Source organism: Gossypium arboreum, chromosome 9, assembly GCF_025698485.1.
Source record: "Gossypium arboreum isolate Shixiya-1 chromosome 9, ASM2569848v2, whole genome shotgun sequence".
Lineage (NCBI taxonomy): Eukaryota > Viridiplantae > Streptophyta > Magnoliopsida > Malvales > Malvaceae > Gossypium > Gossypium arboreum.
In genome coordinates this window covers 63,662,559-63,734,647 of record NC_069078.1, presented here as the reverse complement: position 1 = coordinate 63,734,647, position 72,089 = coordinate 63,662,559, and the positions used below count along the sequence as shown (strand labels likewise).

General features: G+C 34.7%; 2 protein-coding genes across 2 annotated transcripts; both read right to left on the bottom strand.

Annotated features, from left to right (window-relative positions):
* Positions 1 to 28,703: 28,703 nt before the first annotated feature.
* On the bottom strand, positions 28,704 to 59,305 carry LOC108455090 (cysteine-rich receptor-like protein kinase 44). The gene is given in 8 exon segments (XM_053018599.1): positions 28,704 to 29,042; positions 29,130 to 29,280; positions 29,367 to 29,604; positions 29,759 to 29,969; positions 30,081 to 30,211; positions 57,597 to 57,625; positions 59,104 to 59,276; positions 59,279 to 59,305. Coding segments are annotated over 8 exon segments (1,293 nt in total). The 3' UTR covers positions 28,704 to 28,709.
* LOC128280454 (cysteine-rich repeat secretory protein 29-like) lies at positions 59,306 to 59,877 on the bottom strand. Its single transcript, XM_053018598.1, has 2 exons — positions 59,506 to 59,877; positions 59,306 to 59,434 (listed from the first exon to the last, which is right to left on the bottom strand). Exons 1-2 carry the CDS (start codon positions 59,875 to 59,877, stop codon positions 59,306 to 59,308), a joined length of 501 nt encoding a protein of 166 aa, XP_052874558.1.
* Between the last annotated feature and the right edge of the window lie 12,212 nt (positions 59,878 to 72,089).

Genomic DNA, 72,089 nt, shown 5'->3' with positions numbered 1-72,089 from the left:
TCAGGAAATAATCAATTGCAGTCTGGGGCCTGAGCCCATTACAGATTCAATTTGGGCCTTGGCCCATTCGAATACAGTCTCAGATATAATTTAGGGCCTCGACCCATCTCAAATACAATATGCAATAGCAGGAAATCAGAATCTTACTCACCAGCCTCTAGACACCATCTCCATCCATCCCTACACACCATGTGAGGATTAAATCAACCCACTCATCCCTACACACCATGTTGTACCAAAATGCGACAGATAATCAGAAATTTGTAGTAGAGCTGCCAGATAACAGACTTAATAGCCTTTCAGACACTTCCTCCAAAGAACAATAACCCACCCCGATGCAATGCAACATACAAAAGATGTCATGCTATTATGCAGTTGCAGTACATACATTCAGATATCATAATTCATGCTCGGTACAGAAATTAGACAGATAGATCACTCATATAGGGGTCTAAGTAGGGCTTACTGACCCTTCAGTAGGTCTACAGTCAACTTGGGAGACCCGTGCAACCTTAAATAACTTTTCAGAAAAATGGGCTCACACGCCCATGTGGCCTGCCCGTGTAGGCCCACACGTCCGTGTGGCCCACTCGGTCAAAATTGGCCTTGGCCGTGTGACTCATTTTTAATGTAACCCATGCTAGCTAAATATTCATATATGTTTTCACTATTTACTAATATGTTCCTTCAAAGCTGTCTACTTGGGTCATTGTTACTAAATTATTTATATCTTGAGCTACAGAATTTCAAATTATGATCTGCTTGATTTTTTTGAAAATAAACTCAAATACCTTTCTACCATAAAATTTTCAGAATTTATAGTTTATCAAATAAGTATAGTAATATCTTCAAATTTATCTCGATTCTACTGTTTGACAGCTTCAACCTTTCCTTACTAAAAATTATTTATCTCTTAGTACGAAATTTGGATAATGTTTCCGTTTGTTTATCTTGAAAATAGACTCATTAAGGATGTAAAAATATAAATTTAATCCCCTAATTATTATTTTTACATTTTGATGATTTTCCAAAGTCATAACAGGGAAACTCGAAACCATTTTGACCTTATCTCACAAAATTCATTATATCTCATAACTTACAATTCCATTGCTTCCACTGTTTATTCCATGAAAAACTAGACTCAATAAAATTTAATTTCATATTTTATTCAATCTCTAACTCAATTCCCACTATTTTTGATGATTTTTCAAAATTAGACTATGCTATTGTCCAAACTATTTTAGTGCAGAATGTTGATTTCCAAGTTTATAACACCCTTATTTCCTTTCTCTACAATTTTTCGCATCATTTTCTCTTAATTTCTCTTATTTCTTGACAGCAAGCAAATTTGGCTTTTCGTTGAATCCCATTTTCTGCATTTCGGGTACACACCTCTATCGTTTTTGTTGCTTCTGTAATCTCGAGATCACCAAAAACCTATAATCGATAATCCCAACTTTAGAATCGGTCTTAAACTAAGAGTAAACCGTATTCACGTACCAAAAGGTCTAAGCCTGTCTGCTCATCACTTACCTTTTAACTTCACACAATTCCACCACTACTCAACACGAGGGAGATAGCAACCGGAATGATTCACTGCTGTAAAAATAACCATTCCTCATTAACGAAGAGTTCAACAAAGTTAAGAACGAATTCAAAGCCAAAACCACTCGCCCAAACAACACAAGAAAACACATACCTTATACGCTTATCAAACGATCACCACTTCAAGTCAAATTGACGAATGTTAATTCCAGCCTCACGATCGACTCCTAAATAGTCAACTAAACACCCCTTAATCCCTTATCCATAGTAACATTTGAGTTTAATAAAACAAAAAATTACCGTACAACATAATTGCATGCTCGCAGAAAGGGGAAAAGATGATGAAAAACAATGAAAACGGAAGGGGAATTCAAAGGAAATTCGACAGCAAGGATTTATTATTTAGAAAAAAGATGAAAACCAAAAGTTAAGAGTGGGGAGAAGAGAGAAAACATCATAAAGGTGGAAAAGAGTCCAAAATTTAAAAAAAAAAGCTAAACAAAATGATAATGCCCAAAAATCTAATAACTCATCTCCTTAATTCTCTCCCTAACCTCCCACAACAACTTTACTACTCGAAATTTCAATTTGACTAGGACTCCACCACGCCACACGGCCAAGAAACAAAAATAATTCCCTTGCTCGCACCAAGAATTGAACTCCAAACCTTCCGCCCACCAACACACACCTTAGCCACCAAACCAACAGGCCCATTCTAATATATTTTTACCAACTTTTAACTATAAGCCTACTGACTAGAGATAGGGCTTTATTCATTAAAATACCAAAATTTGTCCAAGTCAAGGCTTGAACTTGGGACCCCATACACACATCCAAAACACTTAACCACTGAAGCAAATAAATATTTGTGCCATATTTTATAAAAACAAAAAAAATATACATTTTTGGGGCATTGCATAATACAATCCAACAAATAGCTTGCCAATTCAGTGTCCTTTTGACGGATTCCTACGATGTCCCTCCTTAGTTCGGCTGCTCGGGCTATAGGGAAGAACCTGTCAAGAAACAAACGAGACATGTCAGACCGCATGTTGATAGATCCCGGAGGCAAATAAAATAGCCACTCTCTAGCAGAGTCAGCCAATGAAAATAGAAAAACACGAAGTTTGATTTGGTCTTCTGTTACTCCCTGAGGCTTCATGCTTGTGCACACCATATGGAACTCCTTAAGATGGGTGTGTGGATTTTCGTTTTGTAGTCCACGAAAAGTGGGCAATAGGTGGATCAAACCCGACTTTACCTCGAACGACGTTTCTCCTACCGGATAGGTTATACATAAGGGTTGTTGTTCGTCTGGTGCCGCTGCGAGTTGGCGTATTGTCTGTTCGGCCATCTCGTTTGGTTCGTCAAAAATTTCTTGGGCGTAAGATATAGTTTCAAATCTAGGATTTGGCCTTTTACCACGTTGTATGGCTTCTTTCCGTAGTTGTCGGGCCAATTTCTCAATTTCTGGCTCAAACTCTAGATTTCTTGATTCTGATTTGGTCATAAGGTAGACAAACAAAAGTTAGAAAATATCTCCAATCCCCGGCAACAACGCCAAAATTTGATGGGCGTCAAAACCACCAAATAAAATTCCTACAAAATAACTCTAATTAGTAGTAAGAGTGGTAGCAGGGTCGAGTCCACAAGGATTGGATGCGATAATCGACTTCCGTGTATAGCTTATGATCAGACTGTCTGTCGTGTCGAAGGTCGTGGCAATAGTCGTGCCCACGACTCCAATTGTACCTACGAAAATTAGAAATAAAAGTAAATTGGGGATTTTTGAAATGTTTAGAAACTAGATAATTGAAACAGCATAAACAATTAATTAAATAAATTAGAAAATAAATTCAGAATTTGCAACAAATAAAATAAGCCTTAGCCTTAGACTCGGCCAATTTCGTATCAAGAATCGATCCTCAAAAATTAATCTTCTCCTCCAATCGATAAGTTGGTTATAACAGTTAAGAACGTCCTTACCACCAATTCCTCCTCTAGTAGCTAGTTTCAGTACGACCTGCAAATCAACCCTTACCGACTATCTAACCGAGATACACGCGTTCCTGATTCAAGATTCCAGCAGCCTTGCGTTCTGAAAAACCCAACTCGAATTAACGGCCTCAACCGCGTGGGTCGTTTAAACCCGACCACTTCTTCCTCAATTTGTTCTCAGAAATTTGAATACAGCACGGCCGACTCGAATCTCCAATTGTAAGCAAATTGAATTTAACTTTAAGGGATGATTGGTCTATCCCGATACTTAGGAAAAAAATGAATACCGATGGAACGAATTTTTAACACGAATTCATATCTCACGATTCCCAATTGGAAAGAATACCTGCTTAAAGCTAAGATGAAATTTAGTTAAGCATGAAATTTTTCATGTTTTGTGAGCTTAGAAAGAAAATTGATGATTATGGTGATGGAAATTGGAAAGGAAAAGCACTTGGAAGGCAATTAACCCAATTTTAGAAAAGAAACAAAACCAAATGAAAAATGGGAGAATGCTTAACGCCAATTTGAAAGGGAAAAGGAGAGTATTTCTATTCCAAATAGAAGTAGGAATACAAAATGAATTATGATTTTCTAAGAACTAAAAGCCCCTATTTATATACATGGGGTTTACTAAAAATAGCCTAACCTAAATTAATAAAATAAAATAAAAAATAAAATCTTTCTATTTTTAGCTTTTTACAAAGTCAAAATATATGATAAATCCTTGGCTTTCTCCATCCTTTTGATTCGGCCCCTATTCAATGATTTATTCAATGATTTGTCTTTCAATTTGGCCTATTTTTACTCATTTTTGACCGATTACACCCCTCACAAGATTAGATCATAAAAAGCACTTAATTAGCAGGGTTCAATTCAACAATAAACCAAATTAAACACAAAAAGTATGGAAATTAACATGTTTATCAAATCCCCCCTACTTAGCTCATGCTTGCCCTCAAGCATGTTGTTCTTTCAAACATTAGGATCCATTCTATAATTTATTAAAAATCGAGCCTCTTTTCCTCATCTAAAATCAATGCAAACAACATGACAAAAATAAAGTAATAAATGCTCATAATATAAAGTTCGATCAACAAGTGTCATAAAGCTGAAGTATGTCAACCAGATCATTTCATTAAATTGAGTTTGAATCTAATAATTTGCAATGCATTGTTAATTAACTACGCATAAGTAAAACAGAGAAAAAAAAATTTAGACATGGTCAAACCTTTTTACGCCATCTAGGATGACAACCCAAACACCCTATCCCGGTTACTCAGTTAAAACAATCTATATTTATTTATTTATTATTTTTTTTGAAGACTCGGTTAGTTAAATGTTTGTAAGTTATCGACTTGTCACTCGAACCTTTTGACGCGAGATAAGATGACAACCCAAGCACCTTACCCCGGTTACTAAATTCGGTCACATTTTCGAAACTTCACTCATAACTCGATCCTTAAAATTTTTTATTATTAATTTATTTATGCACAAGCAAATATTTTTCCAAACAATCAATTTATACGAAAAATCTAGCTAAATATATCAACCTTAAAACATATGTAGTCTAATCTATACACTTGAACATTTAAAATTAAAAATTTTCCCCATTGTCCAAATTGACTAAGTATGAGATTAAAGGCTCAATGTCAAATAAACTATCGAATGAATTCAATGTAAGATTTAACACATGCAAAAGAGAGACATGCAGCAAAAGTCATGCATATTTACTTACCAACTCAACCCCCTACTTAATCTATGCTTGTCCTCAAGCATGTGTTATATGCAATAAAGTTTAGTAACTCAAACAACAAGCAAAGAGAAAGGTTAAGAATACTTCCCATGTGTTTCAATCGATGTTGTCGGCATTGGGAAATAATTGTTAGCATTTAGCATGGCGTGCCTACGCCACCATCATTATCCTACTTCTGGAAAACCTCCATTACGTTCTTGAAAACAGAAAATTCACTAGGTTAAATAAAAATTTATTTATTTACAACCTAAATCTTACTAAAACTCAAAATTAAATAAATGAAAATAAATTTGGGTTGCCTCCCAAAAAGCGCTTTTGTTTAACGTCATTAGCTCGACGACCATAAATGTTATCCGTTTGGCTCATTGAGACTTAATTTTTCCATCTCGTGCACTTGAATGTTCTTGCAGAAAAGTTTAGAACTTTGCCCATTATCTTTGAAGCCCTTCCTGGATTCCCCTATCATTAGTGGATTGAGGTGCCTATGAGCTTCTCCATTCATATTTGCATTATTCTCTGTCGAAATTCTTGTACGTTCTAGAACCAATTTCAACTCTACTTTCGAGGCGTTCATTACAGCTTCATGTATTGATTTTTGAATCATCGATAATTCCTCTTACTTAACATCGAGATCTACATTCCTGCAAGGCACGATTTGTGACTTATCATTGGGATGTCCCATATCCTCATAAACATTAAACTTAACCATTTCATCATCAAATTCCATGGTGAGTGTTCCACTCCAAACATCAATTTCCGTTTGCACTGTACTCAAGAATGGTCTCCTGAGAAGTATCTCGGACGAATTGGCCGAGTTGTCATCCTCCATGTCGATAATGTAGAAGTCTGATCATTTACATTAATAAGAACATCCTCCAGCACTCCTTCCGGATGCACTATGGATCTATATGCAAGCTGAATAATCACACCTGTTTCCTTTAAAGGGCCCGCATTAAGTAGTTTATAATTGATAGAGGCATAACATTAATTGATGCGCCTAAGTCACACATTGCTTTTTTAATACCAACACTACCTATTTTACAGGATATGAATAACATACCTTGGTCCTTACATTTGGGCGGTATTTTCCGTTGCAGAACGACAGAAACATTTTCTCCAACACTTACCTTTTCATTTGCCAAAAGTTTCTTTTTACTCGTGCATAATTGTCTTAGGAATTTTGCGTATCGTGGGATCTGCTTAATTGCATCGAGAAGAGGTATGTTGATTTCCACCTTTCGGAAGGTGTCAAGAATCTTCTTCTCGTGTCACTCCTTCCTGCATTGGACAAGTCTTCCAGGAAATGGAGGCGGTACTACAAATGACTTTTGTGGTGCTGACTCTAATGGAGCCTCTGTGTCAAATTTTTTCTCATCTCGACCAGCGTCGTGGGCAAGACTCGTACCAGGTACGGGCTCCAAAACCTTCCCGCTCCTCAAAGTTATAGCGCTTACAATGTGTCGATGATTTAGCTCAGTTTGGAACGGCAACTTACCTTGAGCTCCAAACGGCTAACCGTGAGCGCGAGTTTACTCACTTGCTTGTCCAACTGCTGCAAATGCATGTCAGTTTTTTGTTGGAATTTCTCAGTACTGATGGCTAACCTTTCCACTATGGCTTCCAAAGATGACTTTGGGGGTGGTATCTGTTGATTCTGCGGCGGCCTCTATTGAAACAGCTGATTGAATCTCAGATTTGTTCCATAACTGAGATTCGGGTTATCTTTTCACCCCGCATTATACAAGTTTGAGTAGGGGTTATACCGTCTTTGGGGCGGTCCTGGAAAGTTCCCGACAACATTCGCTTGTTCTGTCGAATCTTCCTGTAAAATTGGGCATGAGTCCGTCAGGTGGTCTAGCTTGACGCAAATTTATATAACCGTGCTGGACCTGTTTCATCTGAAAGAAAAGTTTGAACAACATTAGTCAGCTTATCAATCTTATCTTCTAGAGACAAAGAACTTAACCCATGAACCCGTCTCGTGGGTTCTGTTGCCGATCGAAATTGTTGAGAGTTGGCAGCCATGGTTGAAATCAACTCCCTCGCTCTTTGAGGCGTCATGTTGACTAGTGCTCCTCCACTTGCACATCTATCATTTTCATTTCCATCGAGAGTAATCCCTCATAAAAATACTGCATAGTGATTGTTCAGTCAGTCCATGTTGTGGGCAGCTCGCACACAACTTTTTGTATCGCTCCCAGTAATTGTAAAGCGATTCAGTGTCCTTTTGACGGATTCCTACGATGTCCCTCCTTAGTTCGGCTGCTCGGGCTACAGGGAAGAACCTGTCAAGAAACAAACGAGACATGTCAGACCACGTGTTGATAGATCCTGGAGGCAAATAAAATAGCCACTCTCTAGCAGAGTCACCCAATGAAAACAGAAAAGCATGAATTTTGATTTGGTCTTCTGTTACTCCCTGAGGCTTCATGCTTGTGCACACCATATGGAACTCCTTAAGGTGGGTGTGTGGATTTTCGTTTTGTAGTCCACAAAAAGTAGGCAGTAGGTGGATCAAACCCGACTTTACCTCGAACGACATTCCTCCTACCGGATAGGTTATACATAAGGGTTGTTGTTCGTCTGGTGCCGCTGCGAGCTGGCGTATTGTCTGTTCGGCCATCTCGTCTGGTTCGTCAAAAATTTCTTCGGTGTAAGATATAGTTTCAAATCCGGGATTTGGCCTTTTACCACGTTATATGGCTTCTTTCCGTAGTTGTCGGGCCAATTTCTCAATTTCTGGCTCAAACTTTAGATTTCTTGATTCTGATTTGGTCATAAGGTAGACAAACAAAAGTTAGAAAATATCTCCAATCCCCGACAACAGCGCCAAAATTTGATGGGCGTCGAAACCACCAAATAAAATTCCTACAAAATAACTCTAATTAGTAGCAAGAGTGGTATTAGGGTCTAGTCCACAAGGATTGGATGCGATAATCGACTTCCGTGTATAGCTTATGATCAGACTGTCTGTCGTGTCAAAGGTCGTGGCAGTAGTCGTGCCCACGACTCCAATTGTACCTGCGAAAATTAGAAATAAAAGTAAATCGGGGATTTTTGAAATGTTTAGAAACTAGATAATTGAAACAGCATAAACAATTAATTAAATAAATTAGAAAATAAATTCAGAATTTGCAACAAATAAAATAAGCCTTAGCCTTAGACTCGGTCAATTTCGTATCAAGAATCGATCCTCAAAAATTAATCTTCTCTTCCAATCAATAAGTTGGTTATAGCAGTTAAGAACGTCCTAACCACCAATTCCTCCTCTAGTGGCTGGTTCCAATACAACCTACAAATCAACCCTTACCGACTATCTAACAGAGATACACGCATTCCCGATTCAAGATTCCGACAGCCTTGCGTTCTAAAAAACCCAACTGGAATTAACGACCTCAACCGCGTGGGTCGTTTAAACTCGATCACTTCTTCCTCGATTTGTTATCAGAAATCAGATACAGCACGGTCGACTCGAATCTCCAACTGTAAGCAAACACAACTCCAACCCAACGTGCACTTTGACTTGGAATTGAATTTAACTTTAAGGGATGATTGGTCTATCCTGATACTTAGGAAAAAAATGAATACCGATGGAATGAATTTTTAACACGAATTCGTATCTCACGATTCCCAACCGGAAATAATACCGGCCTAAAGCTAAGATGAAATTTAGTTAAGCATGAAATTGTTCATGCTTTGTGAGCTTGGAAAGAAAATTGATGATTATGGTGATGGAAATTGAAAAGGAAAAGCACTTGGAAGGCAATTAGCCCAATTTTAGAAAGAAACAAAACCAAATGAAAAATGGAAGAATGCTTAACGCCAATTTGAAAGGGAAAAGGAGAGTATTTCTATTCCAAATAGAAGTAGGAATACAAAATGAATTATGATTTTCTAAGAACTAAAAGCCCCTATTTATATACATGTGGTTTACCAAAAATAGCCTAACCTAAATTAATAAAATAAAATAAAATAAAAATAAAATAAAATCTTTTTATTTTTAGTTTTTTACAAAATCAAAATATATGATAAATCCTTGGCTTTCTCCATCCTTTTGATTTGGCCCCTATTCAATGATTTGTCTTTCAATTTGGCCCCTTTTTGCACGTTTTTGACCGATTGCATCCCTCACAAGATTAGATCATAAAAAGCACTTAATTAGCATGGTTCAATTCAACAATAAACCAAATTAAACACAAAAAATATGCAAATTAATAATTTTATCAATCATCAACAACACATGTTAGTGCATCAATTCATAATTCACTTGAATTGACATAAGATAAGTCATTAAACATGAATAACCTCACTTGAAATCATCAATTTCATCAACATAGACATACATTCATTTAACATTTTCTTTCCATTCCTTTTTCATATTTTTCATGATATAAATCATTTGAATACTCAAATGAATAGCAAATTCATCAAATTCATTAAACAAATTATCTTACCGAAATTTCAATTCGAAGAACGGCTTACAGATAAAAGTACGTCGTCAGATCAACCAAAACACACCAGATTCTCATAAGAGCTAGTCCAACTGAAACACACCAGATAGAAGCTCATAAGAGCTAATCCAACCGAAACACACCAGACAGAAGCCTATAGGAGCTAATCCAACTGAAACACACTAGAGGAAGCTCATAGGAGCTAATCCAACTGAAACACACCAGACAAAGAGTATAACACTAGAGTTCGCAATAAATGCTGAACCTCGGTTTACTTGGGTAATATGCAAATGTCTCCCTCCAATATCATCTCCACTCCAAACCCCCGTAACACACCAAATCACAATTGTACTCTATCCCGCATTCAATCCAAATCGAGAATCAAATTCAATAACATATCTCAAATTACCATTCATTATCAACAATTAAAAAATATATATATGTTGTTCCATGTTAATCTACTCAACAATTCATATTGATATTCAATTCTAAACCATGCAAACTTAACTAGCTAAATTGCAGAAATGTCAAAGTACAGGGGCATTTTGGTAATTTTCTATTCTCCTCGATTTTACACTCGATCTTGATCTAAATTAATAATTTCATTCAATTTATTAATTTTTATTATTAATTTAGATAATAAAACAATTTATTTTATGAAATTTAGTCTTTTTTACTTTTTTACAAAATTGCCCCTAATATTTTACTTTTATTCAATTTAGTCCCTGAGCCTAAAACATACAAATTATCCATTTTTATTGCCAAATCATATTAGCCCAATATTAATGGCACCCCAAAAAGCCCAAATTTGTAATAATGTCACATCAAATACTTGTATTTTTATTATTTCAACAATTTAGTCCCTAATCGATAAATTCATCAAAAATCACTTAACAAAATATTTTTAAATAAAAATAATATTTCAAATTCATCATTTAATATAAAAAAATCACTAGATTCATCAATGTAAGCATTCAAAATATTTAACAATTTCAAAATTGAAGGTACGAGTTAATTGAACCTAATTGCAATAATCTCAAAAATATAAAAATTATTAGAAACTGAGCTAAAATGGACTTACCTGCATCATCCAAAACAAGGCTGAAGCTTGAACCCTTCCATGAAATTTTTCTTCTTTCAATTTCGGTGGGAATTGGTTTTTGGAAGATAGAACATTTTTTTATATTAAACTTTATTCACTTTATTATTATAATAACATATGATTTAATAAGAAAAATGTATATAATTTACCTATCAATCGAACCACCATATAAAAATGGTATAATTACCATTTAAAAACCCCTAATTCATGTTTTAATAATCATTTAGCAAAAATTTTTAATAGGCGTTAAATTTTACAACTTTTACGACTTAGTCCTTTTGCTTAATTAACTATCAAAACGTTAAAATTTCTTAACAAAACTTTAATAGCACCTTAATGATACTTCATAAATATTTATAAAAATATTTACGGCTCGGTTTACAGAAACAAGGTCCCGATACCTCCTTTTTTAAAACCACTTGAACTTAGAGTCTTACCACTTGAACTTAATTAATCATTCAAATAGCATAAATTATTATATCAAAAATATTTTAAAAACATAATTGACTCATGAATATTCATAAATAATATTTAAAAATTTACTCGTCGAATTGGTGATCCCGAAACTACTATTTCCGACACTCTTGAAAAACAAGTCATTACAAAATAATAATAAACTAATTTTTATTAATTTATTAAAATTTATGTATTTTATGCATTCAATTCATATTTTCGGTTCAAATATTTTTAATTAATAAATCCTTTATTTATATAATAAAAATTTTATATAATTTTATTATATATATATATTGTCAAAATTAATTTTTATTATATACATAAATAAAGGTGGTCCATTTATGGTGTACACTGTATCGTAGCATACACCGTTTGCAAGCTACCAGCTGTTGCATTGCCAACCGGATACTTGCGGAGAGGGCCACCAATTGCAGCTTCGGTGCTCAGCTCATTCAATAATTCATTTAAGTTTGATTGAACTGATCAGGGTTGGATGCTTTCATGGGGTTGAATGCACAAGTTCGAGGATCGTTCTCCAACTCCCTGTAACGGTCTTGGTTGGCGTATCGCACCAAACAAAATTGAGACCAAGCGCTGGCAACCTTGTTCCGAGGACAAAATTGCTTGAGCTCGATTGTGGTGTGGTTGAGGCAAGTGTTGCAATCGGCTTGGTTCATGTCACCCCTGCAAAGTGCAATTGAGTAAACTTTGCCGGGGCTTTCACCGACAGACAAATTGAAAAAGTCGTAACTGAAATCTGTGAGAGTGGCGCATCGAGAGATGATGGTATTGAGATTGGTTTCGTAAGGGCTGTTTGCGGTGTAATTGGCATTGGTTTCGTTATAGTTGTGTTCAAAATAAACATTGTAACACCCCAAACCCGACTTAGAAGTTATGAATGAATTTAGAGAAATTACATTAACTCATTTGGAAAATTGATTTCAGTAATAATTTAGCGAATACAACTTTCGCAAACAATCATTAGAAAGCTACTTGTTTGATTTCAGAAAACACTAAGAAATTACTTAATTTGTAATAGTAAACCTTGTCTGGAGTTTTAGTTTTAAAAATCGAAATCCGTTTTGTCAAGTTAAGTGATTTTGCAGTCTCATGTTAGAAAATATCAATTACTGACGAGTTAATCAAAAACCCAAAACGAATTTAGAAACAGATTACAAACTTAAAAGATCAAAACAAATAATTACAAAATTCACCATTTTTATATTAAATGCAAAAGCAATCCATGCTCCCACACGCAGTCCGGTCCTAAGTCAGAGGTTTACTTGATAAGACAAAGATAAAACAAAGGGATAAGCTATGGAGCTCAGTGTATAACTAAACTCAAACAGAGATCAAACAAAACACAATACACAAATCACAGAAACACAGAGAATTTCATAATGATCATCTAACCAAAGCAGAACAAATCAAAGTATCACAGAGATTTTCACAACGATCGTATAACATAGATTTTCATAACGATCGTATAACAGAACAGAAGATGTATGATTATGCCAATGCGATGTTTTTCGAAAAACTAGAATGTAGATTATCAGAAAACATCCTACCCAACTCTGCTACACACCAAAATAAAGTTTCCTCAAAACTCATCCAACCAAATCACACCAACATATAATTGTGAACAGTGTCACCAAAATTGCAGACAAGCTGCTAGGCAGAATTGTGGATAAACCACTAGATAATGCAGATCATTAAACTGTTAGAAACTTCCTTCGTTCACATCATCCCAAACCCGATGCAATGTGCCATGGCATGCATATTCAGAATTAGAATTTTAAGCATGTAGGACATGTTGTTGTACAATAATAGAAACAGAAAGCATTTGATTCCATGCTTTATAGGACAGATTGATCAAATCTTAATGAATCATATCATATTTGACATGAAGTCACAGGCATGGTTATTTATCAAAATCAATATCAGACACAATAACAAATTCAGATATCACATGTTCTCATCCAGCTTAGTAACATAGTAATGAATCATCAAAATTAATAAAGCACGGATCATACCTAAATAAATCACATACCTTAAACACGTCCCAACAAAAACATAGTATATGTAACACCCCGATCCCGAGACCATCACCGGTGTCGGACACGAGGGGTTAACAAGTCAAGTCCACATATTTTGCCCACCAATTTGACATTTCCAGTCGGGCTGGAAAACTGCGTCACTGTCGCCTTAAAAATCATATCTCGAGTTTCAAAACTCGGAAACTGGTTTCGTAAATTTTCCCTGAATTTAGACTCATATATCCATCCATGGATTTATTTCTAGAATTTTTGGTCAGGCCAATTGGTACAGTTTATTAGTTAAAGTCACCCCTGTTACAGGGATCGACTGCTCTGACCTTCGCGCGTTACAACTTGAATATCTCTCTGTACAGGGATTTAATACTGGTGCCGTTTGTTTCTAATGAAACTAGACTCAAAATGGAATCTGCACATATAAGGAATGACTCCTAATTCTTTCTGGATAATTTATAGTAAATTTTTAAAGTTACGACAGGGGACCCAGAAACCATTCTGGCCCTGTCTCACAATAGCTTTAATATCTCTTAACAAGTGACTCCTATGACCATTTCGTTTCTTCCATATGAAAATAGACTCATCAAGGTTCATTTACATAGCTGATTCACTATTTAATACCATTCCTACAAATTTTGGTGATTTTTACATTCACGTTACTGCAGCTGGCAGCATCTGTTTTAAGGTAGGTCTTACCTATTTTGTAGTCTCCATGAACCAACTAGTCTTGCCATACATAGGTCCACATATGATCATTTTAACCATGCCAATGGCTGATCATGTGACCAACATTCCCATTTCCAATTCATAGTCACATCATGACACCATATATATATATACAAACCGCAAATAGTCTAAGTTCATTCTTCACTTTTACGAGCCGTTTTAGCATGGCCGTACACATATACATCACCACATTTTTAAACCAACAAGGGTAGTCCTATACATGCCATTTCAAAGTTCAACCAAAATTTATACCAAAATAGAGGCGTTGATAGTGTGGATGACTTCGACTTTAATGATCCCGAATCCGATTGCTATCGAGCAAAATCTATAAGACGAGAGCCAAAGCAACGGGTAAGCATTTTTATGCTTAGTAAGTCTCAAGGAATAAAATCAGCTTTAATTAAAGCATTACATTCTCATAACCAAATACATCATTTCACTAATACACATTCACATAATCATACTTACTTCACCATCCCAACTCTTAGGTTCATACACAAATAACGGCTTCAAGTAAGGCCGATAACTCGTTCCATCATAGGAGCGGATATGCATACGCTCTTACTCCTAGCGCAAAAGCACACACCACACTTACCTTGTTATTGGGAAACTTCACAAGTGTATTAGCTGAAATTTTCCAGCAAGCTTATAATTTTCAAATCACATACCTTCGAGCTTAACCGGATATAGCTACTGTTCAAACGCCTTCGGGACATAGCCGGATATGGTAACCCGCACCAAGGCCTACGGGACTTAACCCGGATATCACGATTGCACAAATGCCTTCGGTCTTAGCCGGATAGAATGACTCACACGAATGCCTTCGGTCTTAGCCGGATATAGCCACTAGCACCATTTCCTTCGGTCTTAACCCGGTTATAATTTCCAGCATAATTGTCTTCGGGGCTTAGCCCGGATATCATTCAATTTCTCATGCACACATACATCAATAATCATTGGACATACATATTTCATTTTCGTTACTAAGGCTCAAACACAATTATAATCATTAGCATAATCGCCTTGGGACTTAGCCCGGTATCATTCAATACTCATACACACATAAATCAATAATCAATACATCCATATTTCATTCCACATAATTCAATTAAGGTCACTTCTTGAGGACTTACCTCGGATGTTGTCGAACGGCTTTTACGGCTATTCGATCACTTTTTTCCTTCCCCTTGTCCAATTGTGGCCCTCTAAGCTCTTGAGCTAATTCAAACAAATTCAATTTATTAAAACCTCATTGTGCTAGCTTATGGCCGAATATGACAAGGAGTTTAAATGGTCATATGGCCACCCTTTAGCTTGAATACACAATGGTCATGCACATTTTATACTACATCAAGCAATTCAATACAATTCATTCGAGCATCAAGGAAAAGCTAAGGTGTAACACCCCGTACCCGAGACCGTTGCCGGAGTCGAACACGAGGTGTTAACGGACTTAATTCATTAATTAAACAGCTCATACAATTCATTTTAAAATTTCCAGACAAGCTGGCTAACTGCATCACAGTCGTTTTAAAAATCATATCTCGAGTTACGAAACTCGAAATCCAATTCCGTAAATTTTTCCTGAAACTAGAGTCATATATATATCTACTAATTTTTTCCTAGAATTTTTGGTTGGGCCAATTAGTACAGTTTATTAGTTAAAGTCTCCCCTGTTTCAGGGTTCAACTACTCTGACCTCAGTGTATTACGAATCAGATATCTCCCTGTACAGAGCTTCAATGACTATGCCGTTTATCTCTAATAAAACTAGACTCAATAAGGAATCTGTACATATAAAGCATGACTTCTAATTATCTTTGTAAAATTTATGGTGAATTTCCAAAGTCAGAACAGGGGATCCAGAAATCGCTCTGGCCCTGTTTCACAAAAATTTAAACATCTCATAAAATATAGCTCATATACCTGTTTCGCTTATTCCATATGAAAATAGACTCATCAAGCTTCGATTCCATAATTTATTCATTATTTAATTCCATTTCTACTATTTTTAGTGATTTTTCAAACTCACATCACTGCTGCTGTCTGAATCTATTTTATGGTAAATTTTACCTATTTCATGGTTTCCATGGATTAGCTAGCAATTTGACATACATAATACCAAATATGATCATGATTAGCCATTCCAATGGCTAATCATTACCAAGCATTTCTATCTCCATACCACTCAATAACCATATCATAAGACCATATATACAAAATGATTATAATGCTATACATGCCATACTCAAAATATACAAGCCATTATGTCAAGATGGTATACGGATAGTGTGAGCGTGCCTCCGACCGCTTCCGATTTCCGAGCTGGCTTGTCAACACTACAAGGAATGAAAAGGAGGAGTAAGCATAAATGCTTAGTAAGCTCACATGCAAATAGCAAGTAACATAACCATATAAGCAAACATAAAACATCATTTGCATAATCATCACCAAGACATTCATATCACCTTTTCATTTATCATCTTACCATATTGTTGTTATATCGAGTTTTCAACCCGAGGGTTAAGTACATACCTGTTCAAATTATCCATTTCACAACACTTACCAATACGTCCCTTTCATCTTGAGTATTCCTCCATTTGAGTAGAACTTTACCCGTTGAACACATCGAATATAATTCGGATACATGGATAACTTGCACATAAGTGCCACATATTCAATCAAGCAATCATGTAACCCGCCCATAAGCAAACTCGGACTCAACTCAACGAGCTCAGGCGTCAGATCCATAAGTGAACTCGGACTCAACTCAACGAGTTCGGATGCCTAGTTACATCTCACGAACTCGGACTCAACTCAACGAGTTCGGACATTCGCATCCATAAGTGAACTCGGACTCAACTCAACGAGTTCGGATGCTCAACCATCCTAGTGACATGTCACTTGTATCCTAATCTATTCCTAAGGTTCAAACGGGCTTTTCCTCGAACACTTATCCTTGCCGTCTTCCGTAGAATGCCAAATCAATACTCAGTAACAATTATATTTAACAAGTAGTTCACATAATTTACATATTATTTGAAATTAACCACAAAGCATACATTTCATAATAAAATTCAGCATAACACATAATTAATATCAATAACTTAAAAATAACAATTATGCTACATTATTTACACATGAACTTACCTCGATGCTAAAATGGCTATTTTACCATTTCGTCCACAACTTGGTATTTTCCCCATTTTAGCCCAATTTCAGTTTTCCTTGCTCTATCATTTAAAATATAGTCTAATTAGGACTCACATTATTCAAATTGACCCAAAATCATATTTTTGAAAAATTACAATTTTGCCCTAAACTTTTGCATATTTACACTTTTGCCCCAAAGCTCGTAAATTAAAATTCGCCTATTTTCTTATGTTTTATGACATGCTGATCATTTTTCCTTCTATGGAAACATCAAATTCTCACTCTAACATGTACTTATGACTATTAGGTATTTTTACCGATTAAGCCCTTTTGCTCGTTTTCACTTAAAACCGAGTAGTACAAGTTGTCTAACATAATTTAAAACCTCATATTCTATCATAAAACACCAAAATACACAAATTTCACCTATGGGTATTTTTCCAAATATAAACCCTAGGTTAAATTATTGCTAGCATAAGCTAAATCGAGCTACGGGACTCCAAAAACGTAAAAATCATTAAAAACGAGGCTAGAACGAACTTACAATCGAGCTTGGAAGCTTGAAAACCCTAGCCATGGTTTCTCCTTGCTATATTCGGCCATGGGGTTGAAGATGAGCAAAATTGGCTTTTAATTTTGTATTTTAATTCATTTTACCCTAAATGACCAAAATGCCCTTACTACTAAACTTTCCAAAATTCCATCCATGTCCAATTTTGTCCATAGACTTAGAAATTGGTAAAATTACTCTTTAAGGACCTCTAATTAATAATCTAATTCAATTTTATGCAAAATACTTCTAGAACACAAGTTTTGCAATTTATTCAATTTAGTCCCAAATTTCAAATTAAGCACTTTATGCATAAAATTTCTTCACGAAATTTTCACACAATCATGCAATCATATCATAGACCTTAAAATAATCATAAAATAATTATTTATATCTCGGATTTTGTGGTCACGAAACCACTATTCCGACTAGGCCCAAAATCAGGATATTACAACTCTCCCCCCTTCAGGGATTTTCGTCCCCGAAAATCTTACCAGAAAAGTGGTCTTCACTTTTAATCTCATATTTGGTGCCAAGAACTTGCACTTAGACTGCCCTCCAATACATCTCTTCAATTTCTCATATGATCTAAAAGCTTATAGTCTCAACTCTCAATTGTTCTTAAATTTTCAACCCTTCTCAATTTCCCATGATATCATGACATAAAACCCGGATCTCAACTTGATTTAATGGAGACCGGAATTCCAAGAAATCCGACAATTAAAGAGACCTGAAATTCCATGAATCTGATGAGTAGGAATTCATTCAATACAGATGTGATTTATAGATCTCGCCAAACATTTAACAATAGGATACATCACATTTTCCTCTTTCCGCCATAGAAATAATTCTGATATGGCCTCAAGAATAATCCTTCTCATTTCCATCCCAATATCAACATTGACAAGGATAATTTTGATAGATCCCAATGCTCGGCTTTAACCCCTTTAACAACTCCGATTTTATGTAACATCGGATGCTCTAAACTATCACATTACCTCACTGTCTTGAAACACATCACAATTCATACAACAATACATTCTTGAAAGTCGAAGTCATTGCTCAATGTAGACTAGTCTAGTTCGACGCTTTGTTACCAATATTCTCATCTATCCGAACTCACAACATGTAATAAACTTTTCAGCTTTCACAATATGGAAACCTTATCATTCGTAGTGACTTAAACTAATATTCAACTCTTTCTATTAAATATAGACTTCTCGTTCAAACTATTTACTCTTTGATCTGCACAAAATGAAATTCTATTATCAAACTTGGGAAAATAATCCCGACATAATTGTCACATGAAATCTTTCAAATAAATAATTTACCATACCGACTAAAACTCGCGCTTTTATCACCTATGCCTTTCTTGATGTCAAATCCTTACACGAAATTAGAAAAATCCCAATACTAAAATCACCACATTACCAAGATCAAATTAGAAGTATAGTCATATTTGACATGATTATCACGAAATGAAGAACGATTTGAACATGAGTCATAATTGACAAATTATGGAACAAAGATAACAAGAAAACCGAATAAAGAAATCCAAGATAGAGAAACCCGAATAAAGAAATCCGAATAAAGAGATCCGGGATAAAGAAACCCAAGATACGATACTATGCCGAGAATCGAAAACCAAATTCATAGAGAAAATACAGAATACCTCGATAATTCTTCAAAGAAAGAAAGTCCAAAAGAAAACATCATTTAATCCCATGAAATCAAATATAACAAGATCAATATATCTTCCCATACATATATATCGATGAAGCATCAAGTAGAAGAAACAGAATCATAATATCATATGAATTCTCTCATCAATTCTTATCGATTTAAATGAAATAGAATACCCGATAAAATAGAGCAATATAAATTATAAACCAATCAGACTACCAATGCTTTCATCCAACACCGAATTAGAAGACATTCCCATATAACAAGAATTTCTTCGAAGATCAATAGCCATAGAAATATTTCGAGAACGGGTGAACACATAGAACATCTCAAAAGAGATCGCTAAATCATCCGGTCATAACTGTCACACTCAGATAATTCACATTTGAAATATCATTTCCCCAACTAGTTCTGTCGTCACAAATTTTATATTAAACCATTCACTAAAAAGGCCAATTCTGAATAAATTTCGATTTACACTTTTCTCGACCTTGCACTTGAGTAATTCGATTTACCAAGGAGAATTCCTTTTCTAACTAGGACAAGGCATAACTCCAATAATTTTTACGTCAATCCGATACTTTCGGCTCGACTTTACTTATCAGCTCATTTTCAATCTCGGATCATACTTATAATTATTCTATCACCGAACTCTTTGGGTTCTCAACCAAAACTTATTCAATACAAATCTCATGAAATTCCATTATAAGTACCACTTTGGTAAGGGGAGGGTTGTAGGACCTCTGACTCGACTTTCTTATACATACACATATGACACAACTTCCATCATCATAGTAACATCATCAAAATCATGTCATTCATTCATGTTGGCTTACACCAATTTTCCTATTGTCCCATTTAGACAATATACTTATGCATACATTCTATGTTTTCTAGACAGCTTTACTTATCCATTCAATTAATTAAATTAATTCATGCTCATGACATTATATAAGGCCAAACAAACATAGATATTTGCATCACAATCACAACTTTCATTTCGTGCATCATCATGTACATATCATTACAATCATATAATTTAGTCCAACAATTTAACATAGACCATTTCATTATAATCCTTTACCTCATAAAAATTATATACCATTAACATTCATCAACATTCGACATCCAATCAAGACAAGGACATTTTCATTCGTATCATAATATTATGACCTTTATTCATACCTCTACTACTTTCTATTTATTCCGTTCATCTTATCAAGTAAGCCACATACACTACATCATATGAGCATTAAGCAAATATGAATATTTATCACAACATGAACTTTCATCTCACATATTATCACATATGTATCATAAACCTTTATTCATACTTTTCTGAACCGAGACTTATCATAATCATAATTTTACTCAAATACCTTTACTTAACATTGAACATGGTTGGCGCAGCTCGGTTGGAGAGTACCTGCCTAAATAAGACGGTACTTATACGCGTCGGAAGACATCACACTATCACGATCGCTGGCATGTATAGCTAAACTTTTACACATGCTAGGTTAGTCCGAGAACTGACTAAACCTGCTCGATACCACTAAATGTAACACCCGCACCGAGACCGTTGCCGGAGTCGAACACGAGGTGTTAACGGACTTAATTCATTAATTAAACAGCTCATACAATTCATTTTAAAATTTCCAGACAAGCTGGCTAACTGCATCACAGTCGTTTTAAAAATCATATCTCGAGTTACGAAACTCGAAATCCAATTCCGTAAATTTTTCCTGAAACTAGAGTCATATATATATCTACTAATTTTTCCTAGAATTTTGGTTGGGCCAATTAGTACAGTTTATTAGTTAAAGTCTCCCTGTTTCAGGGTTCAACTACTCTGACCTCAGTGTATTACGAATCAGATATCTCCCTGTACAGAGCTTCAATGACTATGCCGTTTATCTCTAATAAAACTAGACTCAATAAGGAATCTGTACATATAAAGCATGACTTCTAATTATCTTTGTAAAATTTATGGTGAATTTCCAAAGTCAGAACAGGGGATCCAGAAATCGCTCTGGCCCTGTTTCACAAAAATTTAAACATCTCATAAAATATAGCTCATATACCTGTTTCGCTTATTCCATATGAAAATAGACTCATCAAGCTTCGATTCCATAATTTATTCATTATTTAATTCCATTTCTACTATTTTTAGTGATTTTCAAACTCACATCACTGCTGCTGTCTGAATCTATTTTATGGTAAATTTTACCTATTTCATGGTTTCCATGGATTAGCTAGCAATTTGACATACATAATACCAAATATGATCATGATTAGCCATTCCAATGGCTAATCATTACCAAGCATTTCTATCTCCATACCACTCAATAACCATATCATAAGACCATATATACAAAATGATTATAATGCTATACATGCCATACTCAAAATATACAAGCCATTATGTCAAGATGGTATACGGATAGTGTGAGCGTGCCTCCGACCGCTTCCGATTTCCGAGCTGGCTTGTCAACACTACAAGGAATGAAAAGGAGGAGTAAGCATAAATGCTTAGTAAGCTCACATGCAAATAGCAAGTAACATAACCATATAAGCAAACATAAAACATCATTTGCATAATCATCACCAAGACATTCATATCACCTTTTCATTTATCATCTTACCATATTGTTGTTATATCGAGTTTTCAACCCGAGGGTTAAGTACATACCTGTTCAAATTATCCATTTCACAACACTTACCAATACGTCCCTTTCATCTTGAGTATTCCTCCATTTGAGTAGAACTTTACCCGTTGAACACATCGAATATAATTCGGATACATGGATAACTTGCACATAAGTGCCACATATTCAATCAAGCAATCATGTAACCCGCCCATAAGCAAACTCGGACTCAACTCAACGAGCTCGGGCGTTCGATCCATAAGTGAACTCGGACTCAACTCAACGAGTTCGGATGCCTAGTTACATCTCACGAACTCGGACTCAACTCAACGAGTTCGGACATTCGCATCCATAAGTGAACTCGGACTCAACTCAACGAGTTCGGATGCTCAACCATCCTAGTGACATGTCACTTGTATCCTAATCTATTCCTAAGGTTCAAACGGGCTTTTTCCTCGAACACTTATCCTTGCCGTCTTCCGTAGAATGCCAAATCAATACTCAGTAACAATTATATTTAACAAGTAGTTCACATAATTTACATATTATTTGAAATTAACCACAAAGCATACATTTCATAATAAAATTCAGCATAACACATAATTAATATCAATAACTTAAAATAACAATTATGCTACATTATTTACACATGAACTTACCTCGTATGCTAAAATGGCTATTTTACCATTTCGTCCACAACTTGGTATTTTCCCCATTTTAGCCCGAATTTCAGTTTTCCTTGCTCTATCATTTAAAATATAGTCTAATTAGGACTCACATTATTCAAATTGACCCAAAATCATATTTTTGAAAAATTACAATTTTGCCCCTAAACTTTTGCATATTTACACTTTTGCCCCAAAGCTCAGAAATTAAAATTCGGCCTATTTTCTTATGTTTTATGACATGCTGATCATTTTTCCTTCTATGGAAACATCAAATTCTCACTCTAACATGTACTTATGACTATTAGGTATTTTTACCGATGCCCTTTTGCTCGCTTTTCACTTAAAACCGAGTAGTACAAGTTGTCTAACATAATTTAAAACCTCATATTCTATCATAAAACACCAAAATACACAAATTTCACCTATGGGTATTTTTCCAAATATAAACCCTAGGTTAAATTATTGCTAGCATAAGCTAAATCGAGCTACGGGACTCCAAAAACGTAAAATCATTAAAACGAGGCTAGAACGAACTTACAATCGAGCTTGGAAGCTTGAAAACCCTAGCCATGGTTTCTCCTTGCTATATTCGGCCATGGGGTTGAAGATGAGCAAAATTGGCTTTTAATTTTGTATTTTAATTCATTTTACCCTAAATGACCAAAATGCCCTTACTACTAAACTTTCCAAAATTCCATCCATGTCCAATTTTTGTCCATAGACTTAGAAATTGGTAAAATTACTCTTTAAGGACCTCTAATTAATAATCTAATTCAATTTTATGCAAAATACTTCTAGAACACAAGTTTTGCAATTTATTCAATTTAGTCCCAAATTTCAAATTAAGCACTTTATGCATAAAATTTCTTCACGAAATTTTCACACAATCATGCAATCATATCATAGACCTTAAAATAATCATAAAATAATTATTTATATCTCGGGTTTTGTGGTCACGAAACCACTATTCCGACTAGGCCCAAAATCAGGATATTACATAAGGCCTTCAATAGGCTACCCAAGGCCGAATATTCATGTCCATGTTGAGGCCAGTTATGCACTTAATACCTCACAAAAACAGCATGCATTTTACTAGTTAATGCTTTGCATATTGTAGCTCAAAACTTATATTATAGCATCAAGCACTCATATGTGTGCTAGGCCGAATGTGCTTGCAATTTCACAATCATTCTTCAACATCTTCTTCTTTAAACAAACATATTCATCACTTAGTTCACAACCAAAACATCATGTGCAAACATATATATACATATATGAGCATGGCGAATTTCAAGGTGTCCATAGCCATCCAAAACACAAATTTTAACTAACATGCAAGAAGCATGAACCATGCTCATGAATGCATCATGGCCGAATATGACAATCATGCCCTTTTCAACTTCAATCATGGTTAAACAAAAGAAAACTCAAAATCTTACTCATGAGTAGACAATCCATCATTGCATGCATCATCATCAAGCTTCACACTTAGCATGCAATGGCTTTATCACCATAACAACTTTGGCCAAATACCATTTCCATGGCATAACAAAGATTTGAGCCATGGCTAACATGCACATCAAGTTAGCAACCAAAACATGCATGAAACTCCTAACACAACCTCATACATACCTTAATCTTGATGCCAATTTAGCCAAATCACCTTCTAGATCTCTTCTAAACCAAGCATGAAGCAAAAATCCTCTTTCTTCCTCCTTATGATTTTCGGCCAAAAGATGAGAAAGGATGAACACAACAAATTTTTTCTTCCTTCTTTCTCAACTCACTGCAAGGGGGATTACCACACTCACACACATTTTTTTTCATTCTTTTCTTACCCATGCTTATTTGTTTATTATTTCTCCCTAATGCCCAACAAAACATGTTTCATGACATGTTTAGCCCATATCTCTTTGTCATGGCCGGCCATCACTTGTACAAAGGGGAATTTGACATGCAAGTCCATTATTTTGCATGCACGCTTTAATTAGTCATCACACATTTCCCCATCATACTTTCAAAGTTCACTACTAGGTCCTTTCTAGTGAAATTCACCTTTATAACACTAAATCAATCATCAAAAAATGTCATACATGAATACACACATATTATAGGCATCGAAATAAATTTTAAATTATTTTTATGCCTCGGTTTTGTGGTCCCGAGACCACCTTCCGACTAGGGTCAATTTTGGGCTGTCACAGTATACGTTAACAGATCATACTTACTTAACTTATATCATATTAGACATAAGTACGGATAACAGATTATACGTCAACTGATCATTGAAAATCAATTTTTATAGCTTGTTTTAGATCATACGGGTCCTACAGTAGGCCTACGTTCAATTCAAATGACGATTATGAACCTAGGTAAATCTCAATTTTTTGGCCCACACGTCCGTGTGGATTGACATGGCCCGGGTGGCTAGCCCATATGACTCTAATTCCAAAATAGTGAGTCATACGGCTTGGACACATGCCCATGTCTCTAGCCCGTATGACTTTAATTCCAAAATAGTGAGTTACACGGCTTAGACACATGCCCGTGTCTCTAGCTTGTGTGATTCTAATTCCAAAATAGTGAGTTACACGGTCTGATACATAGCCATGTAGCTCACACAGCCTACCACACGGCCTGGACAACCATGGATTCCGACTTTGACATTCACAGAAATTTGGGTTTTCTTTATGCACATGATACGGATTCGATGTAAAAGCAGCAAAGATGAATTATGACCCTAACAATAACCAAACCTTAATCAAACGATTTCCGTAACTGTTTCACTAACTATCATATTTACTACCAAAGTTCCGTCGAAAAACTTTCGATGCAAAGCCCAAATCAAACTTAAACACTTACCCTTATTTGCATCTAGACTTAAATCGATAGAGAATCTTGATATGCAATCCCTTCACCTAAGAAAGAGAAGCAACTGAACCCTTAAAAACAAAATTGGACAAAATGAGCAAAACAATTTCAGTTTTAATAAATAATGAACGAGAGTGAACTATTAGCAGAAATTTGACAAAAAACTTACGTCGTTAACCTTTTTGTCGGAACAACGAAATAACAAATCTTTTCAACAAAGCCAGTTGTAGAGTTATCAGAAAGAAAAAGAAGAAAAAGAAAAAGAAGAAGAGACATTTAAGTTTTTTTTTTTGAAAAGGAGTTCTAAAATAAAATAGAACAATTTCACAATGCAACCTAAAATCATTTTTCTTATCGATTTTGCAGTGGCTCGAACACAAGAGCAAAGAGTACACAAAAGCTTAACTACTAAACCACTAAGCTCATTATCAACATTAGGTGCTCGAAAATATTATTTATGCTAGATGATCAAGGATAGAGATTAAGACAAAATTAATAAAAATTCCAAAGAAGAGATTTGAACACAAGATTTCAAGCATACATCTAAAGCACTTAACCACTGAACCAAATCAAATTGCTTTGCAAAATTTTCAAAATCCTAACTCAAAATCAAGACAACCACTCTTGGTTTTGTTAATCCAATTTCTTCTGACCTGGTTTTTAGGATGTTACAAACATCACTTAATTTAGACTAGTTTAGCATTGCTTTTGAAAAATGTTTTTAAAAGCGTTAAAAAAGTGCTTTTGAGAAATAAAATTCTATTTTAGACATGATATTATAAAGTAACAAATATATATTTAAATAATTTTAAATTAGTTAATATTATAATATTTTAGTAAGGATATAAAAATAATTTATTATAACTCGTTGTTAATATTTTAATATATGAAATATAAATTTTAAATATTTTTAAGCAATTAATATTAATTAGTTATAAAAATTAATTAGAATGTATAAACTATATTTTAAATATTTAAATATAACCATTAAATATTTGTAGTTAGATATTAACACATTTGTATTATTTAAATTTTTTAATTAATGATATTTATTTTAAAATGTAATTTGAATATATAACCAATATTAGATATTAACATAATATAGAAAACATAAACCTAATACATTAAAATATTACATGTATTTAGATTAAAGTTTAAAAAGGGTAATATTTATATACTAAATATAAATATTAAAAATTGTACAGAGCATTTGTAATTTAAAGTGAATGAAAATGGGAGAAGAAAAATGGAGGGATAAAAAGTAATAATGCTTCTAAAAGTGTTTTAGCTCAATTTAGTTAATACCTCAAATTAATTTCTCTCAATTCAAATGTTTTTTAATTTTTATGGTATCCAATTACCTTCTCTACTAACACTAATAATTTCTATTTTATTTACTCTAAAGATTCTAACACGTGCATCTTAGTGGATAGTAGAGATAAATATTAAATAACTTTTAAATTTAGAAATAATTATTTTAAAAATTAAAATTACTGTTAAAATATAATTTTTAAAATATTGTTAATTATTAAATAAGTTGTTACTATCCTTTCAATAATGATTTTAAAAATAAAAATATTGTTAGGATAATTTTAACTTCTTAAAAATATATTTTAAAGAATATAACTACTAGAATATTAAAAATAAAATACAAATTTAACGAGTTAATTAAAATTCTTTAAATAATAATTTTAAAAAGTATAAATACTATTAAAATATATTTAACAGTTTTAAAAGATATTTAAAATTTTAAGATGTTAAAAATTAAATAAATTTATTTTTGGCCAAATTTTTTACTAGATTAGAGTTAAAAGTATTTTAAAATTTTGAAGTATTAAATGCAAACATGCATACATGTTTGTTGTAAAATTTAAAAGAATAAAAATATATTACATGTTTTTCTTTTAATGAAGTTAAATTTATTAATTGTATATTATTATGTTAAATATTATAAAGTTTCTATTTTTAATAAATTCTATGATCGGTTGTAATTTTTTAATTTATTTCACAATTTAATTTTTCAAAATAACAAATTTTGACTAATAAATAAAAGTTGATTTCATTATAATTCATCCTAAATGAATTTTTATTCTAATTTTAATCCATTATATGATTTTTATTAATATAAAATTCTTAATTAGTTATATTAAATATATGTTTTAAAAGTTATACTATGAAACACATTAAGAAAATCAATGTTTATTATGTTAAAATTTATGCCAATTAGATTTTTTATGATAAGGGTTTCTATGCTAAATGGATTTTATTATAATAAGGATTATTTATAGGATTCAGATTTTAGAAATATTTAAAAAATTAAAAACTTTAAAAAATTTAAAACATTATATAGAAGGATTTTATAAATAACAAATTAATGGATTCAAAAACATTTTATTTCGTCTATGTTTAATCTAGTAATTTAAAATCCATATATCATTCACATATAATAATTTAAGACATTATTTTTTATCAAATGAAATATTTAATTACAGATATATAAATGAAATTTTAAAATATTTTAAATTTATTTACAATATCAACCAAAAATTAAATTTATATAAAATTATAAAATAATTTTAATATATTTTAATTGATAGATACAATTGAGTTAAAACTAGTTAGTAATATATGAAAATGTAAATAAAAACACAATTTTTTTTCTGTCTCCATTTCTTTCTTTCCTTCTATTTCTTCTCTCTTTTTTCTTTTTTCCTTTTTTTTTTTTTGTCAATTACCCCACGCTCAAACTCATAAAAGAAAAAAAAAAAGGTCAGCTGTCAAGGAAGAGGAAACATCTATAGTACATCATGTAGCTTAATATTATATATAGTTATAGATTACAGATTTTGAGTACATAAATATTAAATTTAAGAAGCATTAAGTTACTTTTATTGTTATTAATAAATGTCGTGTGTAATGATAAGTCATTTTACATTATTTAAGGAAAATAAATCAAACATATAGAAATAATATTATTGAAAGAAACTATCACAAACCTTTTGAGATGCACTTTAAAAAAAAAACTTACTAACACACAATTTCCAAAACAAAACACTACCTAGGAGATAGCTCACTAATTGTAACCTCGTTGCGGGAAAACGGTGGTAACTCAGTGCTAGATTTGTTGGAAGTTGAGGGAAATGACAATGATCCCTCAGATTCAAAGTTGCTCTGCATAAGAAACGCTGGTTGTGACGGCACCGCAAGAGTGGTCGAGAAGCTGTTCAGCATTAGAGCAACCGAAGCCATGGTTGGTCTGGCTGCTACATTTTGTTGAACACATAGCAATGCAATGTGGATGCATCTCATTATCTCATTTCTCGAACCATCACCCAATGTGGGATCAACCATATTCAATGCCGTCCCTTCTCTCCAACTTTTCCATGCCTGACAACAAATCAACCACTGTCTAATTAAACCAATATAGCGTAACTCTTTGACATGGCTTTCGGTCTTCAGAAATCATATACTTACAAAGCTCAGTATGTATTCTTCATCCTCCCCATGATGGAAGCTATTGTTCTTCTGACCACTGATAATTTCTAAAAGTAATACACCGAAGCTAAAAACATCTGATTTTACTGAGAATTGTCCATTGATAACATATTCTGGAGCCATATATCCACTGCCAATTAAGGAAACCTTCCTGAATACTGATCATATATATATATATAATATTTTGAAAAGCTCGTAGGATGTCATGATACTTACTAAGTTCCCACAATTCTGCTAGTGCTTCTTTGTGTTTCATCCTGTCCAAACAATCTTGCCATCCCGAAATCTGCAATTTTAGGAACCATCTCTGCATCTAACAAGACATTGCTTGCTTTGAGATCACGGTGAATAATTCGAAGCCTAGAGTCTTCGTGAAGGTAAAGTAGTCCACGAACAATGCCTTGTATGATTTTGAATCGTGCTTCCCAATCTAATTGTGCACGCCTGATCCGATCTATGTCATCACAAAACTTTCAGATTAGTGGAACAAATTCATTGATTAAATTTGGTGCATGTCCTTGCTATTGGCCATACACAGTTAAAAGGAAAAATATACAAAGTAGTAATAGAAATGCAATCAGAAAATGAAATTTAAACTGAAACATTACCGAAAATGAAATGATCAAGGCTTGCATTTGGCACAAACTCATAGATGAGAAGCCTTTCCTGTCCATGCAAGCAAAGACCAAAGAGCCTAACTAAATTGCGGTGTTGAAGCTTTGCAACTAATTGGACCTCGGTCTTAAATTCTAAGTCTCCTTGACCAGATCCTTTAGACAGTCTTTTCACAGCAATCTCTTCTCCATTTGGAAGCTGACCCTGAAAACATAGCAGTATATTATCAACCATAAGTGGCTTTCGATAGATTTAGAAATACATTGAAATAAATTATACTGCATTATTTTAATAAATGTCAGTGCTGATATTTACCTTGTATACAGCTCCAAATCCTCCTTGACCAAGCTTCTTGACATCGGAGAAGTTATCAGTGGCGACCAAAATAGAATCGAAGTCGAATTGCAAGGAATCAACCCCAGATATCTCATTATCGGCAGCCGCAGCTGCAAAAATGAAAACAAGAGCAATATAATTATTGTTTGGTCTTTGTTTCAGTATATTTTAGTGAATCAATGCCATATTTGTGAGAAAATTTACTTACTTTCAACTTTTAAAGGTATGTGTATGTTTCTTCTGCGTCTCATGAAAATGCAGACGGAGATGATAATTAGTATGAGAAGGCCAACAACTCAAGCAATAGCAATGATTACAGTTCGGATAGTGTTATTCCCATTTTCTGCAACAACACAATTTTTGAGTGTTAACATCCTTACAAAGCAGGGGAGAATACAGAACAAATTTAATTTTTAAGGGCTGAATGAAATTTTAATTTTTTATAATTTATATTTTTATAATTATTAAAAGATTAAATTAAATTTCTATAATTTTAGGGGAGCTAAAATAAAATTTTAACTTTATTAATTTAAAATTTTAAAAAAAAATTCAATGACCTAAATAGAAATTCCTATTTTAAGGGGCCAGGGCAACTGCTGTATCCGCCTCTGTTACGAAGTTACAGATAACATGAGCATATATTAAATCCCTGCTCATTTGGTGGTTTTTACAAAGGAATATGAGGAATAATGAGTATTAGAGGTTGAAAAATATGAGAAGGTGAAATATGTGTATATACCTAGTAACTAATTTTTAATTGATGCTGCTTGGAAATTAAGTTTAATGTGTCTCAAATTACATATAATATTCTATCTTTAGAAAAAGTTGCCTTCTCTAACTATTTGTGTGTTAATGTAGAAGATCAAAACTTCAAAATTCGTAGATTTCAATAAATCATAAATTCAAGTATGCTTCTGCATTTAATTTTGTTCTTGATAATTTGAAATGATAGATCATGGTTTACAGTTTTAACAAGAGACATCCGATCCTCATCATGTTGAATCATTGAGAACAAATTGATTCTCTATTATTTTTGATCAATTCATTTTATGTTTGATATTTTAATTAGTATATGTTAAAACTTTGGAGATTTATCATAAGCATTTGAATTTTGATTATTTATCAAATTCAAAGATTTGTGATTTATCATACGCTTGAGATTTTTGGTCCAATGCTCGTAAATTCATCGAAGAGCAAGTATGTGATTTTCATTTCCCTATAAAACTGCACGTTATGTTTGGCTTTTCTTTTGGGTTAGTCTAGTATTTAGAAGTAATTTTCCAATTTGGAATTTTTTTTAATATGGTGGCTATAAATTTTTTTTAGTAGTTGTGAATATGAAGGCTTTGGAATTCATTTTATATTTGGTGGTTATGGATTAATTTTTTTCTTCAAATATTTGTATGTATAAAGAAGTTTTATGATAATGTCTTTAATCATGAATATAAATTTCATATAAGGTAGACCAATATTATTTTTCTATTATTATAATTCGTGTATATATTTTATATGCATATCAATAATTCGAAGATTAATGTATGATTATAGTCTGCATGAATAGGCGTTTATAACCATTATTTAATAATATATCTTTTATAGTTTAATCGGTGAATTTAAGTTTTGATGGATATAGTTGAAGTTGTTAATATTTTTGTTATGATTATATATTCAATTTTATGGGTGCTTTGGTGCAAACTCATGTCAATTATATACATGTTTAAATAATTTGGTTTTAAGTTTGGTTCTATAATATTAGATTTTGGCATCTTATGGTTCCAAGTATTTGGTTAAATTGTGATGATATGGTTTGTTGTATGAATGGTGGGATATATGCCAACTATTATGATTTTGAGATTTATTGGCTTGAAAATATTTTTCAAGTATTTATGCGAATCTCTATTTAATCATAAATACAAGTTTGGATTTACATGGTATATGCAGGGTAAGTTTTTCTATTTGATTTTGAATACTCATATATGCGCGAATTGCTTTGGTGTTTTGTCTATGCCAAAATTATGAATATGTGTACTTGTTAATTATTTGACCTTGAATCACTACATTATTTTTGTTTGGTTTTGACGTATATGGTTTTGAAAAAAAAACAGTCAAAGATTAAGGTTTTCGATTTTTTATTACACTATTTAGACAACCTTACTTTGAGTTATTTCGAAAACTATTGTGCAATAAAAAAATTAGTTTTAACCTTTGCCTATTGGGTAAATTTTAATTTTGAATATTGGTATTTTAATATATATTTTAAAATAACTTGATTGAAATAAATAAGTTGCCAAAGTGACCTCTGTTATTGAAATTATTTTGTTTTAAAATATAAAATGTTATATGCATGTAACTTAAGCTATGTTAATATTGGTCGGCCCAGAAGAACGTTAATATTTAACAAAATTACATGTGCAACTGTGGTAATAAACATGTGATAATTGTTCAGTTTTACATGTGAGCAATAATTAGCCCAAAGGAAGATTTATCATTCGACATTTTCTTATTGTCAGTGTTTGATTACTACACTAAGATATCACTTACAAGTTAATATTTTGTCCAAAGATGAAATACTAATGGAGTGTTCGATATCTTGATATGGGGTTTACCTTTATCCAAATTATTTTGGTTTAAATTTGAAATCTTATGTGAGGTTTTTATTTATTTATTCAACTATTATTATATTTTCCTACATCATTGTATTCTGTTTTGGGATAAATATATATTCATATATATATTATTATCTTTTAAATTTAATTGAAAGATGAAATTAAGAGAAATACATTGAAACAAATAAATTTAGATTTTGGCTTTAGGTTTTAATTAAGAAAGTCTAATATTTTAAATAGATTAGTTGAAACAAAATGCCGCCAAAGTGACCTCTTTTGCGTAGATTATTTTATTTAAAATATCAAGATAGTTATATTGTTTTTTTCGTGATTCATGCGTTTATTAATTGACTCAAAGGTAAGTTAATATTTAGAAAAATTACGACGACATTTGTGGTGATAAATGTGTGACAATTATAATGTACTTTATGTGAGCAATAAGTTAGTCCAAAGATTGATTCATTATTTGACATAATTTATTGTCAATGTTTGATTACTACAATAAGAGTATTGTTTACTGTTAATATTATTATCCAAAGACTTGATATTAATGTAGTGTTTGGTATCTTGAGATGGAAGCCAATATTTTGAATTTATTGTTTACTTATGAATATTCATGTGAGCTTGTTTTTATCTATTTTGTTCTATATTCAACTAGTTCATCTTCTAATGCTACAATATCTGCTAATATAAATTCTATACTCATGCTTAATGAGACTAATTTCAAGGAATGGAAAAGGCACTTATAGTACTTAGATGTATGGACATAGACCTTGCCCTAAAGGAAGTGTAATGCCTTAATTTTTTTTTGTTAAAATGTGACAAAAACGATGTATCTGCTTCAGTGGTTAAGTGCCTTGGGAGTGTCTGAGAGGTCTTGGGTTCAAGCCCTATCCTTGGCTTAATTTTGGTATTTTTATGAATAAAGCCCTATCTTTGGTCAATAGGCTCTTATTTAATTGTTGGTAAGCTTATGTCAGAATGGGCTTACTGGTCTGGTGGTTAAATGGAGCGTTAATCTATTGAAAGTCTTGTGTTTGAATCCCTGGGATGTCAATATTTTTGTTCGGTTTTGGTAGGGAGTTGTGCCAAAGTTAGATTCTGAATAGTGAAGAGTTTGCTGGAGAAAAATAAGGGGAGTTGGGATAGGGAGTTATCAGAAGTTTCTTTTTATTATCTTTTTTGCAAAATTTTGGCAGTCTTTTCCCTTCTCAAACTTTTGACGTCATTTTGCTATCTCTTTGTCTCTAATTTTTTGTGGCTTCTGGTTGAGTCGTTCGGTGAATCATCGCTATTGTATTCGCGGATTTTTTCAACTGGTAAGTGATCTTCTTCAACCTTTTCTCGTGGCTTGGGCTCTAGTAGTGATAGTCAATGATAGATTATCGCTAAACTCTATGTTAGGTGAAGATCGAAGTGTTGGGGCTTTCCAATCAGTACGTAAACGTTTGAGATATTTTCACACATCTAAAGGTAAGGGTTAGTCGTTTTAAGGAGGTTGCTCATCATTTTTTATTCAATAAATGTTGGTCTAAGTGATTAATCTAAGGTTTGTTTGGTCAATTTTAGGTATCGGCAGTCTTAAGAATCGTTTTAGCAGCAATCGAGACCAGGTGTATACCCAAAAACGTAAAAAATAAGGTTTTGAAAAAAGCCAACAACCTCACTGTCGACGCCACACGGGCGTATGGTTGCCCTTGTGGTAGGCCGTATGCTATAACACAGGCGTGTGACCGATAAGGCCAGGCCGTGCATGCAAGACACGATCGTGTGATGGCCAAGTAGGCTGTGTGTGACATATGGGCTAGACTGAATTGGGCCGTGTGGGCCACACGGGCGTGTAGGCCAACACAGGTAGTCCACACGGGCGTGTAGATCACACGGCCAAGGAAAATTTGGGCCGTGTGGGCCACATAGGCGTGTGAGCCCATTTTTACTAAAATGTTTGTTAATGTTGCACTAGTCGCCCAAGTCGACTATGAACCTTCTGTAGCGTCAGTAAGCACTACTTAGACCCTTATTTGTGTGAAATTGATTATGTGAATTATGTACTAAGCATGTTATATATATAAGCATGTATACTAAACTGTATTTGTATCTGATAGATCAGTGATAGCATGACATTCCATTATATGTTGCATTGTATTGGTGTGGGTTGATATTATTTGGAGGAAGTGTACTGAAAGGCTCTTAAGCCTAATATCTGGCAGCTTAGCTGCAAATTACTATTTTGTGCTGCATTCGATACTAACTGGAGTGTAGGGATGGATGCGTTGTTTTAATCCCCACATGGAGTGTAGGGTTGGTCAGAGATGGTGTGTAGCAGTTGGTTGGATAGGACTTTGTTATTGAATACTGCATATCTATTTCTAACACTGTGATGGGCTAAGGCCCTTGTTAATACTGATACTGATACTGGGTTGGGCTAAGGCCAAACCATTACTGTTACTGAAAGGGGCTTAGGCCTAAGATTGTTTTGACTGTGCACTGTGTTTATTGTTGTTTATTTTATATGGGATTACACACTGGGTTTACGTAAACTCACCCCTCTCTGTTTAATGTGCACAGTTAATCCCCAGACTTAACTGGATCGGTGCATCGAAGGACTTGACAGTGACCACAGTTTTTGGACTTCTACGATTTTTAATTGGTGATTTATGGTTTTATTTATCGTGATTTTATTTGGATGTAATTTGGGGACTGTTTGGGACTTTTGCTTAAAGTTGGTTATTTATTTATTTATTTATGGATCTATAACTGCTAGACATAGGAAAACTCAATTTTTAAAAAGGCAAGGTTTTCTCTAAGTACATAATTTAAACGAGTACGGATTTGGAATTAATAAGAGATAAGAAAAGTAATTAAACATAAATGGATTTATCGTAGAAACTTAGTTTTCTAACACCCTATCATGTGACATCGCCAAATTCAACCACAACGTCTGGGATGGGTTTGGGGTGTTACATTTAGTGGTATCAGAGCCAGTTGTAAAACTCGGCTGTAGATTTGGGTTTAAAATTTGGTTTTTAAGAACTTGTTTTCAAATGTTTTGGAATAATAGACTTAGAATGTGGTACACCGAGTCTCCGGCGCTGATCCCTATAAGTATTCTGATAAACTGTTATGCTATTTTATCTGAAAACACTCTAGATAGTATATTCTGAGACTGTAGTGAAACTAATAGAGACTGCGATTTACGAAAATCACTCTAAATTACTAAATCTGTTTACATAAAACATCGGCTAATAAATACTAAAACCATAATTGATTCATAAAATTCTTAATACAGATAAATCTAATTAGATATGAGCGCACGAGGTATTTCTGGACGGGGTACCAAAGGCTAAGGTAGAGGCTGTAGAGGGGCTCGAGCTGAGTCATTTTCACTGGGCAGTATGCCAAATTTGGACACGAGTAAGACGCTAGTGTCGTCTGCTACTGAGGCTAGGTCTCAAGATCGTATGGCTGGGGACGATGTATTGTCCCAGGCTATGGTAAGGATATTGGAGAGGGTCGTTGGGCCCAATACTGGATCTAGGGGCTGAAGGTCGGTTACAAAATGACTCCGGTTTAATGGAGCTGAGCTTTTTAGGGGTGTCATTGGAGTCACCCCCAATGTGGCCGAATACTGGATTAAGGCCACAGAGAATATGATGGATGATCTAAATTGCACCCCAGAGCAGAAATTAAATGGTGCAGTCTCTCTACTATGGATGAGGCTTACCAGTGGTGGCTGACTATTAAGGTGGGTACTCAGCCCGAACGTCTAACCTGGGAGTTCTTTAAGACTTCCTTCTAGAGGAAATATGTAGGGGCGAGCTACATGGATGCCCGTAGGAGGGAGTTCCTGAACCTTACTCAGGAGATCGATCTGCGACCGAGTATGAGGTCGAATTCCTGCCACTGAGCTACCATGCGCGAGGTATGGTGGCGACTGAGTATGAGTAATGTGTCCGCTTTGAGAATGGCCTTAAGGATAATTTGAGAGTCCTAATAGCTCAGCGAAGGGAGCGTAATTTTTCTTCACTGGTTGAGAAGGCGAAGATTGCCAAGAAAATTAAGCGCGCTGAGTACCAAAACTATGACAGAGAGAGAGGTAAGAATAAGAGGGATTCAGAGCCCTCGAGTACTATGCAGAGGCCTAAGAAAAAGGCTAGAGCTGATGGGCCGGTTAGAACTAGACCCTTTGTTACTACTATTGGACTGCAACCATGTGCTGATTATGGTAGACGCCATAAGGGAAAACGTTGGAGCATGACTAGGGCGTGTTTGAGGTGTGGGTCACTAGAGCACCGCATTTAGGAGTGTTCGTTGAGGGTTGATCAAATGCAAGCTCGTGGTACCGACACAAGACAAACTATAGAGGGTAGCACAAGAGCTACGCATGACATCGTGGTCGACTAGAGGTGGTAATGGTATAGGCCGTGGTCAGAGAGTACCAGGTAAAGGTGCTGGACAAACTAAAGCGAGACAGCCTACTTTTGTATACGCTGTACGTTGTCGAGACGATAGAGATGCTTCAGACATCATCATGGGTACGTTTCATATTTATGATGTTCCTTACACTGCATTGATAGATATAGGATTTACACATTCCTACGTAGCCAGCACAGTGTTTGAAACCTTGGGGATTCCAGTTGAGAATGCCTCAAGTGAGGTGACTGTACTGAGCCCGCTAGGGCAATTTGTTAGAGTTAGCAAACTATATAGAAATGTTTCGTTAGAGGTTCAAGGGATGGTATTTTTGGTAGATTTAATGGAGCTTCTGTTTGGGGAGTTCGATTTGATATTAGGGATGGACTGGTTGGTCAAGCATCGTGCAAGCTTAGATTGTGCGATTAAGAGGGTCGTCTTGAGAACTGAGGAAGATGATGAGGTAGCCGTGATTGGAGAACGTCGGAACTACTTGGCTAACGTGATCTCTACACTGGTAGCTGAGAAACTAGTTCGCAAAGGATGTGAGGCGTACTTGGCCTACGTGAGTGTTTCTACTTCTAGAGACTCTACTGTAAAGGATATCCGCATTGTAAGGGATTTTCTGGACGTTTTTCATGAGTAGCTATCAAGTTTTCCTCCGAATAGAGAAGTGGAGTTCGGGATTGAGCTTTTCTTTGCTACAGCTCTAATGTCTATCGCCCCCTATCGAATGGTACCGAAGGAACTTATGGAGCTTAAGGCTCAGATTTAGGAGTTGTTAGATCGTGGGTTCATCTGCCCTAGTGTGTCTCCGTGGGGAGCACCAGTACTATTTGTTAAGAAGAATGATGGATCCATCAGGATGTGTATTGACTATCGACAACTAAATAAGCTGACCATCAAGAACAAGTATCTGTTACCAAGGATCGGTGACCTGTTTGACCAGTTTCAAGGAGCTTCAGTATTCTCTAAGATTGATCTCTGGTCTGGGTACCATTAGTTGAGGGTTAAAGAGGCTGACGTACATAAGATGGCGTTTAGGACTCGTTATGGTCACTACGAGTTTCTAGTGATGCCATTTGGACTGACTAATGCACCAGCAGCTTTCATAGATTTGATGAACCGAGTGTTTCAGCCCTACCTAGATCGATTTATGGTGGTGTTCATCGATGACATATTGGTTTATTCAAGGACTGAGGATGAGCATGACGAACACCTTAGGATTGTTCTTCAGGTTTTGAGGGAAAAGTAGCTTTATGCTAAGTTTAGCAAGTGTGAGTTCTAGTTACGTGAAGTAACTTTCTGGGTCATGTGGTGTCTGCTGAGGGGATTCAAGTCGATCCTCGAAAGGTTAAGGCTGTACTGGATTGGAAGCAGCCTAAGAATGTGTCTAAGATCCAAGATCTACAGCTTTTTGGGACTGGCAAGTTATTACCGATGGTTTGTGGAAGGTTTCTCACTGATTGTAGCACCCTTAACTAAGCTACTACGTAAGGGTGTACCATTTGTCTGAACTGATGCACAATAAGTAAGCTTCGAGAAGCTTAATATTGTACTGACTCAAGCTCCTTTTCTAATACAGCTAAACCCAGAAAGGAGTTCACGGTTTATAGTGATACATCACATGTTGTTTGGGATGTGTATTGATGCAGGATGGTAAGATGGTAGCATATGCGTCACGTTAGCTTAAGACGCATGAGGCGAACTACCCGATGCACGATTTGGAATTGGCTGCCATAGTTTTTGTTCTGAAAATCTGGAGACATTATCTATATGGTGAGAAGCGTGTCATCTACACTGATCACAAGAGCCTCAAGTACCTCTTTACTCAGAAGGAGCTGAATCTTAGGCAGCACAGATAGGTTAAGCTACTTAAGGATTACGACTGTACCATTAGTACCATCCTAACAAGGCCAATGTGGTGGCTGATGCATTGAGCTGTAGGACTATGACAGATCTGAGAGCGATGTTCGCTCGAATTAGCTTGTTCGATTATGGGAGTTTGTTGGCTGAGTTGCAAGTCAAACCAACTTGGATCGAGCAGATTAAGGGTAAACAGCTAGAAGATGAGTCTTTGGGCCTTCGGTTCCAATAGATTGAGAGTGGTAACACTACAGACTTTGGGTTGAACTCTGAGGGTGTGTTCTATCTCTGAGGCCGAATATCTGTGCCGAATGATTCTGATTTGAGATAGTCTATACTGAGAGAGGTGCATAGTAGCCCTTATGCTATACACCCTAGTGGGAATAAAATGTACCGAGATATTCGAGAATTGTATTGGTGGCCAGGATTGAAGTGAGAGGTTACTGATTTTGTAGCTAGATGTTTGACATGCCAGTAGGTTAAGGCTGAGCATCAGTTGCCTTCGGGTTTGCTGCAGCTGGTTAAGATTCTGTTATGGAAATAGGAGCGAGTATGGGTCATCATAGATCGGTTGACCAAGTCTGCACACTTCATCTAGTTAGGATAGATTATTCTTTGTAAAAGTTAGAGAATTTTTATATTTCTGAGATAGTGAAACTGCATGGGGTACTGGTTTCAATCATCTCTGATAGGGATCCTCGATTAACGTCTCAATTTTGAAAGAAGCTACATGAAGCTCTAGGCTCAAGGTTGGACTTTAGTACTACGTTCTATCCTCAGACTGATGGTCAATCGGAGAGGGTGATTCAGATATTGAAGAATATGTTGAGGAGCTACGTTATTGACTTTTGGGCAGTTGGGAGGAGTATTTGCCATTAGCAGAATTTACTTGTAATAACAGTTTCCAGTCTGGCATTCAGATGGCACCTTACGAGGCTTTGTATAGCCGTAAGTGTCGTACACCGCTATGTCGAACTAAATTGGGTGAACGACTTGTATTTGGTCCTAAGTTGGTTTTTGAGATAGATGATAAGGTTAGACTGATTCGGGATCGTCTGAAAGTGGCATCTAATAGACAAAAGTCTTATGCCAATCTAAAGATATGTGAGATTGAGTATTTTGTGGGGCACTTCATGTTTCTTAAGGTCTCATCGTGAAAGAAGGTTTTGAGGTTCGGTCGCAAGGGCAAGTTGAGCTCTAGGTTTATTGGGCCTTACTGAATTCTAAAGCGAGTGAGACCGATCCCTTATTAGTTGGAGCTACCTCCTGAGTTAGATCGTATTCACGATGTGTTCTATGTCTCGATGTTGAGGCTCTACCGCTCTAATCCCTCACATATGGTCCTTGTTGAAGAGATTGAGTTTTTTAAGGAAAAGCCGGTTCAGATTCAAGATCGCAATATAAAAATTCTTCGAAAGAAACCCATTCCGTTAGTGAAGGTGCTATGGCGAAATCATAGCACTAGGGAGGCCATATGGGAGCCTGAGGATGCGATGCGTCAGAAGAATCCTCATATATTCTGATCAAGTAAATTTCGAGGCCGAATTTTTCTTTTAGGGGGGTAGAGTTGTGATGCCCCAAAATTTTTTTTTCTTTTTGTCAAAATGTGAAAAAAATGGTGTATTTGCTTCAGTGGTTAAGTGCCTTGGGAGTGTTTGAGAGGTTTTGGGTTCAAGCCCTATCTTTGGTAATAGGCTCTTATTTAATTTTTGGTAAGCTTATGTCAGAATGGGCCTGCTGGTCTGGTGATTAAATGGAGTGTTAGTCTGCTGAAGGTCTTGTGTTCGAATCCTTGGGATGTCAATATTTTTGTTTGGTTCTGGTAAAAAGTTGTGCCGAAGTTGGATTTTGAATAGTGGAGAGTTTGCTGGAGAAAAATAAGAGAAGTTGGAATAGGGAGTTATCAGAAGTTTCTTTTGATTATGTTTTTGCAAAATTTCGGTAGTCTTTTACCCTTTCAAACTTTTGACGTCATTTTGCTGTCTCTTTTTCTTTAATTTTTCGCGGCTTCTAGTTGGGTCGTTTGATGAATCATCGCTATTGTATTCTTGGATTTTTGTTAACTGGTAAGTGATCTTCTTTAACCTTTTTCTCGTAGTTTGGGTTCTAGTAGTGATAGTCAATGATAGATTATCGTTGAACTTTATGTTAGGTGAAGTTCGGAGTGCTGGGGCTTTCCAATCAATACGTAAACGTTTGAGATATTTTCGCTCATCTTAAGGTAAGGGTTAGTCGTTTTAAGGAGGTTTCTAATCGCTTTTATTTGGTAAATGTTGGTCTAAGCAATTAATCTGGGGTTCGTTTGGTCAATTTTAGGTATCGGCAGTCTTGGGAATCGTTTTAGCAGTAATCGAGACCAGGTGTGTACCCGAAAATACAAAAAATAGGGTTTTAGCAAAAGCTGAAACCTCACTATCGATTGCCTGTGTGGCAGGCCGTGTGCTATAACACGGGTGTGTGATCGACGAGGCCAAGTCGTGCGTGCAAGACACAGTCGTATGATGGCCAGGTAAGCCGTATGTAACACACGGGCCAGTCTGAGTTGGGCCGTGTAGGCCACACAGGCGTGTGGAATTTTGGGCCAGGCCGTGTGATCCACACAGCAAAGGTAAATTTGGGTCGTGTGGGCCCACACGAGCAGGCCACATGGGCATTTGAGCCTATTTTTACTGAAATGTTTGTTAAGGTTTCACGGGTTCCGCAAGTCGACTGTGAACCTTCCGTAAGGTCGATAAGCACTACTTAGACCCTTATCTGTGTGAAATTGATTATGTGAATTATGTACTGAGCATGTTATATATATAAGCATGTATACTAAACTGTGTGTGTATCTGATATGATAGCATGACATTCCATTATATGTTGCATTGCATTAGGGTGGGTCGATATTATTTGGAGGAAGTGTACTGAAAGGTTTTTAAGCCTAATATTTGGTAGCTCAGCTGCAAACTACTGTTTTGTGCCGCATTTGGTACTACCTGGAGTGTAGGGATGGGTGGGTTGATTTAATCCTTACATGGAGTGTAGGGTTGGTCGGAGATAGTGTGTAGAGGCTGGTTGGGTAGGACTTTGTTATTGAATACTGCATATCTATTTCTAACACTGTGATGGGCTAAGGCCCTTGTGCATACTGATACTGATACTGGGTTTGGCTAAGGCCAAACCGTTATTGTTACTGAAAGGGGCTTAGGCCCAAGACTGTTTTGATTGTGCACTGTGTTTATTGTTGTTTGTTTTATGTGGGATTACACACTGAGTTTACGTAAACTTACTCCTCCCTGTTTAATGTACACAGGTAATCCCCAGACTTAGCTAGACCAGTGCGGCGGAGGACTCGACAGTGACCATAGTTTTTGGATTTCTACGATTTTTAATTGGTGATTTAAGGTTTTATTTACCGTGATTTTATTTGGATGTAATTTGGGGACTGTTTGGGACTTTTTCTTAAATTTTGTTTTTTATTTTTTATTTTTTATGGATCTATAACTACTAGACGTAAGAAAACTCAATTTTCGGAAAGGCAAAGTTTTCTAAGCACATGATTTACTCAAACAGTTTTAAAAGCTTCTGCAATGAATTATGTTTTAAAACAATAGATTAAACGATTGCAAATTTGGAATTAATAAAAGATAAAAAAAATAATTAAACGAAAATGGATTTATCGTGGAAACTTAGTTTTCAAACACCCTATCATATGACATCGCTAGATTCGGCCATAACGTCTGGGTCACGTTTGTGGTGTTTTGAGATGTGGGATCGTTTAGATCACATGAGTCTAATGATCCTTAAGCATAATATTCTAGAAAGCCTTTAGGGGCACATAATCTGAAAAGATTACTCAAGTTAAGGTTTCCTTGATGAAATTGAGAAACGCTTTGCCAAAAATGATAAGGTTGAGATAACATCACTTTTGACTTCTTTGATGTCTATGAAGTATAAGGGTCAAGAAAAACGTGAAGGAGTACAGTATGAAGATATTTCATGTTGCTTCAAGACTTAAGGCACTTAACATCAAGCTTTCTGATGAATTACTGATTTTTATGGTTTTCGTATTGCTGTCTATACAGTTTTACCAATTTAAAATTAGTTACAACTTTTAAAATGAGAAATGGACTCTAAATGAGCTCGTTTCTCATTGTGTGCAAAAGGAAGAAAGGTTGAAACATGATAAGTCTGAAAGTACTCATTTTTGTCAGCACCTCTAAAGACAACAACTTACATTCTGAATAGAGTACCCGCTAAAGTAAGTGCAGAAATACCTTATGAGCTTTGTACAAGTCGAAAGTCCAGTCTAAAGCACTTTCACATTTGGGGATGTCCAAACTGAGGCAAGGTCTTAAAGGCCACATGAAAAGAAATTGGACTCCAAAATAGTGAACAATTACTTTGTTGGTTATTCTAAGTGATTTAGGGGCTATGAGTTTTATAATCCCACAATTAGAAATATTTTTTATATGAAAATTGCAACATTTGTTTAGGATGTTGAGTTTGGGGGAAGAAATAAGGTTAAAGACATTGTTTTTAAGGAGGAATTGGATTCTAACTTAGTTCGTGCTATCACTTTTTGACAATGTTCAGGTTCTCATACCTATCATTGATCAAGAAGTGAATCTAGAACCTCGGCAAGACAATGTTGAACATCTCCCTATTCAAGATGAGGTAATTATTCCAGAAGAACAAACCCAACAACCTCAAGAACAAATGTCATTAAGAAAGTCCGCTAGAGAAAAGATTATAATGGCTTTAGTGGAATATTTTGTCCTTAAGCTACATCAAATGAATGTTAAGTTAATGGTTTCTCAATGGTAACATTTATCATACATTTATATGGTGCAACTAGAAAATTTTGTGTTTGATGATGCAAAGTTAATGATTTGTAAATTAAAGAACTTCATCTATGGGCTTAAGCAAACTTCTCGTCAATAGTATTACAACTTTTAGCAGATGATTATCTCATTCGATTTAGAGAAAAATTTGGTAGATATTTATATATACCACAAGTTCAGTGGGAGTAAGGTTCTATATTTGGTTTTATATGTTAATGAACTACTGCTTGTCAATCAATGCCCTAAGAATGATTTTGAGATTATGAAAATACATAAGATTTTTTACATTTTAGCAGTGGGGAGTCTAATGTATGCTCAAGTATATACGAGTCCAAATATTGCGTACAATATTGGGATGTTAGATAGATATTTAAGTAACCCTAGTATGGACTATCGGATAGCAGTCAATAGGGTTATGAGGTATCTTCAGAGAACAAAAGATTACATGCTTACATATCGGATGTAATGACCTGATAGTTAGGGGTGTCAAAAAGTGAGGTTCGGGACTCTATTCTCATAAAATGAACATGTAAATATTTACGAAGTTAGTTGTGTAGTTAATTAAATTTTGGATAGGTAATTTGCATGAATTAGGAGCTATTATGGTACAGAGACTAAATTGCATAAGGGTTAAAAATTGAATTATAAATTGAAATAAACTAAAAGGGCTAAAGTAGGAATTGTGCCACTTAAATAATGTTTGTGTATAAGAGGCCGGCCATGGGCTAACTAAAAATGCATGTATATATATTTTACATATGTTATATTAAATAATAATAATAATAATAATAATAATAATAATAATAATAATAATAATAATAGTTATAATGAAAGAAAACAAAGTGGAGGCATGCAAAATAAACAAACAAAGAGAGAGAAAATAAAAGAAAAAAGAAAAAGAAGTAGAGAACACACAACAGTCGGGGGTTTGGTGTTCAAATCCAAATTGGTTAGTGTAATTTAGTCCCTATACTTGTAATTTTTACGTTTTTGGAATCCTAGTAACTAAGGCTACCCGATCTATGTTGTATTTTTTAGTATTGTTCAAGATTTTAGCTGTTGACATTGTTGAATAGTTTAAGTATTAGAGATTAAATAGATAGATTTTTAAGTTAGAAATGTAAAAGGATGATATTGTGGAATAAATTGTTGATTTTGAGTAGTAGGGACTAAATTGTGAAAAATTCAAAATTAAGGGGTTGAATTGAAAAAAAAAGCTAAATTTAGCCTAGAGTGAAATTAGTATAAAAATTTGAGTTTAAATGTGGAATGTTAGATTAGTCTCGGTTTAAGGGCTAAATTGAAGAATAAGCAAAATATAGTGTGAAAATTGAAATTTAATGTGAAATTGAAATGTGTAATATTAATGTGATTTAATTGTTTTATTCCATAGCTAACGTCGTACCAGAATCCTCGAGTAAAAAAGGGAAGGATAAAATCGGTGTCGAATAGCTCGGAATTCACGATTTGTGTTTTTATAATCCGAACCAAGTTATAAATTATTACATTTTGAATTATTGCATATGGTAAGCATTTAAGGTAAGTACTTTTGTACGTTGAAATTGAATTGAATTCATAGTCGATTGAAATGGATTGGTTTGGTAAATTATGAATTTATTAAATATATATATGGAAATTGAATTGAATATATGTTTATATGTGATAATGTGTATAAATGTGAAATTGAGATATTGAGATATTGTTTGTGTTGAAAAGTGAAATGAAACTCTATTAACTGTATCGAGCTTAGTTGGATATAGATGGCATGCCATAGGATAGGAAGAGTTTAGGGATTTCTTTGGCCTCAAGTCGATGAGACATTGGGTGCCAGTTTGCTTCGGTTTAACCGATAAGACACTGGGTGTCAATTTATATAGCGTCGGGAGTAGTTATTACTTCAGATTATCTGATGAGGCACTGGGTGCCAAACTAGTGTGTTGGTTGGATTCGTGTATCCATCTGAGTCCGAGTCATGTTAATAAGGAAAAGTAAAATAATAAATTTATGTGATTGATATTGAAATGGCAAAGATGAGAAATGAATATGAGAGGAGAAAATATTGAAATGGTAAAGATAAGAAATGAATATAAGGTGAGAAATGAAATATAAAATGATGAAATGATGAAATGAGATGTGAAACTTGAAATGAATTCAAGTAGTGATAAAAGAGATGAATCATACCATTGCATGAGTTGATATATTCAAATGTTGTATGAAATGCCATTGATATGTATATATATATTTGAATATGTGAAGTCTTAGTAGATGTGAATAAGGAATGAGCAAAAAATATATATTATTGAATTGAAACTTTTGATCATAGCTTACTTGTCGCATACTGCATTTTAAATACTTATATCAAGTTTATATTATTCGGATTATAGAAATACCACTGAGTTTTACTCAGTGTACGGTTTTGTTTTCCGTACGAAGGCTAGGTACTGTTTGATTTATTGTTGATTCAACATCAAATCACAAATTCCGAGCACAAGTGTGGTGATATTTCATTTTTTAATGGCATGTACCTAGGAAGTCTTTTGTTGATATTGTTTATAAGGTGTTGTTATCTTAGTTGCTAGTGAACTGATGGTTAAATGTGTATGTGGTTGTGGTTGAGGCTATCTTGGTATGCTAGCCTAGTTTATATTTTGGTATGTGATAGTTTAAAGTTTGGTAGCCTAAATAGCTAAGTGATAGTCCAATTATGGTAAATGTGATATGAATGAAAGTCTTGAATGTTTGATGTGTTGTTGATGTATTTGAACATATAAAATGTGATACCAATGAGGGTACATTGGTTAAGCATGTAACACCCCTTACCCGTTACCGTCGCCGGAACAGGATACAAGGTATTACCAGAACATAATACCTACCATTAAACATAATCGAAATATAAATATGTCTTGATCAATATTAGCCAACTTTAAAGGCTTGTACAAATTAGCTGGTCGAGTACTGTAACTAATATTTTAAACCTAGACAAATATGACACGTAACAAAATAATTAAGCCTACTATACATGCCATAATTCAAAACGTTTAGTTCAAATACCCTAAAGTAGGATAGTGCGGATAGATCTTCACGATCCTTAACTCTGAGCAAGCCGGAGAACACTATAAGACAAAAGAGAGAAACAAAGTAAGCTTATAGCTTAGTAAGTAAGTATGTAAATACTAATAAAAAAAATCTAACATGTTTACACAACAATTCAAGTACATCTACTTTAACTTCACTATTCATTCCACTTTGATTAAGCTGTCTCTGCTGCGTCATATTCACTAAATAAATCATAACTCGAGTTACCAAACTCGAAATTCAAATCCGTAAAATTTTCCTGAATCTAGACTCATAAAGCTTTTTGCTAATTTTTTTCTATAAGTTTTGGTTCAGCCGATTAGTACAGTTTATTAGTTAAAGTTTCCCCTGTTACACAGCTCGACTGATCTGACCTCTGTTCACTACAAATTGAATTTCTCTCAGTACACAATTCAAACAACCCTGAAGTCTGTTTCATTTAAAAATAGTCTCAATAAGGAATTTAGGCATGTAAACTATATTTCTTAATTTGATTTGTACAATTTTTAATGATTTTTCAAAGTTGGAACAGGGGATCACATATTCATCCTGAGCAAGTCACATACAATTGTAAATATCTCAAAATATAGAATTCCTTTGCTTGCTCTGTTTCTTTTATATGAAAGTAGACTCATTAAACTTTAATTTCACATCTCATTCAACCTCTAATTATATTCTTCCTATTTTTGGTGATTTTTCAAAATCACGTCACTGCTACCATCTAAAAACAGTTTTAATGCTAATTTCACTCTTTCACAAATTCTTTATGCTAACCTCATTTTATCTTATATTTGTATATACCACAAATCATTTTCACCATATTTCATTCACCATAAGTATAGGTCCAAACCACAATGTCACCACAAAACCATCCCGTTGAACAATTCGGATCAATCCTCGATATTTAATGGTTTCAAAGACACGTTTCACCATCATACTTCGTTTAGTTCGGCTCTCTTGTACACATGGTGAACACTTAGTACCACTCATGCGACCTAGCCGATTTGTCTCGTAGCTCTCTTGTCTACATGGTGTCCGTCACTTGGAATCACGCATGCGACCCAGCTACATTTATCTTTCACGTAGCTCTCTTGTCTACATGGTGTCCTTCACTTGGAATCACGCATGCGACCTAGCTACATTTATCTTTCACGTAGCTCTCTTGTCTACATGGGATACATCTCGTATCACACATGTGACCTAGCTACTACAGGGTGTCTCGTAGCTTTCTTGTACACATGATGTGCACTCGGCATCATACATGTGACCTAGCTACGCTCCATCTATTTTATTCGATTTTTCCAATGTTCAACCGGATCTCTCTCTATTATTTATTTCCATTCTTCCAATAGTCGATTTATACTTCAACATCAGCTAGTATATACATATAATAGGCTGAAATATAAGAATGTACATGAAATTATTGTAATATTTACATACAAACTTACCTTGGTGCAAAATGTGGAAATTTTGCAATTTAATCCAAAACTTTTTCCTTCCCCCGTTCGAGATCAATTCCGCGTCTTTCTTGATCTATAATAACACATTTAGCTCATTTAATACTCATACTATTTATTTCAATCCAAAAATCACATCATGGAAAAATTACATTTTTCCCCTAACTTTACAAAATTACATTTTGCCCCTAGGCTCGGAATTAATTTCAGCCCTTATTCTTATGTTTTATGATATGCTGAACATTTTCTCTTCTACAACCACATCAAATTCTCACTCTATCATATAGTTATGAACAATAGGTATTTTTACCGATTATGCCGTTTTACTCGTTTTCACTTAAAACCGAGTAGCACAAGTTATTTAACATAATTTAAAACCTCATATTCTATCATAAAACATCAAAATACACAAATTTCACCTATGGGTATTTTTCCAAATATGAACCCTAGGTTAAATTATTACTAGCATAAGCTTAATCGAGCTTCCGGGATTCCAAAAACGTAAAGAACATTAAAAGCGGGCTTGGAATCACTTACTATGGAGCTTGAAAATTGAAGAAACCCTAGCTATGGAGAGAGGAGAATTCGGCAGCAACTAAGGAGGATGATGACCAATTTTGTGTTATTTTTCCCATTTTATTTCATTTAATATCCAAATGACCAAAATGCCCTCCTTACTAAACTTTCAAAATTCCTTCCATGTCCTAATTTTTTCCATGAACTTAAAATTGGTCAAATTTCTATTTAAGACCTCCTAATTAATATTCCAAAACAATTTCATACTAAAACTTCGGGATGCAAATTTTGCAACTTATTCGATTTAGTCCCTACTTTCAATTTAAGCACTTTAGGCATAGAATTTCATCACGAAATTTTCACACAATCATGCAATCATATCATAAACCCCAAAATAATTATAAAACAATTATTTCTATCTCGGATTTGTGGTCACGAAACCACTATTCCGATTAGGCCCTAATTCGGGTTGTCACAATTCTCCTCCTTTTGAGATTTTCGTCCCAGAAAATCTTACCCAGAAAGAGGTTTGGGTCTTGTTTCCTCATAGCTTCTTCAGGTTCCCACGTAGCCTCTTCTATCCCATGTCTGTGCACAATACTTTCACTAAAGCTATACTTTTATTTCTTAACTGTTTAACCTCTCGAGCCAAAATCTTTATTGGTTCCTCCTCATAGGTCATATCCGATCGAATCTCAATTTCAGTTGGAGAAATCACATGTGAAGGATCGAACGATAACGTCGCAACATTGATACATGAAACACGTTATGAATTCTTTCTAACTCTGCGGTAAGGCCAACCAATATGCCATCGGGTCCAATTCTCTCGAGAATCCCGACGGCCCAATAAAACGCGGACTCAACTTGCCTTTTCGACTAAATCTCAGAATCTTTTTCCATGGTGACACCTTCAAGAACACTTTATCACCCACCTGAAATTCAATCTCTTTTCTTTTTAAATTTGCATATGACTTTTGTCGATCTGAAGCAGCTTTCAAGCAATCCCGAATTACTTTTATTTTCTCTTCGGTTTCTTTAACTAGATCAACTCCATGAATCTGCTTTCTCACTAAGCTCGGTCCAATATAAAGGAGTCCGACACTTACGACCATACAAGGCTTCAGACGGTGCCATTTGTATACTTGATTGATAAGCATTATTGTAGGCAAACTCAATCAAAGATAGATACTTCTCCCAACTACCTCCAAATTCTAAAACACAAGATCTAAGCATATCTTCGAGTACCGGATTACTCTTTCTGTTTGACCATCTGTTTGTGGATGAAATGCGGTACTAAAGTTCAATTTTGTACCCAAAGCTTCTTGTAACTTTTTCCAAAATCTCGAGGTAAATCTTGGATCTCTATCGATATTATAGACATAGGTACTCCGTGCAACTTCACAATTTCAGCAACATATAATTCGCTAATTTATCAAGTGAGTAATCGACGCGTCTTGGTATAAAGTGGGTGACTTTGTTAATCTATCAACCACTACCCAAACAAAGATCCTTCTTTTTAGGAGTTAAAGGCAAACCGGTTACAAAATCCATGGTAATCTTGTCCCATTTCCACTCGTGCACCATTCTTGGTTGAAGTAATCCTCAAGGCACTTGATGTTCAACTTTTACTTGTTGATGATCAAACACTTGGTTACAAATTCGAAATGTCCTTTTCATACCGCCACCAATACTGACTTCTTTAAATCATTATACATTTTGTGCTACCAGGGATGAATTGATAAACAACCATTGTGCGCCTCATGTAATATTTTCTCGAATCAATTTATCGCTTTTCAAGCACACATATCCCGTCTCGAAACATCAAACAATCATCCGGTCCAACTCGAAAATCGAGTCGTAACTCGATTCGCATTGAGTTCTCTTGATCCGCAACTCACTATCATTCTTTTGAGCATCACAAATTAATCGGAGAAATAACGGTTTAGCTCTCATTTCGCTAAGATTGACCCATCATCGACAATGCTAACCCGTGTTCATGGCTCTCAAAGTAAAAAGAAATTTTCGCTCAAGGCGTCAAGAACTACATTTGCTTTTCCCGGATGATAATCAATCACTAGATCATAATCCTTTAATAATTCAAGCCATCTTCATTGTCGCAGATTCGATCCTTTTGATTCATCAAGTACTTCAAACTTTTGTTATCGGTAAAAATTCGCATTTTCACCGTACAAATAATGTCGCCAAATCTTCAAGGCAAAAACAACAATGCCGCCCAAATCATGTGTAGGATAGTTCTTCTCATGCGGTTTTAACGTCTCAAGCATAAGCTACCACTTTACCCTCTTGCATCAACACACATCCAAGGCCCATCAATGATGCATCACTATAAATTACGAACTCCTTTCGACTCGGTTGTACTAAAATTGGTGCTTCATCAATCGTGCTTTCAATTTTTCAAAACTTTGTTGACATTTATCAGTCCATTCAAATTTAACATTCTTTTGCAACAACTTAGTCATAGGAGAGGCAATCATCGAAAATCCTTCAACAAAACGTCTATAATACCCGGCTAAGCCTAAAAGCTTCTAACCTCGGATACATTCTTGGCGGTTTCAATCGACGATCACGAAATCTTACTTGGATCCACCAATACCATCACCGAGACTATATGCCCCAAAATCCGACTTCACGAAGCGAACTCACTTTTACTAAACTTGGCAAACAGCTTTTCTCTCAAGATTTGCAATATAGTTCTCAAGTGTTCGGCATGTTCAGACTCATCTCGAGAATAAATTAAAATGTCATCTATAAACACTACTACAAACTTATCCAAATATGGCCTAAGATCCGATTCATTAAGTCCATAAATATAGTTGGAGCATTTGTTGTCGAAAGGCATCACAAGAAACTCATAATGTCCATACCTTGTCCTAAAGGCGCTTTGCACATCCGACTCCTTAACTCTCACCGGTAGTAACCAGATCTCAAATCAATCTTTGAAAACACTGTGGCCCCTTTAACCGATCGAATAAATCATCAATCCTCGGCAATGGGTACTTGTTCTTTATAGTCACCTTATTAAGTCGACGGTAATCAATGCAAAGCCTCATTGAACCATCCTTCTTCTTTACTGAATAATACAGAGCACCCAGGGGAGAGAAACTCGGTCTCACAAATCCCTTGTCTCTTAACTCCCGCAATCGAGCCTTCAATTCTTTTAATTCAATGAGCCATTCTATATGGAGCAATCGAGATCGGTGCAAAGGTGCTGCAACAAATCAATAGCAAAATCTATCTCTATTCGGAGGCAACCTGGCAATTCCTCCGAAATACATCCGAAACTCACAGACTATCGGCCTCGATTCAAATTTCAGTTGGGGCAACTCAATATTCATTACATAAGCGGATAAGCTTCACACCCTTTTCTCATGTATTTCGCAGCGGACATGTGCGAAATCACCATAGGCAATTTATTTGATTCATCTGTTTCAACCCACGTAATTTCTCCATTTTCACATTTCAATTCTAGTGTCTTTTGTTTACAATCTACCTTAGCATCATACAATGTTAACCACCATTCCCAAGATAACGTCAAACTCACCAAATGGTAACAACATCAAGTTGGCCGAAAAAAAGTGACCTTGAATCATTAATGGGCAATTCTTGCAAACCTTGTCAACTAGCACATATTGGCCTAAGGGTTCGACACTTTAATCGTAAACTCAAGAATTCAACAGCAACTTTTATTGGATACTAAATTCATGCAAATATAGGAATGAGTGGACCCGGATCAATCAATGCAATAACAATAGTACCATAGAGAGAAATGTACCAAGAATAACATCGGAGATGATGCATCTTCTCGCACGTATAGCATAAGCTCTAGCAGTGCTTTAGCTTCGATCTTGCCGTTAAATCTTTCATCACAGCTTTACTACTAGTCCCACCTCCAAGATTTCTCGGTGGTCTACCTCTACTAGCGGTGGTATTCATCTAGCACTCAAATCTTTCTTCTTTAACTTTCTCCGGACAATCTCTAATAAAATGCTCATGAGAACCGACTGAAACAAGCTCGCTCGGTCCCCCAACACTCACCATAATGTTGCTCGCCACATTGTCGACACTCGAGCTTTCTAGGTCGCACATTACCCACACTTGCCACCAAGTAGCTTGAGCTTTAGACCCGAATATGCTCTACCACGATCTCTGTGAATCCCCAATTGAAACTGTCATTCGAGGGTTTGTCTCTTTGGACCTCTTTGGTTGAGATTGAAATGGCTTGCTTATCTGTCTTTTTCGACATCTCGGGCCTCAATAGCGCTTTTCTTCTTTCTTTGTTCAATTCTTGGCTTTAAGAGCTCGATCAACCAATACTACAAATTCTTTCAACTCCAAAATTCCTACAAGCACTTTAATGTCCTCATTCAGCCCATCTTCAAATCTTCTACACATAATGGCCTCGGTGGACACACATTCTCAGGCATACTTGTCGAGTCTTACAAATTCGCTTCATACTCGCTACGAGACATTTTCCCCGCTTCAATTCAAGGAACTCCTTCCGTTTTTGATCAATGAATCGCTGACTTATGTATTTCTTTCTAAATTCTTCCGGAAGAAATCCCAAGTAACTTTTTCTTTTGGCACCATCGCAACCAAAGTCTTCCACCGGTGGTAAGTCAATCTCTCAAAAGTGATACAACACACTTTAAGCATTCCTCGGTGTACATGAGAGCTCATCAAATACACGGGTAGAATTTTCAATCCAAATTCCGCTTTCTCGGGATCATCATCGATCTTTGCTCTAAACTCTTCAGCCCCTTGTTTTCGAATCTTGTCAACCGGAGGCTTGTTCATTCTTACCAAATCTATACCTTGAGCATACTGAGAATCGCCCGAGGTATAGGAGGGGTGGAGGAGGTTGAGCATTTGGATTTGCTCGAATAAATTCAGATACCAATTGTTCATCATTTGGAGAAAGGCATCCCGAGCCTCATCTCCTTGTCTCAATGTCTCGTGTCTACTTTCCACAGCGCGGTCCCTTGTGCGGGGAGCCGGCGCATTACTAAAGATCATCACCGTAGCCTTCAGATCCATTACTATATTAAAACAAAACACGCTTTAGAATAATCGAGTCACCACACTATCACAATATTTTTATGGCATGTATAGCTAGACTTTTACACACACTTCATTAGTCCGAGAACCGACTAAACCATAGCTCGATACCACTAAATGTAACACCCTTACACTTACTGTCACGCCGAACAGATACAAGGTATTACGAACATAATACCTACCATTAAACATAATCGAAATATAAATATGTCTTGATCAATATTAGCCAACTTTAAAGGCTTGTACAAATTAGCTGGTCGAGTATCAGTAACTAATATTTTAAACCTAGACAAATATGACACGTAACAAAATAATTAAGCCTACTATACATGCCATAATTCAAAACGTTTAGTTCAAATACCCTAAAGTAGGATAGTGCGGATAGATCTTCACGATCCTTAACTCCCGAGCAAGCCGGAGAACACTATAAGACAAAAGAGAGAAACAAAGTAAGCTTATAGCTTAGTAAGTAAGTATGTAAATACTAATAAAAAAATCTAACATGTTTACACAACAATTCAAGTACATCTACTTTAACTTCACTATTCATTCCACTTTGATTAAGCTGTCTCTGCTGCGTCATATTCACTAAATAAATCATAACTCGAGTTACCAAACTCGAAATTCAAATCCGTAAAATTTCCTGAATCTAGACTCATAAAGCTTTTTGCTAATTTTTTCTATAATTTTAGTTCAGCCGATTAGTACAGTTTATTAGTTAAAGTTTCCCTGTTACACAGCTCGACTGATCTGACCTCTGTTCACTACAAATTGAATTTCTCTCAGTACACAATTCAAACAACCCTGAAGTCTGTTTCATTTAAAAATAGTCTCAATAAGGAATTTAGGCATGTAAACTATATTTCTTAATTTGCTTTGTACAATTTTTAATGATTTTTCAAAGTTGGAACAGGGGATCACGTATTCATCCTGAGCAAGTCACATACAATTGTAAATATCTCAAAATATAGAATTCCTTTGCTTGCTCTGTTTCTTTTATATGAAAGTAGACTCATTAAACTTTAATTTCACATCTCATTCAACCTCTAATTATATTCCTCCTATTTTGGTGATTTTTCAAAATCACGTCACTGCTACCATCTAAAAACAGTTTTAATGCTAATTTCACTCTTTCACAAATTCTTTATGCTAACCTCATTTTATCTTATATTTGTATATACCACAAATCATTTTCACCATATTTCATTCACCATAAGTATAGGTCCAAACCACAATGTCACCACAAAACCATCCCGTTGAACAATTCGGATCAATCCTCGATATTTAATGGTTTCAAAGACACGTACCCCACCATCATACTTCGTTTAGTTCGGCTCTCTTGTACACATGGTGAACACTTAGTACCACTCATGCGACCTAGCCGATTTGTCTCGTAGCTCTCTTGTCTACATGGTGTCCGTCACTTGGAATCACGCATGCGACCCAGCTACATTTATCTTTCACGTAGCTCTCTTGTCTACATGGTGTCCTTCACTTGGAATCACGCATGCGACCTAGCTACATTTATCTTTCACGTAGCTCTCTTGTCTACATGGAATACATCTCGTATCACACATGTGACCTAGCTACTACAGGGTGTCTCGTAGCTTTCTTGTACACATGATGTGCACTCGGCATCATACATGTGACCTAGCTACGCTCCATCTATTTTATTCGATTTTTCAATGTTCAACCGGATCTCTCTCTATTATTTATTTCCATTCTTCCAATAGTCGATTTATACTTCAACATCAGCTAGTATATACATATAATAGGCTGAAATATAAGAATGTACATGAAATTATTGTAATATTTACATACAAACTTACCTTGGTGCAAAATGTGGAAATTTTGCAATTTAATCCAAAACTTTTCCTTCCCAGCTCGAGATCAATTCCGTCTTTCTTGATCTATAATAACACATTTAGCTCATTTAATACTCATACTATTTATTTCAATCCAAAATCACATCATGGAAAAATTATATTTTGCCCCTAACTTTTACAAAATTACATTTTGCCCCTAGGCTCGGAATTAATTTCAGCCCTTATTCTTATGTTTTATGATATGCTGAACATTTTCTCTTCTACAACCACATCAAATTCTCACTCTATCATATAGTTATGAACAATAGGTATTTTTACTGATTATGCTGCTTTACTCGTTTTCACTTAAAACCGAGTAGCACAAGTTATTTAACATAATTTAAAACCTCATATTCTATCATAAAACATCAAAATACACAAATTTCACCTATGGGTATTTTTCCAAATATGAACCCTAGGTTAAATTATTACTAGCATAAGCTTAATCGAGCTTCCGGATTCCAAAACGTAAAGAACATTAAAAGCGGGCTTGGAATCACTTACTATGGAGCTTGAAAATTGAAGAAACCCTAGCTATGGAGAGAGGGAGAATTCGGCAGCAACTAAGGAGGATGATGACCAATTTTGTGTTATTTTTCCCATTTTATTTCATTTAATATCCAAATGACCAAAATGCCCTCCTTACTAAACTTTCAAAAATTCCTTCCATGTCCTAATTTTGTCCATGAACTTAAAATTGGTCAAATTGCTATTTAAGACCTCCTAATTAATATTCCAAAACAATTTCATACTAAAACTTCGGGATGCAAATTTTGCAACTTATTCGATTTAGTCCCTACTTTCAATTTAAGCACTTTAGGCATAGAATTTCATCACGAAATTTTCACACAATCATGCAATCATATCATAAACCCCAAAATAATTATAAAACAATTATTTCTATCTCGGATTTGTGGTCACGAAACCACTATTCCGATTAGGCCCTAATTCGGGTTGTCACAAAGCATATTAGGTGATAAATTTGGTGTATTTTTGGCATGTTTAATCGTGTTCTGAGTAGGTTAAACGATTAATAATTGAGTTGCTTAGTGCCCAAGTAAGTAGGAAATGGTAAACTTAAGTTTTAAGGTACTTTTAGGTGAACACGACTTGGCCATACAGGTTCGTGTTGCATACAGGTAACACACACGGGCGTGTGACCCAAGTCAGTGAAGGTCATGTGTCCCAACTTCGAGAGTCACACAGCCTAGGGCATTCCACACGGGCTGGGACACGGTCGTGTATCCCAACTTCGAGAGTCATAAGGCCTGGGGCATTCCACACGGCCTGGCCACACGGGCATGTGTCCCTTTTTTTAAGAAATTTAAAAAATGACCCTAAACTTTCAAAATTGTTTCAAATTAGTCCTTACCTATTTTTAAACTATTTTTAGGGTCCCGTAGACTCGAAATAAGGGCTGTAAGAGTAACTTTTACTCTGAATTGGAATGAATTAGCAAACCTATATTAGGTGCATTCTACTAAAATTATCAAAGATAAATTAAAAAGATAATCATCGTCGGAGTATGAACCAATACTCTGATGCTAATAATTGGAATAATCTTGTATGTATCCGACTTCTGACAATCAAGAAGGGATAAATAGTGATAAGAGTGTAGACAGTGGAAGACCAAGTTTAACATTGCATAGCATGATTCATTATTCAATTGTATATAGTATTTGATTGTTGTGACCCGCCCCTATATATTATATTGTTAATGGCTAGTAAATATGTGTAATTATGATTGATTAATTGTTTAAAGTGTTAGTAATGCCCGTGACCCTAACCTGACAACGGGGAGGGGCTAGGGGTGTTACGTCGGAGGTATAATAATTTAGAGATAATCATATATACAAACTTCGATTATAATGGAATATTGATGCAAAATTTTGTCACTAGGGTGCAAATTGTGACAATAATTGGTAGTCCTTTATTCCAATAACAACAGGAGAGGATCAAAGTTAAGACACATAGACTTTAAGTTCATAATTGTTAAAGTACAAGTTGAGGGTGGTTAGGTGCCTATAAAGCATATTGGGACAAACTCCATGATTGCAAACCCGCTTACTATGGGACAGCCACTCAAGGTTTTTTTATGAGCACACTGCTCATATAGGTATAATGTCATTTAAGGATATTTCGTTTTAGTGAGAGTTTGTACTTTTAATGCTTTTATGTTATAGACACATTTTCTGTTATTTCAATTTACGGATTATTTTCTGTAAAAATAAAGTTTATTTGATTTATTCATACTCTAATTTTGATAAAGTTTAATCTCACTAAGATTTAGGAGAACGAGTTGGAAATAGGCATGTTTAGTTCACATTATATGTAGTTTTCATTCTACACATCCATACTTGATTTATGTCATTTGGTTATGTTAATATACGTGATCAGGGATAGATTTAGTTATGATATATATATAACGAAAGTTGTCTTGGTTTTATATTAACATAATTAATGGACGAGATTGTTTGGAATACATTTTTGGATTTGATGGATTTGGTTATGTCTACACATCCATACTTGATTTATGTCATTTGGTTATGTTAATATACGTGATCAGGGATGAATTTAGTTACAATATATATGTAACGAAAGTCTTCTTGGTTCTATATTAACATAATTAATGGACGAGATTGTTTGAAATACCTTTTTGGATATGATAGTAAAGTTTTGAGCTCATAAGGTTATATAATGACATGTAATTATAGAGTAATTAATATATGTGGTCCAAGTGGGAGATTGTTGAAAAATATAGATATAACATATTTAATAAAGGTAATTACATGTTATTATTTACTGTCATAAAATGTTAGTCTAAATTAAAAGTGATCTAATTTGGTTAAGGTTTATTGGACTTTAGTTATTAAATAAAATATGGGTAAAATATGTGTAGATACTTTGGTAACTAATTTCTAATTGATATTGATGATGGGCTGATTAGAAATTAAGGTTAATGTGTAAAAGTTAAATATTAGAGGTATAGATCCTTAGAAAAAGAGAGAGTCGCCTTCTCTAGACTAATTCTATACTAATTTGGAAGATCAAAATTCCAAGATTTATAGATTTCAAGAAATTGATAAATTCAGGTATACTTCCGCATCTATTTTTTTTTTTTTACGGTTTGGCATGACAAATCTTAATTTATAGTTTAAGTTTATATTAGATGTTTTTATGATTTCTAACATTATAAAGATAATAATCTTCTGACACGGAAGACATAGAAAGGTCAAACTTCAAAGTATCAAAGAGAGAATATGGATGTTTTACCTTTGGGCGTCGGAGATGGTGGAGGTGATGGCAGAGGCACTGCAATTTCATTATAAAATAGGTTAGACTCAAACCTCAAGACACAGGTTGGTCTAAGAACCCTGCATCCCTTCCTTCCAAGGCAACAGTCTCGAAGCTCTGTCATGGCGAAATTTAGACATGTTACGCAATTTTCCTGGGTCATATCAGGAGTACACTGCACCGTAGCGTATACCATTTACAAGTTGCCATTTACAAGTTGCCAGCCGATGCATTGCCAGCTGCATACTTGCGAAGAGGACCACCAGATGCAGCTTTGGCGCTCAGCTCATTCAATAGATCATTTAATGCTTGATTGAACTGAACAGGGTTCGACGCATTCTGCTTGTTGTATACACAAGTACGAGGAGGAACGTCCTCCAGAAGTACATGTCTCGGTTGGCATACCGCACCAAACAAATCTCGGACCAAGCGATGGCGGCCTTGTTCCAGGGACACAATCGCTCGAGCTCAGTCGCGGTGTAGTTGAGGCAACTATAGCAACGATCTTGAGTTAAGTCACCCCTGCAAAGTGCGCTTGAGTAAACTTTGTTGGGGCTTTCACCGGCAGACAGATTGAAGAAGCCGTAATTGAAATTTGTAAGAGTGGGGAATTGAGAGATGATGGCATTGAGGTTGGTCTGGTAAGCGCTGTTTGGGGTGTAATTGCCATTGGCATCACTACAGTTACGCTCAAAGTAAACATCAGAAAGGGTAAAAGCAGCAAGGGAAAGAAGAAAAGAATAAAGAAACAGAAGAAATGTAGTCGAAGAAGAAGACCCCATTGCCCACTTCATTTAAGAAAACATTTCCCTTTAAGCGTATTGCTTCTTATTTCTTCTTTTAATTAGATTAAATTAAGCATAATAACATATTTAGTCCTCAATAATTAGAATGTTTTTAATATATTCTTTTTAAAAATTAAATTTGACTTTCAATCTTTTAAAAGAAATCGAATTGTTATTTTTTTAATAAAATACTAACTAAAATATTAAATTTTTAAACATGATTACTCGCATGTCAATCTATGCATAATCCATGTTAATTTTGTTGAACTTTATGAGCTTTTTATATATACTTTTGAATTTTGTATTTTTATGAAATATTTTAATAATTTTAAAATTATTTGTTAATCTTACATAAATTGGACTCGATGAACCTATACACAATGAATTGTATATTTGTGTATACGTTGATTGAGTCAAATAATAGTATTTATGGGGACAATAATAGCGATTTGCTAAGACCAAGTGGAGAAGAAAGAACAAGTCTGAAAGGAGAAAAAGCTTACTTTCTAGAAATGAAAATTAAGATACAGCTAGTTTTTCCAAAAAGAAAAGGTTAACTTTAATTAATTAATTTATTTATTTATTTAAAACTGTACTTTTTCAATCCGTCATTTTCAACCTTTTCATTTAACTTGTCTCATTAAAAAATTAACTACAATCACAAATTTAACCCAACCTTCACAACTTTTAAGAATGGCAAAGCCTGTTACAACGAGGTAGTAAAAACAATTTCAAATCCAACAAATTATATTAATACATGATTTTTAAACTTATATTTCGTTAGCATGAGCTCCAAAATATGTAATTATGAATTTTATTTTCTACTTTTACAAAAATTGAAAAGGTTATAGAATTTGATATTTATATTTTTATGTTAATTGAGAAGTTTATCTAATTGGATAATATCATTAAGTGTTTTATTAAAACACAATACAAAAATAAATAATTTCAACAAGAAAATAATAAAAAAATAGCAATCCTGATTATTTATGCGACCATTTCATATTAGAGAGGTTTATGGGTCAGGCTGGACTCAACTAAAATTTTAGGCCTATTTGATAGGCATGGGTTTGGCTCAGTCTGAAAAATAGGCTTAAATTTTGCCCAAGTCTAGTCTAAATAAAAATGTTAAAACCCAAGCTCGACCCGCCTATTTTACTTTTTTTATATTATTTTATTATATAATTGTTTTAAAAATAAAATACATCAAAAATACTAAAAATATTAAAATAAATGTTTCCCAACAAATTGAAAATAAATTTTTAAAAATATGTTTAAATAACACTAAGATAGCTGCAACTTAACAAGCAAATACCTCTAAAACAGTAACAAAATTAACAATAAAACATGAGTTATACAATATCCCAATAATAACAACATAATAGTGAAATGGTAGAAAAATAGTAAAGAAACAACAAGAAATAGCAACAAAACAGTAAAAAAAAATTCTTTCTTTGCATATTCGAGCTGAGTCGAGCTCGGGCCAAAAAACCTTACCCAAGGCCCGGTCTGTTTTCTAAACGGGCCTTATTTTTTTTGCCCAAACCTATTTTCTAGCCTATATTTTTATCTAAACCCTCCTATTTTCGGGTCAGGTGGCCCAACCCATGGACAGATCTAGTTTTGAATTGGTATAATATATTTTTAAAATGGTTAAAATATTTCATAGATCTCTGTACTCTTCCTAAATTTAGAATTTAGTCTCTGTACATTTATTTAAAGGAATTCAGTCCATCTACTTTCCAGATTTCAAAATTCAAGTTCAATTGTGTAATGGCCCAATTTCTTCCGGGCCCAATCAAACAAACCAAACCAAAAATAAACAAATAAAAGTCCAGTCCATTTACAAAAAAAATCTCAGACCCAAACAGTCCAAAACAAAACCTAAAACCTAAATACAAGCCCAAACATCTAAACAATTTTCAGCCAAAAAAAAAAGCAACAGAAACCTTAGTCGCCGCACCCTAACCCTAGCTTTATGCGCCGTACCCTGCCCTAATGCCGCCGCCGCTCCTAGCCTCTGCCACCGTCATTGACTTCAGAGATACTTACAAAGAAGAACAAACACGCAAATAATAGTGACAAGAATAGTAGAAAAATATATAAAAATAATAGTGTATTGGCTATAAAATCTAGAAAACAAGTTGTATCAAGACTCTCTTTTTTTTAAAAAAAAAATTGAATATGAAAAAGCAATCAAAACAAAAAAAAATTTCAAAGGTGATTTTTATTTATTTATTTTTATTTTTTTGAAAATAAATAATAGTAAAATAAAAAGGATTTTCTTTTACCTGTGTTGGTCGTTGGAGAAGAGGGAAACCGAACGGTTTCTTGACCTTTGGTTCGTTTTTGTCACCTTTTTAGCAAATTTAACCTAAAAACAGAATTCCTAAAAAAGGGGATAAAAAAGGTCAGTTTTTGCATTTTTCGGCCACTGGGTAGGGTAGAGTCGGCCGCCGGCGACCGGTGGTTGTCGGCGGAGCACGGTGGCTCCCTTGGCTAGTCCTAAGAATAGTTGAGAGAAAAAAAAAAGAGAAAAGGATTTTTTTTTTAAAAAACAGTGGGCAGAATGATTTTTTTCCCTAATTTTTTTATTTATATAGCCTTTCAAAACGACGTCATTTTGGGCTTAACTGACAAACGCCAAAATGTTGTTGTTTTGATGCGACCCGTGGCTTGACCCGATCTGCCTCAAGGATCTGCACGTTTTTTAACTGAAGGTCTATTTACTCTTTTTGGTCCTTCCACTTTTTCACTATTTTTCAATCTCGTCCTACTAATATTTATTATTTCTTTTAATTTAGCCCTTTTATTTTATTTTTTGTGCAATTTGGTCCCCCGATTGTTCCCCTGGGGAAGGACATGTGTCCAGGAACTTTAGGATAATTTCCCATTTGGTTCCCATTTATTTTAGCGTGTTTCATTTTGATCCCTTATTTTGTTTCTTATTTTTACAATTCACGCTCTATAATTTCATTTAAATTTCGATCTAGTCCTTATTTATTTATTTACAAGTTAGCCCTTTGTTATTTATTTTGTTCGATTTACCCTAGTATTTCATTTAAATTTTAAATTTATTCTTTGCTTATTTAATTTTAACCAAATTTTTTTATTTATTTGTTTGTTTATTTATCTATTTATTTATCATTTCTTTATTCATTTACTTTTTTAATCATATTGTTTATATCCTTTTATTTGTACATTTCTTTGTTCATTTATTATTATTGTCATTATTATTTTATCTTTAATTTTATTCTTGTTATTTTATTATTCCTTTATTATTTTTGGCACGATGCATAAAAAATGAATTTTTTTAAATTGAGGCAAATGTTCATTATTTTGGAATTAGAAAAGTCGTGTCCCTAACTTACGGAATATGGCTTTCTTCTAAAACCGAGATAATCGAATATCTATTTTAAAATAAAAAATAAAAAAGAAGATTTTAGCGTTTGTTCTCTTTTCGAGGATTTAAGGTGTTGTGTCCTAACTTATGGGACATGACTCTTTCTTCTCGATTAACTTGAACGTTCGTTTTTGCACAATGCATAAAAAAGGAAATTTTTTTATCAAAACAATATTCATTATTTTTGGAATTAAAAAGAGTTGCGTTCCTAACTTACAGAATATGGCTTCTTTCTAAAACGAGATAGTTGAATATCTACTTTAAAAAAAGAAGAAGAGATTTTAGCGTTTGTTTTCATTTTCGAGGATTTAAGGCGTTGTGTCCTAACTTACGGGACATGATCCTTTCTTCTCGATTAACTTAAAATAAGCCTTTTTTCATGACAACTAATTTAGTTAAGTAACGTCTTAATAAGGGATTGTATTTTAAATTCTTTTCAAATTTTCAATTTTCGACACTAAAGGCATCAAGTAATCAATTAGGTACCAATTTTGGGTGTAACGAGGGTGCTAACCCTTCCTCGTGCGTAATCGACTCCCAAGCCCATTTTCTAGATTTTTGTAGACCGAAAGAAATTATTTTAATAAATCAAACCTTTTATTAAAACGACCGATTTACGAGGTGATCCGATCACACCTCATAAAAAAGATTAGTAGTGACTCTCATTTTCGTTTTCAAAATAAAGTTGATTTCAAGAAAGGTTTCAATAGGTTAGCGACTCCACTAGGGAAAAATAAGAGAGTCAAGCCGTAAGTTGATTGCTTTTGGTCCTTTTGTCAAAAATTGACAATTTTGTTTAAATTTACTATCTTTTCATTGCAGTTCATCCTTCACGTTTTGATATTTCGGGTTGTATAGCAATCTAGCATATCTGTTTTATTGGTTCAAAAGTATTTTTGTGTTTGCTGTATATTGCATTACATAACTGTTCAATTTTTCCCTTTTTAAGTGGGAGTGAGAAACTATTCCTTCATGAGGTATTCACCTCCGCATAGGATAGTGGATCACTTTCGGGATACATCAGTACCTATGTCTTCATTAGATCTTTATCTCCGTGTAGACATAGGGAAATGTATTCCCCTGAATCGAACTCGGTCTATACGAGCCTATAATGGGTGAGGATTGAGAAATCTGTTGGTTCAGGTACCTTCACTTTAGAACCAAACCGCATATAATGAACCCTAAGAGCTCACACTAGATAGAACCATACCGAAACTCTAGTGGTCACCCGATTAGGTGTTCTATTTATTATTTATTACTTTGAATTCTAGATATGTATGAAATGTTCTGACATGTTTTGTTTTATTTTGACAGTGATTGCATTGTATTTTCATCATAGAAAAGAATGTTGATTCACCTTCAGTTGCTGAATAGAGAGCTTGTCATGGAAAATGGGTTTCTTGATAAAGTGGAAGACAACACGGCCAGGAAAATATGGACCAAGAAAAGGTAACAAGAGAAAGGTGACAGCCTGTAAGAGAGGCAGGCCAGAAATATAGTGTAACAGCCCGTTTTTAGGTTAAATCAGAACAGTGGTTTTGGGACCACAAATCCGAAGTCAAAATATGTATTTTATTATTTTAATAAGGTTTACAGCATGGTATATTATTTATGTGAAAGTTTCGTAAAGAAATTTTACCGTTTAAATGCTCAATTCTGTAAAAAGGACTAAATCGCGTAACGCGTAAAAGTTGAGTGCTATTGTTTAAAGGTACTATATCGCTATAGCTTGAATTTTGGGAGTCCTTGCATGTCAAATAGACCATATTAGGGGTTAGTGGAAGTTGTTAGCTAGATATTTTTGAAATTATTAAATTTTATAAAGGTTAAAAAGGTAAAATGATTAATGATGTTAATAATAATAAAATAAAAACAAATTTTAAGGTTGTCATCTTTACCTAGCTGAAATTTAGCAAGAAGAAAACCATTTTCATAGCTTCCATATTCGGCCATGGTGTTTTGAGTGCATGAGTTCATTTTTTAGGTTAGTTTTCAATGATTTTTACGTTTTTGAGCTTGTTGTAACTTAATCTAGCTAGCTCGTACCTTCGTTTTTGAAACTGTTATAGATTTTGAAAAGTGCCATTGTTGAATACTTGAGTTCTTTTTTATTAAATGATGGATTTTGGAGGTTTGATGATAGTTTTATTAGTTTTGTAAAGTGATTTTTGACAAAAATGCAAAATAGGGACTAAATTGTAAATTTATAAAAAGTAGTAGTTAAAATGTGAAATAATGAAAGTTTTGGGCTGTTAAAAGCATAAAGGAAATTCGGCTATCATGGGTTATAGCCTAATTGTGTAAATTTTCCATTTTCTGTATAAAGGACTAAATTGCAAAGTAGTCAAAAGTCTAGGGTAAATTTGTAATTTGGCCAAAAATGAATGTTTTCGGCTAAATTGAATTGAATGAAAATTAAATGAGTTAATTTGATATCATATAGATCAAGATAAGCAAATACCGAAATTAGGTCGGGGGAAACGAAAGGTAAATAAGTAGTCGACGGTTATCCGAGCAACTCGAGGTAAGTTCGTATAATTAGAATCGAACTATAATATACTTGTAATGGTTGAATTGAATGTTTATAATTGAATTACTTGATGATATATCAAATCTGTTATCGAGCTTTAGTTGAACTATAAGAATTCATTGGATATGAGTGACATGTTACTATACTTACCGAAATGGTCGAGCTCCTGTATTTGTTGCGGACTTGCCATATTTCGTATAAGCTTCCCGTTCAGCTTGAAAGAGCTTCCTGTTCAGCTCAATAGAGCTTTCCGTTTCTAGCTTAATCGAGCTCACTATTATCAACTCATGATGAGCTTACTGGCTACGCCTCGAAAGAGCATGTATGATGATGAATTGACGGATTATTGACATTGTTCACTTGATTATCCTTTAAAGTTATAACAGATTCAACGAGCCTAAATAATGTTATATGAACAAGATATGTTTTTTGGATTAGTTGAACGACTAACATGTGATGATTATGTGTAATTAGGTGATGGATTCATATTGAATTGTTGGCCTATTATTATTGCATTTGATTTCTTTAAATGGTAAGTTTAATTCTGAGGGATCAATAAGCTTAGAAGCTTACTCTATTTCTATTTCTATATCTTATAGAGGTTCGTTAGCTCACTCGTTCCGGACAAGTCAGAGTTGCGCGTCACACTATCCAAATTTCTGTTTGGTATTTTGAATTTATGAACCTTTGTAAATATGGCATGTGTAGGTGAGTTTGATAGTATAAGTTATGTTTTGGAACCATGTTTTCAGTAAGAATTGTATATAAGTTAAGCCATGTGATTTGGCTTATTTGGTATTATGTTTTGGTTGTATATATATGTGTTTAATCATGGTATATTTTTAGTATGATAATGTATGTATGAGATAATGCAAAGGTAGTTTCGATTTAGGAGGTTAAATGGATGAATTGTATATGATGTTATATAGGTGCATGAACATATGAATGGTAAGTTTGGATATAGCTTTATTTGTGTATTGAATTGGTTCATTTGGCTGCAAATTGAGTTGTTCATATGAGGCCAAATTTGAATGTATTTGCTTGTGTTTTAGGGTGGCAAATTTGGCTATTCAAATGGCCTATTTTTTTCTACACGGGAAGAGACACGGGCATGTGTCTCAGCCGTGTGCGACACACGGTCATGTTACACGGCCGTTGGGGTACCCTACGAATTAAAGTCAGTATACCCTCTATTTTTCACAAGGCCTAGACACACGGGCGTGTCCAGTGGTCGTGTGTAGCACAAGGGCTGGCACACGGGCATGTGGTTGGCCGTGTTGCCAAGTCAGTAGCCTCCTTACTTTTCACATGGTCTGGCACACAGGGGTGTCTTGTGGCCGTGTGGATAAGTTAGTATGTATTCCCTATTTTGCCACGGCTTGGACACACGGGCATGTCTAAGGCCGTGTGAGGCACATGGCCTGTTCACACAAGCATGTGATATTTTAAAAAGTTGAAAATTTTCTAAGTTTCTGAAACTTTTATATGATACCGAATAGGTTCCGAATGCATGTTTAAGTATCGTATGCTCAATTTTATGTTCATAATGAATGTTAATTAATGACATTTATTGTAGTGAGATGGTATTTCAATTGTAATTGTTCTGAACTGAATGACAAGTCTGGTAATGCCTCTTAACCTATTTCGGCAACGGTTATGGGTTAGGGGTGTTACATATAGACCACGTATGAGCGAAGCTTTGGTTTGAGTATGAGAAATGGTTGACCATTTGCAAACCCCAACCATTCAAAACCTGAAATATGAACCGGAGTCAGATTGGGGTCGAGAATTAGCTTTCTTTCTTGGGAAAGTTAAGGTTTTGATTATGAAGGCGAGACAGTATATGTATCCGCTTTATGTAATGAAACTTGTCTTCTAGTAAAGTTGTTCTAATGGAATTGAACTAGAATCAACGCCTTTTTTTGTATACATATTTTCCATTAATTAACATTACATTTCATTGCATGCAATAAATTTCATAAAATCTAAAAGTTCGTCGAGTTCAAAACTCTAGTACAGAGTCTGATGGATAACAAAGAGTTGGAATTCTTTGACGATATTAAAGGTTCAAAAAGGAAAGATGTTTGTGCCTTTAAAGAAGGAACTAAAAAAAACTATCAAGAATTTGTTCCTACATCATCGGAAGTGTTTTGAACAACTAGGCTGTGGAGGAGATCCCTGTAGTTTTTAGGATCATTTCAGAATAATATTCAGAACACACCTATTGCTCTAAGCCTGGGAGCAATAGGAATCCTTTTGTGAAAAAGGCATGTGTCCACTATTTTTATTTCAATAAAAACAATGCATATTTGTGTCCCACTTGGCAAATATTCTTCTATGCTTTCCATTTCATTCATACTCATAACACACAAATAATTATTCTTAAATTTATTTATTGTTTGGGTCTTCCTTCGTTCCTATAACAGGTCTCCAGATATCAATAATATGAGCGACGCTGCTACTGACTTAAAATATCATTTTGAGCAAGATATGTGTATGGAGGATTCTCATGATTTTGAAGATGATCGAGACTGTAACCTATCTCCTGATTTGTTAAGGATGGTAGAACAAGATGAGAAAAAAATCCTACCTTACAAATTGTTACTGGAAATTGTGAGCTTAGGAGAGGAAAAAGAGGTGAAGATTAGAGCTTGTATCACCGTAGAGACAAAACGAGACCTCATTGAGTTACTCCAAGAATTCAAAGATGTCTTCCAATGGTCGTATCAAGACATACTTGGGCTAAGTACTGATATCATGGTACACCAGCTCCCCATAAAGGAAGAATGCAAGCCAGTTCAACAGAAACCGAAGGATGAAGTCCAATGTAAAAGAAGAGGTCAAGAAAAAAATTGATGCTGGTTTCCTGCAAGTGGGTAGAGGTCGCTTCATATGCCAACGTCACAAAGTCGGCATTTAGCAAATTCTTGAAGAAAGAGATCATATGTCAATATGGGATGCCCAAAATGATCATATCTGACAATTTATTATATTTAAACAACATCACGATATCAAAAGTCTGTAGTCAGTTCAAAATTAAGCACCACAACTCACCATATTGCCCAAAAATGAACGGTGTAGTTGAGGCAGCCAATAAGAAAATTAAGAAGATTGCAAGAAAAATAGCTAAGACTTATAAAGATTAGCATGAGAAGTTACCATTCGCCCTCTATGCTTATTGAACGTCTATCAGAACCTCCACCGGGGCAATGCCTTTCTCTTTGGTTTATGTAATGGAGGCGATTTTGCCCATTGAAGTTGATATTCTTTCCCTCCAAGTTTTGTTAAAACTGAAGTAGATGAAGCAGAATGGATCCAATCTCGATATGATCAGTTAAACTTGATCGAAGAAAAGAGGCTAAGGGCTATCCGTCATGGTCGAATGTACCAAAAATGAATAATGCAAGCTTATGAAAAAAAGATTTGCCTCAGAGAACTCTATGAGGAGCACCTGGTATTAAAAAGGATCTTTCCCATACAAATGGACTTTAGAAGAAAGTGGATGCCAAACTGGCAAGGAACTTTTGTGGTAAAGAAGGCTTTTTCTAGAGGAGCGCTGATTTTGACCGAGATGGATGGTAAAAACCTATCTAATCTTGTGAATATGGATTTAGTCAAGAAATACTTCACCTAAAAAAAAGAATAAAAAAAAAGGAGAGGCCAAGGCAAAAACCCGTAAAGGACGTATTGAGACCAAAGCGGTTTTGAGTTGAAAACCCAGGAAATGGCAACTTAAATTTTAACCTAGATAGATGGCAGAGATTTGCCCAACCTTGTGAATTCAGATTCAATCAAGAGGTATTTCACCTAAAAAAAAAGATAAAAAAGGATAGGCCAAGGCAAAAACTCGCAAAAGGCGTCTTGAGTCGAATGGAGTTTTGAGTTGAAAACCCAAAAAGGGCGGCTCAAATTTTGAGCAAAGAATGGGCATGAAATAGTTGTTTCCCCGCATAGGTAACAATGATGAGAAACTTTACATCTAGGGGCATCAACAAAGTACTTTAGATCTCCTAAACACATATCAGGTTCAAAATGGTTCTCGAGAAGTTTGAGCAGAGAAGCTCATGCTGTAATATTTGAGGCACATGTTTTCATCTTACTCATTTTAAATTTTAGCAAAGTTTGCTATCTTTGATTAATCTATTCATTTCGAGCTCTGTTCCCAAAATTTCAATCTTGTCCATTGTTACGATCTTTTTTAAGCATTTTTCATTGAAATAACGATTAATGGACGAATAATATTCAAGTAAAAAGATTTCCACGTATTGCTCTGAAAGGTTCTAAATAATACAAGGATTTGAAACAAGACCACTGGTCAGAACTAACGAAACTTAAGGGTTGGAAACATTTGAGAAAGAATAGTCTAAATTGTGACTATTTCTTCAAATTTTCTGTCAAAAATACCAGCTGAACAAGAAGGTAGGGTAATGCGTCAGTGATAGAACCTTGATGAACAACGAGCAATGACAACCTAAGTATTAAAAAGGGATCATTCTTGAAAAATGACATTATGCATTCATGCAAATATCATCCATATACATCTAGTTAGGAGTATTTGATTCATTCTGATCATGACATCCTAATCGATTGGCATAAATAGGCCCATTAAATGGATTCTACAAGTCATGTTCCCTAGAAAATGGTGTAACAGATCAGAGAAACCATAAATCCTATACCCTTGAAGTTGCAATGGGATAGATTGAAGTCATTATGGCGAATCTTATCTCCCTGAAGTTACAATGGAGCAGAATAAAACCACAAATCTTATACCCTTAAAATTGTAGTGGGACAGATTAAAGTCAACATGGCGAATCTTATCTCCCTGAAGTTGCAATGAAGTAGATTAAAGCCACAAGTCCTATACCTTTAAAGTTGTAGTGAGTCGGGTTAAATCTATCATAGCAAATATTATCTTCCTGAAGTTGCAATGGAGTAGATTGAAGATAGCAAATCTTATTTGCCTAAAGTTGCAGCGAAATAGATTAAAGCTACAAACCACAAATCTTATCTTCCTGAAGTTACAGTGAAGAAGATTAAAGATACGAGTCTGATCTTCCTGAAGTTACAGTGGATCAGATTGAAGTTATAGATTTGATCTCTTTGAAGTTGCAGTGGAGCAGGTTGAAGTTACAGATTTGATCTCCCTGAAGTTGCAATGGAGTAGGTTAAAGTTACAAGCCTTATCTCCTTGAAGTTGCAATGGAGCAGGTTGAAGTTACAAGTCTTATCTCCCTAAAGTTGAAGTAGAGAAGACTGAAGATAGTGAATCTTATCTATCTGAAGTTGCAGTAGAGCTGATTAAAGCTATAAACTTTATCTCCCTAAAGTTGCGGTGGAGTAGATGGAAGATAGCAAACCTTATCTCTCTGAAGTTGCGGTAGAGCAGATTAAAGCTATAAACCTTATCTTCCTGAAGTTGGAGCGGAGCAGGTTAAAGTTACAAGTTTTATCTCCTTGAAGTTGCAGTGGAGCAGATTGATTTGATCTCCCTGAAGTTGCAATGGGGCAAGTTGAAGTTACAGATCTGATCTCCCTGAAGTTGCAGTGGAGCAGATTGAAAATAGAAAATCTTATATCTCTGAAGTTGTAGTAGAGCAGATTATAGCTATAAACCTTATCTCTCAGAAGTTGCAGTGGAGTAGATGAAAGATAGCAAATCTTATCTCTCTGAAGTTGCAATAGAGCAGATTAAAGCTATAAACCTTATCTCCCTGAAGTTGCAGCGGAGCAGGTTAAAGTTACAAGTCTTATCTCTTTGAAGTTGCATAGAGCAAATTGAAGTTATAGATCTGATCTCTCTGAAGTTGCAGTGGAGCAGGTTGAAGTTACAGATCTGGTCTCCCTGAAGTTGCAGTAGAGCAGGTTGAAGTTACAAGTCTTATCTCCCTGAAGTTGCAGTGGAGCAGATTGAAAATAGCAAATCTTATATCTCTGAAGTTGCAGTAGAGCAGATTAAAGCTATAAACATTATCTCCCTGAAGTTGCAGTGGAGTAGGTTAAAGTTATAAGTCTTATCTCCTTAAAGTTGTAGTGGAGTAGATCGAAGATAGCAAATCTTATCTCTCTAAAGTTGCAGTAGATCAGATTAAAGCTATAAATCTTATCTCCTTAAAGTTGCAGTAGAGCAGGTTGAAGTTACAAGTCTTTATCTCCCTAAAATTGCAGTGGAGCAAACTGAAGATAGCGAATCTTATTTCCCTGAAGTTGCAGAGGGAACAGATTAAAGCTACAAATTAAAAATGTTATCTCCCTGAAGTTACAGTGGAGCAGATTGAA

Coding starts and splice junctions, on each gene's coding strand:
- LOC128280454 (XM_053018598.1), bottom strand. CDS start 59,877: ATGGGGTCTTCTTCTTCGACTACATTTCTTCTGTTTCTTTATTCTTTT. Junction 59,435..59,505: donor CTTGGTCCGAGATTTGTTTG/GTGCGGTATGCC, acceptor TACAACAAGCAG/AATGCGTCGAACCCTGTTCA.